This window comes from Pleurodeles waltl, chromosome 6 (assembly GCF_031143425.1).
Source record: "Pleurodeles waltl isolate 20211129_DDA chromosome 6, aPleWal1.hap1.20221129, whole genome shotgun sequence".
NCBI lineage: Eukaryota > Metazoa > Chordata > Amphibia > Caudata > Salamandridae > Pleurodeles > Pleurodeles waltl.
This window is the reverse complement of record NC_090445.1, coordinates 82385300-82455275: the sequence shown is the minus strand read 5'-3', so window position 1 is coordinate 82455275 and position 69976 is coordinate 82385300. Positions and strand designations below refer to the sequence as shown.

The following is a 69976-nucleotide window of genomic DNA, read 5'->3' as shown; positions in this document are numbered from 1 at the left end:
GTCCCTTGGGTCTCCTCTGAGCACGACGAGCGAGGTCCCTTGAATCCAGCAACTCTGTCCAAGTGACTCCCACAGTCCAGTGACTCTTCAGTCCAAGTTTGGTGGAGGTAAGTCCTTGCATCCCCACGCCAGACTGCATTGTTGGAAACCGCGTCTTTTGCAACTACTCCGGCTTCCGTGCACTTCCGGCGGAAATCCTTTGTGCACAGCCAAGCCTGGGTCCACGGCACTCTAACCTGCATTGCACGACTTTCTAAGTTGGTCTCCGGCGACGTGGGACTCCTTTGTGCAACTTCGGCGAGCACCGTTTCACGCATCCTCATAGTGCCTGTTACTGGCACTTCTCCGGGTGCTACCTGCTACTGAGAGGGCTCCCTGTCTTGCTCGACGTCTCTTCTCTCACCTGGTCCAATTTGCGACCTCCTGGTCCCTCCTGGGCCACAGCAGCGTCCAAAAATGCTAACCGCACGATTTGCAGCTAGCAAGGCTTCTTGGCGTTCTTTCGGCGGGAAAACACTTCTGCACGACTCTCCACGGCGAGAGGGATCCGTCCACCAAAGGGAAAGTCTCTAGCCCTTTTCGTTCTTGCAGAAACCTCAGCTTCTTCTGTCCAGTAGAAGCTTCTTTGCACCCACAGCTGGCATTTCCTGGGCATCTGCCCATCTCCGACTTGCTTGTGACTTTTGGACTTGGTCCCCTTGTTCCATAGGTACCCTAGATTGGAAATCCACAGTTGTTGCATTGTTGGTTTGTGTCTTTCCTGCATTATTCCTCTATCACAACTTCTTTGTCTTTTGGGGAACTTCAGTGCACTTTGCACTCACTTTTCAGGGTCTTGGGGAGGGCTATTTTTCTAACTCCCACTATTTTCTAATAGTCCCAGCGACCCTCTACAAGGTCACATAGGTTTGGGGTCCATTCGTGGTTCGCATTCCACTTTTGGAGTATATGGTTTGTGTTGCCCCTATCCCTATGTGTCCCCATTGCATCCTATTGTAACTATACATTGTTTGCACTGTTTTCTAAGACTATACTGCATATTTTTGGTATTGTGTACATATAACTTGTGTATAATTGCTATCCTCATACTGAGGGACTCACTGAGATACTTTGGCATATTGTCATAAAAATAAAGTACCTTTATTTTTAGTATATCTGTGTATTGTGTTTTCTTATGATATTGTGCAAGTGACACTAGTGGTACTGTAGTAGCTTCACACGTCTCCTAGTTCAGCCTAAGCTGCTCTGCTAAGCTACCATTATCTATCACCCTATGCTGCTAGACACCCTATACACTAATAAGGGATAACTGGGCCTGGTGCAAGGTGCAAGTACCCCTTGGTACTCACTACAAGCTAGTCCAGCCTCCTACATTGGTTGTGCAGCGGTGGGATAAGTGCTTTGAGACTACTTACCACTCTTGTCATTGTACTTTTCATAAGAGGAAAATATACAAAACAAGTTCAGTGTGTGTACACATTGCTAAAAAGTTTTGCATTTCCTCTTTTCACTCTTTTCTAAGTGCTGAAAAGTACTTCTAAACTTTCTAAAAGTTCTTAAAAAGTTTTTAAAGTTTTTTTTTCTCTTTCTAAAAGTTCTGAAAAACTTTTTCTTCACTTTTTCTGTCACTTAAACTCTTTCTGGCACAGGCCAAAATGTTGACCTGTCCAAACTTGCATATGACCACCTTAGCTGGAAAGGAGCAAGGAGTCTCTGCATAGAGAGAGGTTTGAGTGTAGGGAAGAATCCTTCTTTGGAATTGTTGCTTAATATGCTTAGAGAACAAGATAAGGCCTTAGGGGCCACATCTGTTGAGAAAGCAGCAAATGGTTCCCAATCTGATCCAGGGACACCCCCAGGAAAAGATTTAGGAAAGAAACTTCTCAGCCTGCCCATTACTAGACAGTCTAGCATAGTTGGTACAGATGTTGAATCACACCATACAGATGGTGTGCTCTCACATTATACTGTTAGCCAAGCTGTTAGGGTGCCTTCTGTAAGGGACAGGTCTCCTTCTGTCCATTCTCACCATACTTCTGTGTCTAGGAATGTCCCTCCCACCCACCCTGAAGACAGATTGTTAGAAAGGGAGCGCAATAGATTGAGAGTGGAACAAACGAGACTGAAGCTCAAGAAGCAACAGCTGGATTTGGATAGACAGACCTTAGAAGTAGAGAAGGAGAGACAGAAATTGGGGTTAGAAACCCATGGGGGCAGCAGCAGTATTCCCCATAGTCATCCTGCAAGAGAGCATGATTCAAGGAATCTGCACAAGGGAGTTCCCCCTTATAAGGAGGGAGATGACATTAACAAGTGGTTTGCTGCACTTGAGAGGGCCTGTGGTGTACAGGATGTCCCTCAAAGGCAGTGGGCTGCTATCCTATGGCTATCATTTAGTGGAAAAGGTACGGATAGGCTCCTTACTGTGAAAGAAAGTGATGCCAATAATTTTACATTTCTTAAGAATGCACTCCTGGATGGTTATGTCTTAACCACTGAACAATACAGGATAAAGTTCAGAGAGACCAAAAAGGAGTCTTCACAAGACTGGGTTGATTTCATTGACCATTCAGTGAAGGCCTTGGAGGGGTGGTTACATGGCAGTAAAGTTACTGATTATGACAGCCTGTATAACTTAATCCTGAGAGAGCATATTCTTAATAATTGTGTGTCTGATTTGTTGCACCAGTACCTGGTAGACTCTGATCTGACCTCTCCCCAAGAATTGGGAAAGAAGGCAGACAAATTGGTCCGAACAAGGGTGAACAGAAAAGTTCATACAGGGGGTGACAAAGATGGCAATAAGAAGAAAGATGGTGAAAAATCTCAAGATAAGCATGGGGATAAGGGTAAAACCAAAGATCCCACTTCAAATCTCAAACACTCTTCAGGGGGTGGGGATAAAACAAATTCTTCTTCTTCTTCTCAACCCACACACATTAAAAAGCCTTGGTGCTTTGTGTGTAAAAACAAAGGCCATAGGCCAGGGGATAAGTCCTGTCCAGGTAAACCCCCTGAGCCTACCACCACTAATACATCAAGCTCTAGTGCCCCTAGCAGTAGTGGTACTAGTGGTGGGACTGCTGGCAACAGTCAAGCAAAGGGTGTAGTTGGGTTCACTTATGGGTCCATCATAGAAACTGGGGTAATCAGTCCCAAGACAGTTTCTGTCACACCTAGTGGCATTGGCCTTGCCACACTGGCTGCTTGTCCCCTTACAATGGATAAGTACAGGCAGACAGTTTCAATAAATGGTGTTGAGGCCTTGGCCTACAGGGACACAGGTGCCAGTATCACTTTAGTGACTGAAAACCTAGTGCATCCTGAACAACACATCATTGGACAACAGTATAAGATTATTGATGTCCATAACTCCACTAAGTTTCTTCCCTTAGCTATAATTCAGTTTAGTTGGGGTGGAGTTACTGGCCCTATGCAGGTGGTGGTATCACCTAGCTTACCTGTAGACTGTCTCTTAGGTAATGACCTAGAGGCCTCAGGTTGGGCTGATGTAGAGTTTTATGCCCATGCAGCCATGCTGGGCATCCCAGAGGAATTGTTCCCTCTCATTTCTACTGAAATGAAAAAGCAAAGGGGAGAAGTCCTGAAAACTCAGGATCCCCCTCCATCAACAGGTAAAAAGGGTATCACAGTATCCCCTAACCACCCTACCATTCAGAATACCATTCCTGTGGTGGGAGAAACCTCTCCTGGGGTGGCACCTGTTCCAAGGGAATCATCAGCTGGCAAAGCTGGACTCCCTGAGATAGAAGTACCTCTCTGTGGGATAACTAACATTGGTGACAAAAAGAGCACAATTTTAGTTAACATGGAGCATCCCTCCAACCCTCCCAGAGAAACTTTAGTGCAGAAACCCTGCACTGCCTCACAACACTTAGGACAGCATCCCTGCCCTAGTGTGGAGCTCATAGGACAGCATCCCTGCCCTGCTCCAACTCAAGAGAAACAGCATCCCTGTTCTCTCTTCCAGCCATATGGACAACGTTTTTGCCCAGCTATGGCTTTTCTCAGACAGCGTCCCTGTCTGGCATTTCCATCACTACAAATAGGTTCAGTGGACAATTCCCACTGCTCTAAACTAAAACTTACTGATAGAAACTCTGAAAATACATCTTCACATTGTTGCTTAGCTAAAAAACGTCAAACAGGGTGGTTTACATCCCCACAGGGAAGTAACCATATAGTGGATGATAAAGGGAGTAACCAGTCTATTGCAGAGCTACTCTCTACTTATCACCACTTAGACAATAAAGTCTCAACTGGCCAAGGTTAGCCTTATTGTCCTTCGTTTGGGGGGGAGTTGTGTGAGAAAGTAGCCTCTTTCTAGCCTTGTTACCCCCACTTTTGGCCTGTTTGTGAGTGTATGTCAGGGTGTTTTCACTGTCTCACTGGGATCCTGCTAGCCAGGGCCCAGTGCTCATAGTGAAAACCCTATGTTTTCAGTATGTTTGTTATGTGTCACTGGGACCCTGCTAGCCAGGACCCCAGTGCTCATAAGTTTGTGACCTATATGTATGTGTTCCCTGTGTGATGCCTAACTGTCTCACTGAGGCTCTGCTAACCAGAACCTCAGTGGTTATGCCCTCTCTTTACAAATTGTCACTAACAGGCTAGTGACCATTTCACCAATTCACATTGGCATACTGGAACACCCTTATAATTCCCTAGTATATGGTACTGAGGTACCCAGGGTATTGGGGTTCCAGGAGATCCCTATGGGCTGCAGCATTTCTTTTGCCACCCATAGGGAGCTCTGACAATTCTTACACAGGCCTGCCACTGCAGCCTGAGTGAAATAATGCACACATTATTTCACAGCCATTTTCACTGCACCTATGTAACTTATAAGTCACCTATATGTCTAACCTTTACCTAGTAAAGGCTGGGTGCTAAGTTACTTAGTGTGAGGGCACCCTGGCACTAGCCAGAGTGCCCCCACATCGTTCAGGGCAAATTCCCCGGACTTTGTGAGTGCGGGGACACCATTACATGCGTGCACTACACATAGGTCACTACCTATGTGTAGCTTCACAATGGTAACTCCGAATATGGCCATGTAACATGTCTAAGATCATGGAATTGCCCCCTCTATGCCATCCTGGCATTGTTGGCACAATCCCATGATCCCACGGGTCTGTAGCACAGACCTGGGTACTGCCAAACTGCCTTTTCAGGGGTTTCACTGCAGCTGCTGCTGCTGCCAACCCCTCAGACAGGTTTCTGCCCCCCTGGGGTCCAGCCAGGCTTGGCCCAGGAAGGCAGAACAAAGGACTTCCTCAGAGAGGGGGTGTTACACCCTCTCCCTTTGGAAAAAGGTGTGAAGGCAGGGGAGGAGTAGCCTCCCCCAGCCTCTGGAAATGCTTTCATGGGCACATTTGTGCCCATTTCTGCATAAGCCAGTCTACACCGGTTCAGGGACCCCTTAGCCCTGCTCTGGCGCCAAACTGGACAAAGGAAAGGGGAGTGACCACTCCCCTGACCTGCACCTCCCCTGGGAGGTGTCTAGAGCTCCTCCAGTGTGTTCCAGACCTCTGCCATCTTGGAAACAGAGGTGCTGCTGGCACACTGGACTGCTCTGAGTGGCCAGTGCCACCAGGTGACGTCATAGACTCCTTCTGATAGGCTCCTTCAGGTGTTGCTAGCCTATCCTCTCTCCTAGGTAGCCAAACCCTCTTTTCTGGCTATTTAGGGTCTCTGTCTCTTGGGATTCCTTAGATAACGAATGCAAGAGCTCATCAGAGTTCCTCTGCATCTCTCTCTTCACCTTCTGCCAAGGAATCGACTGCTGACCGCGCTGGAAGCCTGCAAAACTGCAACATAGTAGCAAAGACGACTACTGCAACTCTGTAACGCTGATCCTGCCGCCTTCTCGACTGTTTTCCTGGTGGTTCATGCTGTGGGTGTAGTCTGCCTCCTCTCTGCACTAGAAGCTCCGAAGAAATCTCCCGTGGGTCGACGGAATCTTCCCCCTGCTACCGCAGGCACCAAAAAGCTGCATTACCGGTCCCTTGGGTCTCCTCTCAGCATGACGAGCGAGGTCCCTTGAATCCAGCAACTCTGTCCAAGTGACTCCCACAGTCCAGTGACTCTTCAGTCCAAGTTTGGTGGAGGTAAGTCCTTGCCTCCCCACGCCAGACTGCATTGTTGGAAACCGCGTCTTTTGCAACTACTCCGGCTTCCGTGCACTTCCGGCAGAAATCCTTTGTGCAAAGCCAAGTCTGGGTCCACGGCACTCTAACCTGCATTGCACGACTTTCTAAGTTGGTCTCTGGCGACGTGGGACTCCTTTGTGCAACTTCGGCGAGCACCGTTTCACGCATCCTCATAGTGCCTGTTCCTGGCACTTCTCCGGGAGCTACCTGCTACTGAGAGGGCTCCTTGTCTTGCTCGACGTCCTCTCTCTCTCCTGGTCCAATTTGCGACCTCCTGGTCCCTCCTGGGCCACAGCAGCGTCCAAAAACGCTAACCGCACGATTTGCAGCTAGCAAGGCTTGTTGGCGTTCTTTCGGCGGGAAAACACATCTGTACAACTCTCCGTGGCGAGAGAGATCCGTCCACCAAAGGGGAAGTCTCTAGCCCTTTTCGTTCGTGCAGAAACCTCAGCTTCTTCTGTCCAGTAGAAGCTTCTTTGCACCCACAGCTGGCATTTCCTGGGCATCTGCCCATCTCCGACTTGCTTGTGACTTTTGGACTTGGTCCCCTTGTTCCACAGGTACCCTAGATTGGAAATCCACAGTTGTTGCATTGTTGGTTTGTGTCTTTCCTGCATTATTCCTCTATCACAACTTCTTTGTCTTTTGGGGAACTTCAGTGCACTTTGCACTCACTTTTCAGGGTCTTGGGGAGGGCTATTTTTCTAACTCCCACTATCTTCTAATAGTCCCAGCGACCCTCTACAAGGTCACATAGGTTTGGGGTCCATTCGTGGTTCGCATTCCACTTTTGGAGTATATGGTTTGTGTTGCCCCTATCCCTATGTGTCCCCATTGCATCCTATTGTAACTATACATTGTTTGCACTGTTTGCTAAGACTATACTGCATATTTTAGGTATTGTGTACATATAACTTGTGTATAATTGCTATCCTCATACTGAGGGTACTCACTGAGATACTTTGGCATATTGTCATAAAAATAAAGTACCTTTATTTTTAGTATATCTGTGTATTGTGTTTTCTTATGATATTGTGCAAGTGACACTAGTGGTACTGTAGTAGCTTCACACGTCTCCTAGTTCAGCCTAAGCTGCTCTGCTAAGCTACCATTATCTATCAGCCTATGCTGCTAGACACCCTATACACTAATAAGGGATAACTGGGCCTGGTGCAAGGTGCAAGTACCCCTTGGTACTCACTACAAGCCAGTCCAGCCTCCTACAATTGATTATTGTTGAAATTGACAAATTGGTTATTGATCAGTGTTGGTATTGTTTCTTTATGGTGGGAACATCTCAAGCGTTAGTCAAAAGGTTCATCGACCTACTCGCGTCCCCTTGTAAGTTTACTTATTACGGTCTGACGTGCTAACATCTGTTGTGTGACATTTAACCCCTGATGTCTTTGCAAGAATCCTCTATACTACATGGCCGGTGACAATACTACATATGTGTAGGAGGCTGGACTGGCTTGTAGTGAGTACCAAGGGGTACTTGCACCTTGCACCAGGCCCAGTTATCCCTTATTAGTGTATAGGGTGTCTAGCAGCATAGGCTGATAGATAATGGTAGCTTAGCAGAGCAGCTTAGGCTGAACTAGGAGACGTGTGAAGCTACTACAGTACCACTAGTTTCACTTGCACAATATCATAAGAAAACACAATACACAGTTATACTAAAAATAAAGGCACTTTATTTTTATGACAATATGCCAAAGTATCTTAGAGTGTACCCTCAGTAAGAGGATAGCAAATATACACGAGTTATATGTACACAATACCAAAAATATGCAGTATAGTGTTAGAAAACAGTGCAAACAATGTATAGTTACAATAGGATGCAATGGGGACACATAGGGATAGGGGCAACACAAACCATATACTCCAAAAGTGGAATGTGAACCACGAATGGACCCCAAACCTATGTGACCTTGTAGAGGGTCGCTGGGACTATTAGAAAATAGTGAGAGTTAGAAAAATAGCCCTCCCCAAGACCCTGAAAAGTGAGTGCAAAGTGCACTGAAGTTCCCCAAAAGACAAAGAAGTCGTGATAGAGGAATAATGCAGGAAAGACACCAACCAACAATGCAACAACTGTGGATTTCCAATCTAGGGTACCTGTGGAACAAGGGGACCTAGTCCAAAAGTCACAAGCAAGTCGGAGATGGGCAAATGCCCAGGAAATGCCAGCTGTGGGTGCAAAGAAGCTTCTACTGGACAGAAGAAGCTGAGGTTTCTGCAGGAACAAAAAGGGCTAGAGACTTCCCCTTTGGTGGACGGATTTCTTTTCCCGTGGAGAGTCATGCAGAAGTGTTTTCCCGCTGAAAGAACACCAACAAGCCTTGCTAGTTGCAAATCGTGCTGTTAGCGTTTTTGGACGCTGGTGCGGCCCAGGAGGGACCAGAAGGTCGCAAATTGGACCAGGAGAGAGAGGGAATACCGAGCAAGACAAAGAGCCCTCTCAGTAGCAGGTAGCCCCCGTAGAAGTGCCAGAAACAGGCACTACGAGGATGCATGAAACGGTGCTCGCCGAAGTTGCACAAAGGAGTCCCACGTCGCCGGAGACCAACTTAGAAAGTCGTGCAATGCAGGTTAGAGTGCTGTGGACCAAGGCTTTGATGTGCACAAAGGATTTCCGCCGAAAGTGCACGGAAGCCGGAGTAGTTGCAAAAGACGCGGTTTCCAACAATGCAGTCTGGCGTGGGGAGGCAAGGACTTACCTCCACCAGACTTGGACTGAAGAGTCACTGGACTGTGGGAGTCACTTGGACAGAGTTGCTGGATTCAAGGGACCTCGCTCGTCGTGCTGAGAGGAGACCCAAGGGACCGGTAATGCAGCTTTTTGGTGCCTGCGGTAGCAGGGGGAAGATTCCGTCGACCCACGGGAGATTTCTTCGGAGCTTCTAGTGCAGAGAGGAGGCAGACTACCCCCACAGCATGCACCACCAGGAAAACAGTCGAGAAGGCGGCAGGATCAGCGTTACAGAGTTGCAGTAGTCGTCTTTGCTACTATGTTGCAGTTTTGCAGGCTTCCAGCGCGGTCAGCAGTCGATTCTTTAGCAGAAGGTGAAGAGAGAGATGCAGAGGAACTCTGATGAGCTCGTTCATTCGTTATCTAAAGTTTCCCCAGAGACAGAGACCCTAAATAGCCAGAAAAGAGGGTTTGGCTACCTAGGAGAGAGGATAGGCTAGCAACACCGGAAGGAGCCTATCAGAAGGAGTCTCTGACGTCACCTGGTGGCACTGGCCACTCAGAGCAGTCCAGTGTGCTGGCAGCACCTCTGTTTCCAAGATGGCAGAGGTCTGGAGCACACTGGAGGAGCTCTGGACACCTCCCAGGGGAGGTGCAGGTCAGGGGAGTGGTCACTCCCCTTTCCTTTGTCCAGTTTCGTGCCAGAGCAGGGCTAAGGGGTCCCTGAACCGGTGTAGACTGGCTTATGCAGAAATGGGCACAAATGTGCCCAAGAAAGCATTTCCAGAGGCTGGGGGAGGCTACTCCTCCCCTGCCTTCACACCATTTTCCAAAGGGAGAGGGTGTAACACCCTCTCTCAGAGGAAGTCCTTTGTTCTGCCATCCTGGGACAAGCCTGGCTTGACCCCAGGGGGGCAGAAACCTGTCTGAGGGGTTGGCAGCAGCAGCAGTGAAACCCCAGGAAAGGCAGTTTGGCAGTACCAGGGTCTGTGCTACAGACCACTGGGATCATGGGATTGTGCCAACTATGCCAGGATGGCATAGAGGGTGCAATTCCATGATCATAGACATGTTACATGGCCATATTCGGAGTTACCATTGTGAAGCTACATATAGGTAGTGACCTATATGTAGTGCACACGTGTAATGGTGTCCCCGCACTCACAAAGTCAGGGGAATTGGCACTGAACAATGTGGGGGCACCTTGGCTAGTGCCAGGGTGCCCTCACACTAAGTAACTTTGCACCTAACCTTTACCAAGTAAAGGTTAGACATATAGGTGACTTATAAGTTACTTAAGTGCAGTGTAAAATGGCTGTGAAATAACGTGGACGTTATTTCACTCAGGCTGTAGTGGCAGGCCTGTGTAAGAATTGTCAGAGCTCCCTATGGGTGGCAAAAGAAATGCTGCAGCCCATAGGGATCTCCTGGAACCCCAATACCCTGGGTACCTCAGTACCATATACTAGGGGATTATAAGGGTGTTCCAGTATGCCAATGTAAATTGGTGAAATTGGTCACTAGCCTGTAAGTGACAATTTGTACAGAGAGAGCATAACCACTGAGGTTCTGGTTAGCAGAGCCTCAGTGAGACAGTTAGGCACCACACAGGGAACACATACATATAGGCCACAACCTTATGAGCACTGGGGTCCTGACTAGCAGGGTCCCAGTGACACATAACAAACATACTGAAAACATAGGGTTTTCACTATGTGCACTGGGCCCTGGCTAGCAGGATCCCAGTGAGACAGTGAAAACACCCTGACATACACTCACAAACAGGCCAAAAGTGGGGGTAACAAGTCTTGAAAGAGGCTACTTTCTCACAATATGTAATAGTTGTTTTGTCTTGTGTGCTGTATGTGTCTACTCTGAGGCGTTTAAATCTAGGTGTCTCTTCTAGAGCTCCATGAAGTATGTCTGACCCAGGATGCGTTGCCATCGGGCTCTCATGGCAGACACAATTAGTGATGTCTTTACTGCAACATTTGATTTGTAATCGAAAATATCTCACTAGTGATGAACCTTCTGGGAACAGTCCCTTTAGATGTGGCTTAGGGGACAGTTTATACCGTAAGTCTGTGACATTCTTCTCAATTGTGAATGTGAGATAGAGAATCTGGCATTGCTGATAGCTGTTTCGGGAAGTATGCTCAAGATGTCTGTTGTGAAACATTTACATGCTGCTATCTCTGCTAAAAAGAGGCGATGCCTGTGGCATAAATGTCTGGTACAGCAGATGCCAACGGCTGTGCTCTTACTGTGACTTCAGTGCCAGATGCCTGTTCCAAGAGATCTGGGTTCCAGATGTCTGAACTAGAATATCTCACCGGAGATGTCAGTGAAATGATATTAAATCATTGGTTTATGTTCATGAACGTCGATTCACCGAAATGCCGGGGGTAGCAGAAGTGACATCACACGACCTTTGACCTCCACTTTCACTCACACACACATACTTATAAAAACATACAAATTGACACTTGCATACATTCTCTCTCACATAAACACCCTCTCACCCGCAAGCATGCACACAATAGACATTTACAAACATTTTTTACTTACCTCAGCTGCCATGGACAGGCATATCCCAGCTAACTGTACTCCATTTTTATTACACTAATAGTGAATAATATATTATTTTTCACTATTAGTGTAATAAAAAAATTGACAGACTACAAAGAGTGGAGCCCAAACTGAAGTCCATAAGGACGAGCTGCCACTGTGTTCCTGGCAGTGAATTTGCCATGAATGACGTTTATGTTTATTTCCCAGAAAGGTCTGGTGCCGGGTTTGAAGGGGAAGGGTGGATTAGTACGGGCAGTTGTGTAATATTAAGCGGCAGCCTTGGGCTCTGTGGCCTTTAGGGTCTGACACCTGCTCTAGATGGAGAGATGTGTAAATTAGACAATGATTTTTCTAGTTCCTGGTGTGACATGCCTTTTCTGACGCGTCCTTGAATGAGCAAGGCGTGGTATGTGCTATAAAAGCATTGGGGTTGGGTGTGTGATGTAGAAGGTTGAAGTGGTGGTGTTTATTGTTAAACATTTGGTCCTTCGATGCCCGTCTTGCAGCAGCGTCTCCCTGATGTCTGTTGAGGAGGCCCGTGCTGCTGAGGGTGTTGTGATAAATGTCCAGTAGAGAAGAGTGTGAACTCTTCCTGTTTCGCGAGGTGGCAGTCAGCCTCCAGAGCTGTGTTCCAGAGGCCTGCCGTGGGCTGCCGGAATGGCTGAGCGGTGTAAGGCGCCACATTCAAGAGCAGTATCTTCCCCAGTCCTGTGATCAAATCCCACTGCTGACATAAAGTAGTTTTCATACCTACTTTAATCATAACACCAGCGGGGATGAGACCTTAAACTCCTCTTTTTGAAAGAATGGGGGGGGACAGGACGGACCGGAGCAGACTCCGAGCTCGCTGTAAGCACGGGCGGCTAAAGCTAGGAAAGGGCGAAGGAAAGGCTCGGCCTAGGACCGCTCCCAGCGGCGCCTCCCAGGGCGGGAAGTGCTGCGTTGTGTGGAGTCCTGTGGGAATCATGAGGCAAACTGCAGGATGTGTGTGTGTGTAGTTTTAAGCCTCAGCGAAATATCTGAAAAAGGTGAGAGTTAATGTTAAACCCGAAAATGGAGAAGCCTTTAAAAAAACATCACGCGCAACATGGGGCTCGAACCCACAACCCTGAGATTAAGAGTCTCATGCTCTACCGACTGAACTAGCCGGGCTGCTGAGTCTATGTCATTTCACACACCCTCTGTGCGTTCTTTGTGAGGAAGTAGTGTGTGGTTATCCCAAGAGGCCCCTTTGTTTCATTTTCTCTGCTGCTGACTCGACACAGGCACCTTTCTCTTTCTCCATCTCTCGCTCTACCCCAGTCTTATGTCCCCATCAGTCTCTCTGGAGCTCAGTCTGGTACATACATGCATCTGTCCTCTCAACCTGTCTCTGGGCACATACTTAAATGTCCAGTAGACAACAGTGTGAACGCTCCCTGTTTCGCGAGGTGGCAGCCAGCCTCCAGAGCAATGTTCCGGAAGCGGACGAAATGGCCGAGCGGTGTAAGGTGCCACATTCAAGAGCAGTATCTTCCCCAGTCCTGTGATCAAATCCCGCTGCTGACATAAGGTAGTTTTCATACCTACTTTAATCATAACACCAGCGGGAATGAGACCTTAAACTCCTCTATTTGAAAGGATGGGGGGACAGGACGGACCAGAGCGGACTCCGAGTTCGCTGTAAGCACGGGCGGCTCAGGCTAGGAAAGGGCGCAGGAAAGGCTCGGCCTAGGACCACTCCCAGCGGCGCCTCCCAGGGCGGGAAGTTATGCGTTGTGTGGAGTCCTGTGGGAATCGTGAGGCAAACTGCAGGATGTTTGTGTGTGTAGTTTTAAGCATCAGCGAAATATCTGAAAGAGGTGAGAGTTAATGTTAAACCCGAAAAAGGAGAAGCCTTTAAAAAGCATCACGCCCAACATGGAGCTCGTACCCACAACCCTGAGATTAAGAGTCTCATGAGCTACCCACTGAGCTAGCCGGGCTGCTGTGCCTATATCATTTCACACACCCTCTGTGTGTTCTTTGTGAGGAAGTAGTGTGTGGTTATCCCAGGAGGCCCCTTTGTTTCATTTTGTCTGCTGCTGACTCGACACAGGCACCTTTTTCTTTCTCCATCTTTCGCTCTACCCCAGTCTTATGTCCCCATCAGTCTCTCTGGAGCTCAGTCTGATACATACATGCATCTGTCCTCTCAACCTGTCTCTGGGCACATACTTAAATGTCCAGTAGAGAACAGTGTGAACTCTCCCTGTTTCGCGAGGTGGCAGTCAGCCTCCAGAGCCGTGTTCCGGAGGCTGCCGGAATGGCCAAGCGGTGTAAGGCGCCACATTTCAGAGCAGTATCTTCCCCAGTCCTGTGATCAAATCCCGCTGTCGACATGAAGTAGTTTTCATACCTACTTTAATCATAACACCAGCGGGGATGAGACCTTAAACTCCTCTTTTTGAAAGGATGGGGGGGGACAGGACGGACCGGAGCGGACTCCGAGCTCGCTGTAAGCACGGGTGGCTCATGCTAGGAAAGGGCGCAGGAAAGGCTCGGCCTCGGACTGCTCCCAGCGGCGCCTCCCAGGGCGGGAAGTGCTGCGTTGTGTGGAGTCCTGTGGGAATCGTGAGGCAAACTGCAGGATGTGTGTGTGTGTGCAGTTTTACGCCTCAGCGAAATATCTGAAAAAGGTGAGAGTTAATGTTAAACCCGAAAATGGAGAAGCCTTTAAAAAAGCATCACGCCCAACATGAGGTGCGAACCCACAACCGTGAGATTAAGAGTCTCATGCTCTACCAACTGAGCTAGCCGGGATGCTGTGCCTATGTCATTTCACACACCCTCTGTGTGTTCTTTGTGAGGAAGTAGTGTGTGGTTATCCCAGGAGGCCCCTTTGTTTCATTTTCTCTGCTGCTGACTCGACACAGGCACCTTTCTCTTTCTCCATCTCTCGCTCTACCCCAGTCTTATGTCCCCATCAGTCTCTCTGGAGCTCACTCTGGTACATACATGCATCTGTCCTCTCAACCTGTCTCTGGGCACATACTTAAATGTCCAGAAGAAAAAAAATGTGAACTCTCCCTGTTTCGCGAGGTGGCAGTCAGCCTCCAGAGCCGTGTTCTGGAGGCTGCCGGAATGGCTGAGCGGTGTAAGGCGCCACATTCAAGAGCAGTATTTTCCCCAGTCCTGTGATCAAATCCCGCTGCTGACATAAAGTAGTTTTCATACCTACTTTAATCATAACACCAGCGGGGATGAGACCTTAAACTCCTCTTTTTGAAAGGATGGGAAGGGGGGGGGGGGACAGGACGGACCGGAGCAGACTCCGAGCTCGCTGTAAGCACGGGCGGCTCAGGCTAGGAAAGGGCGCAGGAAAGGCTCGGCCTAGGACCGCTCCCAGCGGCGCCTCCCAGGGCGGGAAGTGCTGCGTTGTGTGGAGTCCTGTGGGAATCGTGAGGCAAACTGCAGGATGTGTGTGTGTGTAGTTTTAAGCCTCAGCGAAATATCTGAAAAAGGTGAGAGTTAATGTTAAACCCGAAAATGGAGAAGCCTTTAAAAAGCATCACGCCCAACGTGGGGCTCAAACCCACGACACTGAGATTAAGAGTCTCATGGTCTACCGACTGAGCTAGCCGGGCTGCTGTGCCTATGTCATTTCACACACCCTCTGTGTGTTCTTTGTGAGGAAGTAGTGTGTGGTTATCCCAGGAGGCCCCTTTGTTTCATTTTCTCTGCTGCTGACTCGACACAGGCACCTTTCTCTTCCTCAATCTCTCGCTCTACCCCAGTCTTATGTCCTCATCAGTCTCTCTGGAGCTCACTCTGGTACATACATGCATCTGTCCTCTCAACCTGTCTCTGGGCACATACTTAAATGTCCAGAAGAAAAAAAATGTGAACTCTCCCTGTTTCACGAGGTGGCAGTCAGTCTCCAGAGCCGTGTTCTGGAGGCTGCTGGAATGGCTGAGCAGTGTAAGGCGCCACATTCAAGAGCAGTATTTTCCCCAGTCCCGTGATCAAATCCTGCTGCCGAAGTAAAGTAGTTTTCATACCTACTTTAATCATAACACCAGTGGGGATGAGACCTTAAACTCCTCCTTTTTGAAAGGATGGGGGGGGAGGGCAGGACGGACCGGAGCGGACTCCGAGCTCGCTGTAAGCACGGGTGGCTCAGGCTAGGAAAGGGCGCAGGAAAGGCTCGGCCTAGGACCGCTCCCAGCGGCGCCTCCTAGGGCGGGAAGTGCTGCGTTGTGTGGAGTCCTGTGGGAATTGTGAGGAAACTGCAGGATGTGTGTGTGTGTGTGTAGGTTTAAGCCTCAGCGAAATATCTGAAAAAGGTGTGAGTTAATGTTAAACCCGAAAATGGAGAAGCCTTTAAAAAGCATCACGCACAACGTGGGGCTCGAACCCACGACCCTGAGAGTAAGAGTCTCATGCTCTACCAACTGAGCTATCCAGGCTGCTGTGTTTCTGTCATTTCACACACCCTCTGTGTGTTCTTTGTGAGGAAGTAGTGTGTGGTTATCCCAGGAGGCCCCTTTGTTCCATTTTCTCTGCTGCTGACTCGACACAGGCACCTTTCTCTTTCTCCATCTCTCGCTCTACCCCAGTCTTATGTCCCCATCAGTCTCTCTGGAGCTCACTCTGGTACATACATGCATCTGTTCTCTCAACCTGTCTCTGGGCACATACTTAAATGTCCAGTAGAGAACAGTGTGAACTCTCCCTGTTTCGCGAGGTGGCAGTCAGCCTCCAGAGCCGTGTTCCAGAGGCTGCCGGAATGGCCGAGCGGTGTAAGGTGCCGCATTCAAGAGCAGTATCTTCCCCAGTCCCGTGATCAAATCCTGCTGCTGAAATAAAGTAGTTTTCATACCTACTTTAATCATAACACCAGCGGGGATGAGACCTTAAACTCCTCTTTTTGAAAGGATGGGGGGGACAGGACGGACCGGAGCGGACTCCGAGCTCGCTGTAAGCACGGGCGGCTCAGGCTAGGAAAGGGCGCAGGAAAGGCTCGGCCTAGGACCACTCCCAGCGGCGCCTCCCAGGGCGGGAAGTGCTGCGTTGTGTGGAGTCCTGTGGGAATCGTGAGGCAAACTGCAGGATGCTTGTGTGTGTAGTTTTAAGCCTCAGCGAAATATCTGAAAAAGGTAAGAGTTAAAGTTAAACCCGAAAAAGGAGAAGCCTGTAAAAAGCATGACGCCCATCATGGGGCTCGAACCCAAAACCCTGAGATTAAGAGTCTCATGCACTACCCACTGAGCTAGCCAGGCTGCTGGGACTATATCATTTCACACAACCTCTGTGTGTTCTTTGTGAGGAAGTAGTGTGTGGTTATCCCAGGAGGCCCCTTTGTTTCATTTTCTCTGCTGCTGACTCGACACAGGCACCTTTCTCTTTCTCCATCTCTCGCTCTACCCCAGTCTTATGTCCCCATCAGTCTCTCTGGAGCTCAATCTGGTACATACATGCATCTGTCCTCTCAACCTGTCTCTGGGTACATACTTAAATGTCCAGTAGAGAACAGTGTGAACTCTCCCTGTTTCGCGAGGTGGCAGTCAGCCTCCAGAGCCATGTTCCGGAGGCTACCGGAATGGCCGAGCGGTGTAAGGTGCCACATTCAAGAGCAGTATCTTCCCCAGTCCTGTGATCAAATCCTGTTGCTGACATAAAGTAGTTTTCATACCTACTTTAATCATAACACCAGCGTGGATGAGACCTTAAACTCCTCTTTTTGAAAGGATGGGAGGGACAGGACGGACCGGAGCGGACGCCGAGCTCGCTGTAAGCACGGGCGGCTCAGTCTAGGAAGGGGCGCAGGAAAGGCTCGGCCTAGGACCACTCCCAGCGGCGCCTCCCAGGGCGGGAAGTGCTGCGTTGTGTGGAGTCCTGTGGGAATCGTGAGGCAAACTGCAGGATGTTTGTGTGTGTAGTTTTAAGCCTCAGCGAAATATCTGAAAAAGGTGAGTGTTAATGTTAAACCCGAAAAAGGAGAAGCCTTTAAAAAGCATCACGCCCAACATGGGGCTCGTACCCACAACCCTGAGATTAAGAGTCTCATGCGCTACCCACTGAGCTAGCCAGGATGCTGTGCCTACGTGATTTCACACACCCTCTGTGTGTTCTTTGTGAGGAAGTAGTGTGTGGTTATCCCAGGAGGCCCCTTTGTTTAATTTTCTCTGCTGCTGACTCGACACAGGCACCTTTCTCTTTCTCCATCTCTCGCTCTACCCCAGTCTTATGTCCTCATCAGTCTCTCTGGAGCTCACTCTGGTACGTACATGCATCTGTCCTCTCAACCTGTCTCTGGGCACATACTTAAATGTCCAGTAGAGAACAGTGTGAACTCTCCCTGTTTCGCGAGGTGGCAGTCAGCCTCCAGAGGCGTGTTCCAGAGGCTGCCGGAATGGCTGAGTGGTGTAAGGTGCCACATTCAAGAGCCGTATCTTCCCCAGTCCCGTGATCAAATCCTGCCGCTGACATAAAGTAGTTTTCATACCTACTTTAATCATAACACCAGCAGAGATGAGACCTTAAACTCCTCTTTTTGAATGGATGGGGGGGGACAGGACGGACGGGAGCGGACTCCGAGCTCGCTGTAAGCACGGGCGGCTCAGGCTAGGAAAGGGCGCAGGAAAGGCTCGGCCTCGGACCACTCCCAGCGGCGCCTCCCAGGGCGGGAAGTGCTGCGTTGTGTGGAGTCCTGTGGGAATCGTGAGGCAAACTGCAGGATGTTTGTGTGTGTAGTTTTAAGCCTCAGCGAAATATCTGAAAAAGGTGAGTGTTAATGTTAAACCCGAAAAAGGAGAAGCCTTTAAAAAGCATCACGCCCAACATGGGGCTCGTACCCACAACCCTGAGATTAAGAGTCTCATGCTCTACCCACTGAGCTAGCCAGGATGCTATGCCTATATCATATCACACACTCTCTGTGTGTTCTTTGTGAGGAAGTAGTGTGTGGTTATCCCAAGAGGCCCCTTCGTTTCATTTTCTCTGCTGCTGACTCAACACAGGCACCTTTCTCTTTCTCCATCTCTCGCTCTACCCCAGTCTTATGTCCCCATGAGTCTCTCTGGAGCTCACTCTGGTACATACATGCATCTGTCCTCTCAACCTGTCTCTGGGCACATACTTAAATGTCCAGTAGAGAACAGTGTGAACGCTCCATGTTTCGCGAGGTGGCAGTCAGCCTCCAGAGCTGTGATCCGGAGGCTGCCGGAATGGCCAAGCGGTGTAAGGCACCACATTCAAGAGCAGTATCTTCCCCAGTCCTGTGATCAAATCCTGCTGCGACATAAAGTAGTTTTCATACCTACTTTAATCATAACACCAGCGGGTATGAGACCTTAAACTCCTCTTTTTGAAAGGATGGGGGGGGACAGGACGGAGCGGAGCGGACTCCGAGCTCGCTGTAAGCACGGGCGGCTCAGGCTAGGAAAGGGCGCAGGAAAGGCTCGGCCTAGGACCGCTCCCAGCGGCGCCTCCCTGGGCAGGAAGTGCTGCGTTGTGTGGAGTCCTTTGGGAATCGTGAGGCAAACTGCAGGATGTGTGTGTGTGTAGTTTTAAGCCTCAGCGAAATATCTGAAAAAGGTGAGAGTTAATGTTAAACCCGAAAATGGAGAAGCCTTTAAAAAGCATCACGCCCAACGTGGGGCTCAAACCCACGACCCTGAGATTAAGAGTCTCATACTCTACCGACTGAGCTAGCCGGGCTGCTGTGCCTATGTCATTTCACACACCCTCTGTGTGTTCTTTGTGAGGAAGTAGTGTGTGGTTATCCCAGGAGGCCCCTTTGTTTCATTTTCTCTGCTGCTGACTCGACACAGGCACCTTTCTCTTTCTCCATCTCTCGCTCTACCCCAGTCTTATGTCCTCATCAGTCTCTCTGGAGCTCACTCTGGTACGTACATGCATCTGTCCTCTCAACCTGTCTCTGGGCACATACTTAAATGTCCAGTAGAGAACAGTGTGAATTCTCCCTGTTTCGCAAGGTGGCAGTCAGCCTCCAGAGCCTTGTTCCAGTGGCTGCCGGAATGGCTGAGCGGTGTAAGGTGTCACATTCAAGAGCAGTATTTTCCCCAGTTCTGTGATCAAATCCCACTGCCGACATAAAGTAGTTTTCATACCTACTTTAATCATAACACCAGCGGGGATGAGACCTTAAATTCCTCTTTTAGAAAGGATGGGGGGGGGTGGAGGTCAGGACATACCGGAGCGGACTCCGAGCTCGCTGTAAGCACGGGTGGCTCAGGCTAGGAAAGGGCGCAGGAAAGGCTAGGCTTAGGACCGCTCCCAGCGGCGCCTCCCAGGGCGGGAAGTGCTGCGTTGTGTGGAGTCCTGTGGCAATCGTGAGGAAATTGCAGGATGTGTGTGTGTGTGTAGTTTTAAGCCTCAGCGAAATATCTGAAAAAGGTGAGAGTTAATGTTAAACCCGAAAATGGAGAAGCCTTTAAAAAGCATCACGCCCAACATGGAGCTCGAACCCACGACCCTGAGATTAAGAGTCTCATGCTCTACCGACTGAGCTAGCCGGGCTGCTGTGCCTATGTCATTTCACACACCCTCTGTGTGTTCTTTGTGAGGAAGTAGTGTGTGGTTATCCCAGGAGGCCCCTTTGTTTCATTTTCTCTGCTGCTGACTCGACACAGGCACCTTTCTCTTTCTCCATCTCTCGCTCTACCCCAGTCTTATGTCCTCATCAGTCTCCCTGGAGCTCACTCTGGTACACTCATGCATCTGTCCTCTCAACCTGTCTCTGAGCACATACTTAAATGTCCAGTAGAGAACAGTGTGAACTCTCCCTGTTTCGCGAGGTGGCAGTCAGCCTCAAGAGCGATGTTCCAGAGGCTGCCGGAATGGCCGAGCGGTGTAAGGTGCCACATTCAAGAGCAGTATTTTCCCCAGTCCCGTGATCAAATCCCGCTGCTGACATAAAGTAGTTTTCATACCTACTTTAATCAAGACACCAGCAGGGATGAGACCTTAAACTACTCTTTTTGAAAGGATGGGGGGGACAGGACGGACCGGAGCGGACTCCGAGCTCGCTGTAAGCACCGGCGGCTCAGGCTAGGAAAGGGCGCAGGAAAGGCTCGGCCTAGGACCGCTCCCAGCGGCGCCTCCCAGGGCGGGAAGTGCTGCGTTGTGTGGAGTCCTGTGGGAATCGTGAGGCAAACTGCAAGATGTGTGTGTGTGTAGTTTTAAGCCTCAGCGAAATATCTGAAAAAGGTGAGAGTTAATGTTAAACCCAAAAATGGAGAAGCCTTTAAAAAGCATCACGCCCAACGTGGGGCTCGAACCCACGACCATGAGATTAAGAGTTTCATGCCGTACCGACTGAGCTAGCCAGGCTGCTTTTCCTATGTCATTTCACACACCCTCTGTGTGTTCTTTGTGAGGAAGTAGTGTGTGGTTATCCCAGGAGGCCCCTTTGTTTCATTTTCTCTGCTGCTGACTCGACACAGGCACCTTTCTCTTTCTCCATCTCTCGCTCTACCCCAGTCTTATGTCCTCATCAGTCTCTCTGGAGCTCACTCTGGTACACTCATGCATCTGTCCTCTCAACCTGTCTCTGAGCACATACTTAAATGTCCAGTAGAGAACAGTGTGAACTCTCCCTGTTTCGCGAGGTGGCAGTCAGCCTCCAGAGCCGGGTTCCGGAGGCTGCCGGAATGGCCGAGCGGTGTAAGGTGCACATTCAAGAGCAGTATCTTCCCCAGTCCTGTGATCAAATCCCACTGCCTGCCAAGTAGTTTTCATACCTACTTTAATCATAACACCAGCGGGGATGAGACTTTAAACTCCTCTTTTTGAAAGGATGGGAAGGGGGGGCGGGACAGGACGGACAGGAGCGGTGTCCGAGCTCTCTGTAAGCACGGGCGGCTCAGGCTAGGAAAGGGAGCAGGAAAGGCTCGGCCATGACCACTCCCAGCGGTGCCTCCCAGGGCGGGAAGTGCTGCGTTGTGTGGAGTCCTGTGGGAATCGTGAGGCAAACTGCAGGATGTGTGTGTGTGTAGTTTTAAGCCTCAGCGAAATATCTGAAAAAGGTTAGCGTTAATGTTAAACCCGAAAATGGAGAAGCCTTTAAAAAGCATCACACCCAACGTGGGGCTCGAACCCACAACCCTGAGATTAAGAGTCTCATGCTCTACCTACTGAGCTAGCCGGCCTGCTGTGCCTTTGTTATTTCACACACCCTCTGTGTGTTCTTTGTGAGGAAGTAGTGTGTGGTTATCCCAGGAGGCCCCTTTGTTTCATTTTCTCTGCTGCTGACTCGACACAGGCACCTTTCTCTTTCTCCATCTCTCGCTCTACCCCAGTCTTATGTCCCCATCAGTCTCTCTGGAGCTCACTCTGGTACATACATGCATCTGTCCTCTCAACCTGTCTCTGGGCACATACTTAAATGTCCAGTAGAGAACAGTGTGAACGCTCCCTGTTTCACGAGGTGGCAGTCAGCCTCCAGAGCCATGTTCTGGAGGCTGCCGGAATGGCCGAGCGGTGTAAGGTGCCACATTCAAGAGCAGTATCTTTCCCAGTCCCGTGATCAAATCCCGCTGCCGACATAAAGTAGTTTTCATACCTACTTTAATCATAACACCAGCGAGGATGAGACCTTAAACTCCTCTTTTTGAAAGGATGGGGGGGACAGGACGGACCGGAGCGGTCTCCAAGCTCGCTGTAAGCACAGGTGGCTCAGGCTAGGAAAGGGCGCAGGAAAGGCTCGGCCTAGGACCATTCCCAGCGGCGCCTCCCAGGGCGGGAAGTGCTGCGTTGTGTGGAGTCCTATGGGAATCGTGAGGCAAACTGCAGGATGCTTGTGTGTGTAGTTTTAAGCCTCAGCGAAATATCTGAAAAAGGTGAGAGTTAATGTTAAACCCGAAAAAGGAGAAGCCTTTAAAAAGCATCCCGCCCAACATGGGGCTCGAACCCACAACCCTGAAATTAAGAGTCTCATGCACTACCCACTGCGCTAGCCGGACTGCTGTGCCTATGTCATTTCACACACCTTCTGTGTGTTCTTTGTGAGGAAGTAGTGTGTGGTTATCCCAGGAGGCCCCTTTGTTTCATTTTTTCTGCTGCTGACTCGACACAGGCACCTTTCTCTTTCTCCATCTCTCGCCCTACCCCAGTCTTATGTCCCCATCAGTCTCTCTGGAGCTCAATCTGGTACATACATGCATCTGTCCTCTCAACCTGTCTCTGGGCACATACTTAAATGTCCAGAAGAGAACAGTGTGAACTCTCCCTGTTTCGCGAGGTGGCAGTCAGCCTCCAGAGCTGTGTTCTGGAGGCTGCCGAATGGCCGAGCGGTGTAAGGTGCCACATTCAAGAGCAGTATCTTCCCCAGTCTTGTGATCAAATCCGGCTGTCGACATAAAGTAGTTTTCATACCTACTTTAATCATAACACCAGCGGGTATGAGACCTTAAACTCCTCTTTTTGAAAGGATGGGGGGGGACAGGACGGAGCGGAGCGGACTCCGAGCTCGCTGTAAGCACGGGCGGCTCAGGCTAGGAAAGGGCGCAGGAAAGGCTCGGCCTAGGACCACTCCCAGCGGCTCCTCCCTGGGCAGGAAGTGCTGCGTTGTGTGGAGTCCTTTGGGAATCGTGAGGCAAACTGCAGGATGTGTGTGTGTGTAGTTTTAAGCCTCAGCGAAATATCTGAAAAAGGTGAGAGTTAATGTTAAACCCGAAAATGGAGAAGCCTTTAAAAAAGCATCACACCCAACGTGGGGCTCAAACCCAAGACCCTGAGATTAAGAGTCTCATACTCTACCGACTGAGCTAGCCGGGCTGCTGTGCCTATGTTATTTCACACACCCTCTGTGTGTTCTTTGTGAGGAAGTAGTGTGTGGTTATCCCAGGAGGCCCCTTTGTTTCATTTTCTCTGCTGCTGACTCGACACAGGCACCTTTCTCTTTCTCCATCTCTCGCTCTACCCCAGTCTTATGTCCTCATCAGTCTCTCTGGAGCTCACTCTGGTACGTACATGCATCTGTCCTCTCAACCTGTCTCTGGGCACATACTTAAATGTCCAGTAGAGAACAGTGTGAACTCTCCCTGTTTCGCAAGGTGGCAGTCAGCCTCCAGAGCCTTGTTCCAGTGGCTGCCGGAATGGCCGAGCGGTGTAAGGCGCCACATTCAAGAGCAGTATCTTCCCCAGTCCTGTGATCTAATCCCGCTGCTGACATAAAGTAGTTTTCATACCTACTTTAATCATAACACCAGCAGGGAAGAGACTTTAAATTCCTCTTTTTGAAAGGATGTGGGGGGACAGGATGGATCGGAGAGGACTCCGAGCTCGCTGTAAGCACGGGCGGCTCAGGCTAGGAAAGGGCGCAGGAAAGGCTCGGACTAGGACCACTCCCAGCAGCGCCTCCCAGGGCGGGAAGTGCTGCATTGTGTGGAGTCATGTGGGATTCGTGAGGGAAACTGCAGGATGTGTGTGTGTGTGTGTAGTTTTAAGCCTCAGCGAAATATCTAAAAAAGGGGAGAGTTAATGTTAAACCCGAAAATGGAGAAGCCTTTAAAAAGCGTCATGCCCAACGTTGGGCTCGAACCCACAACCCTGCAATTAAGAGTCTCATACTCTACCGAATGAGCTAGCCGGGATGCTGTGCCTATGTCATTTCACACACCCTCTGTGTGTTCTTTGTGAGGAAGTAGTGTGTGGTTATCCCAGGAGGCCCCTTTGTTTCATTTTCTCTGCTGCTGACTCGACACAGGCACCTTTCTCTTTCTCCATCTCTCGCTCTACCCCAGTCTTATGTCCCCATCAGTCTTTCTGGAGCTCACTCTGGTACATACATGCATCTGTCCTTTCAACCTGTCTCTGGGCACATACTTAAATGTCCAGTAGAGAACAGTGTGAACTCTCACTGTTTCGCGAGATGGCAGTCAGCCTCCAGAGCTGTGATCTTCAGGCTGCCGGAATGGCCGAGCGGTGTAAGGTGCCACATTCAAGAGCAGTATCTTCCCCAGTCCTGTGATCTAATCCCGCTGCTGACATAAAGTAGTTTTCATACCTACTTTAATCATAACACCAGCAGGGAAGAGACTTTAAATTCCTCTTTTTGAAAGGATGGGGGGGGACAGGATGGATCGGAGCGGACTCCGAGCTCGCTGTAAGCACGGGCGGCTCAGGCTAGGAAAGGGCGCAGGAAAGGCTCGGCCTAGAACCGCTCCCAGCGGCGCCTCCCAGGGCGGGAAGTGCTGCGTTGTGTGGAGTCCTGTGGGAATCGTGAGGCAAACTGCAGGATGTGTGTTTGTGTATTTTTAAGCCTCAGCAAAATATCTGAAAAAGGTGAGAGTTAATGTTAAACCCGAAAAAGGAGAAGCCTTTAAAAAGCATCACGCCCAACGTGGGGCTCGAACCCACGACCCTGAGATTAAGAGTCTCATGCTCTACCGACTGAGCTAGCCGGGCTGCTGTGCCTATGATATTTCACACACCCTCTGTGTGTTCTTTGTGAGGAAGTAGTGTGTGGTTATCCCAGGAGGCCCCTTTGTTTCATTTTCTCTGCTGCTGACTCGACACAGGCACCTTTCTCTTTCTCTATCTCTCGCTCTACCCCAGTCTTATGTCCCCATCAGTCTCTCTGGAGCTCACTCTGGTACATACATGCATCTGTCCTCTCAACCTGTCTCTGGGCACATACTTAAATGTCCAGTAGAGAACAGTGTGAACGCTCCCTGTTTCGCGGGGTGGCAGTCAGCCTCCAGAGCTGTGCTCCAGAGGCTGCCGGAATGGCCGAGCGGTGTAAGGCGCCACATTCAAGAGCAGTATCTTCCCCAGTCCTGTGATCAGATCCCGCTGCCGACATAAAGTAGTTTTCATACCTACTTTAATCATAACACCAGCAGGGATGAGACATTAAACTCCTCTTTTTGAAAGGATGGGGGGGGACAGGACGGACCGGAGCGGACTCCGAGTTCGCTGTAAGCACGGGCGGCTCAGGATAGGAAAGGGCGCAGGAAAGGCTCGGCCTAGGACCGCTCCCAGCGGCGCCTCCCAGGGCGGGAAGTGCTGCGTTGTGTGGAGACCTGTGGGAATCGTGAGGCAAACTGCAGTATGTGTGTGTGTGTAGTTTTAAGCTTCAGCGAAATATCTGAAAAAGGTGAGAGTTTATGTTAAACCCGAAAATGGAGTAGCCTTTAAAAAGCATCACACCTAACTTGGGGCTCGAACCCACGACCCTGAGATTAAGAGTCTCATGCTCTACCGACTGAGCTAGCCGGGCTGCTGTGCCTATGACATTTCACACACCCTCTGTGTGTTCTTTGTGAGGAAGTAGTGTGTGGTTATCCCAGGAGGCCCCTTTGTTTCATTTTCTCTGCTGCTGACTCGACACAGGCACCTTTCTCTTTCTCCATCTCTCGCTCTACCCCAGTCTTATGTCCTCATCAGACTCTCTGGAGCTCACTCTGGTACATACATGCATCTGTCCTCTCAACCTGTCTCTGGGCACATACTTAAATGTCCAGTAGAGAACAGTGTGAACGCTCCCTGTTTCACGAGGTGGCAGTCAGCCTCCAGAGCCATGTTCCGAAGGCTGCCGGAATGGCTGAGCGGTGTAAAGCACCACATTCAAAAGCAGTATCTTCCCCAGTTCTGTGATCAAATCCTGCTGTCGACATAAAGTAGTTTTCATACCTACTTTAATCATAAAACCAGCGGGGATGAGACCGTAAAACTCCTCTTTTTGAAAGGATGGGGGTGGACAGGACGGACCGGAGCGGACTCCGAGCTCGCTGTAAGCACAGGTGGCTCAGGCTAGGAAAGGGCGCAGGAAAGGCTCGGCCTAGGACCGCTCCCAGCGGCGCCTCCCAGGGCGGGAAGTGCTGCGTTGTGTGGAGTCCTGTGGGAATCGTGAGGAAACTAAAGGATGTGTGTGCGTGTGTAGTTTTAAGCCTTAGCGAAATATCTGAAAAAGGTGAGAGTTAACGTTAAACCCGAAAATGGAGAAGCCTTTAAAAAGCATCACGCCCAACGTAGGGCTCGAACCCACGACCCTGAGATTAAGAATCTCATGCTCTACCGACTGAGCTAGCCGGGATGCTGTGCCTATGTCATTTCACACACCCTCTGTGTGTTCTTTGTGAGGAAGTAGTGTGTGGTTATCCCAGGAGGCCCCTTTGTTTCATTTTCTCTGCTGCTGACTCGACACAGGCACCTTTCTCTTTCTCCATCTCTCGCTCTACCCCAGTCTTATGTCCCCATCAGTCTCTCTGGAGCTCACTCTGGTACATACATGCATCTGTCCTCTCAACCTGTCTCTGGGCACATACTTAAATGTCCAGTAGAGAACAGTGTGAACGCTCCCTGTTTCGCGGGGTGGCAGTCAGCCTCCAGAGCTGTGCTCCGGAGGCTGCCGGAATGGCCGAGCGGTGTAAGGCGCCACATTCAAGAGCAGTATCTTCCCCAGTCCTGTGATCAGATCCCGCTGCCGACATAAAGTAGTTTTCATACCTACTTTAATCATAACACCAGCAGGGATGAGACATTAAACTCCTCTTTTTGAAAGGATGGGGGGGGACAGGATGGACCGGAGCGGACTCCGAGTTCGCTGTAAGCACGGGCGGCTCAGGCTAGGAAAGGGCGCAGGAAAGGCTCGGCCTAGGACCGCTCCCAGCGGCGCCTCCCAGGGCAGGAAGTGCTGCGTTGTGTGGAGTCCTGTGGGAATCGTGAGGCAAACTGCAGGATGTGTGTTTGCGTATTTTTAAGCCTCAGCAAAATATCTGAAAAAGGTGAGAGTTAATGTTAAACCCGAAAAGGGAGAAGCCTTTAAAAAGCATCACGCCCAACGTGGGGCTCGAACCCACGACCCTGAGATTAAGAGTCTCATGCTCTACCGACTGAGCTAGCCTGGATGCTGTGCCTATGACATTTCACACACCCTCTGTGTGTTCTTTGTGAGGAAGTAGTGTGTGGTTATCCCAGGAGGCCCCTTTGTTTCATTTTCTCTGCTGCTGACTCGACACAGGCACCTTTCTCTTTCTCCATCTCTCGCTCTACCCCAGTCTTATGTCCCCATCAGTCTCTCTGGAGCTCACTCTGGTACATACATGCATCTGTCCTCTCAACCTGTCTCTGGGAACATACTTAAATGTCCAGTAGAGAACAGTGTGAACGCTCCCTGTTTCGCGGGGTGGCAGTCAGCCTCCAGAGCTGTGCTCCGGAGGCTGCCGGAATGGCCGAGCCATGTAAGGCGCCACATTCAAGAGCAGTATCTTCCCCAGTCCTGTGATCAAATCCTGCTGTCGACATAAAGTAGTTTTCATACCTACTTTAATCATAAAACCAGCGGGGATGAGACCGTAAAACTCCTCTTTTTGAAAGGATGGGGGTGGACAGGACGGACCGGAGCGTACTCCGAGCTCACTGTAAGCACAGGTGGCTCAGGCTAGGAAAGGGCGCAGGAAAGGTTCGGCCTAGGACCGCTCCCAGCGGCGCCTCCCAGGGCGGGAAGTGCTGCGTTGTGTGGAGTCCTGTGGGAATCGTGAGGCAAACTGCAGGATGTGTGTGTGTGTAGTTTTAAGCCTCAGCGAAATATCTGAAAAAAGTGAGAGTTAATGTTAAACCCGAAAATGGAGAAGCCTTTAAAAAGCATCACGCCCAACGTAGGGCTCAAACCCACGACCCTGAGATTAAGAGTCTCATTCTCTACCGACTGAGCTAGCCAGGCTGCTGTGCCCATGTCATTTCACACACCCTCTGTGTGTTCTTTGTGAGGAAGTAGTGTGTGGTTATCCAAGGAGGCCCCTTTGTTTCATTTTCTCTGCTGCTGACTCGACACAGGCACCTTTCTCTTTCTCCATCTCTCGCTCTACCCCAGTCTTATGTCCCCATCAGTCTCTCTGGAGCTCACTCTGGTACATACATGCATCTGTCCTCTCAACCTGTCTCTTGGCACATACTTAAATGTCCAGTAGAGAACAGTGTGAACTCTCCCTGTTTCGCAAGGTGGCAGTCAGCCTCCAGAGCCATGTTCCTGAGGCTGCCGGAATGGCCGAGTGGTGTAAGGTGCCACATTCAAGAGCAGTATCTTCCCCAGTCCCGTGATCAAATCCCGCTGCTGACATAAAGTAGTTTTCATACCTACTTTAATCATAACACCAGCGGAGATGAGACCTTAAACTCCTCTTTTTGAAAGGATGGGGGGGACAGGACGGGCCGGAGCGGACTCCGAGCTCGCTGTAAGCACGGGCGGCTCAGGCTAGGAAAGGGCGCAGGAAAGGCTCGGCCTAGGATCACTCCCAGCGGCGCCTCCCAGGGCGGGAAGTGCTGCGTTGTGTGGAGTCCTGTGGGAATCGTGAGGCAAACTGCAGGATGTGTGTGTGTGTAGTTTTAAGCCTCAGCGAAATATCTGAAAAAGGTGAGAGTTAATGTTAAACCCGAAAATGGAGAAGTCTTTAAAAAGAATCACACCCAACGTGGGGCTCGAACCCACGACCCTGGGATTAAGAGTCTCATGCTCTTCCGACTGAGCTAGCCGGGCTGTTGTTCCTATATCATTTCACACACCCTCTGTGTGTTCTTTGTGAGGAAGTAGTGTGTGGTTATCCCAGGAGGCCCCTTTGTTTCATTTTCTCTGCTGCTGACTCGACACAGGTACCTTTCTCTTTCTCCATCTCTCGCTCTACCCCAGTCTTATGTCCCCATCAGTCTCTCTGGAGCTCACTCTGGTACATACATGCATCTGTCCTCTCAACCTGTCTCTAGGCACATACTTAAATGTCCAGAAGAGAACAGTGTGAACTCTCCCTGTTTCGCGAGGTGGCAGTCAGCCTCCAGAGCCGTGTTCAGAAGGCTGCCGGAATGGCCGAGCGCTGTAAGGTGCCACATTCCAAAGCAGTATCTTCCCCAGTCCTGTGATCAGATCCCGCTGCCGACATAAAGTAGTTTTCATACCTACTTTAATCATAACACCAGCAAGGATGAGACATTAAACTCCTCTTTTTGAAAGGATGGGGGGGGACAGGACGGACCGCAGCGGACTCCGAGTTCGCTGTAAGCACGGGCGGCTCAGGCTAGGAAAGGGCGCAGGAAAGGCTCGGCCTAGGACCGCTCCCAGCGGCGCCTCCCAGGGCGGGAAGTGCTGCGTTGTGTGGAGTCCTGTGGGAATCGTGAGGCAAACTGCAGGATGTGTGTGTGTGTAGTTTTAAGCTTCAGCGAAATATCTGAAAAAGGTGAGAGTTTATGTTAAACCCGAAAATGGAGTAGCCTTTAAAAAGCATCACACCCAACGTGGGGCTCGAACCCACGACCCTGAGATTAAGAGTCTCATGCTCTACCGACTGAGCTAGCCGGGCTGCTGTGCCTATGACATTTCACACACCCTCTGTGTGTTCTTTGTGAGGAAGTAGTGTGTGGTTATCCAAGGAGGCCCCTTTGTTTCATTTTCTCTGCTGCTGACTCGACACAGGCACCTTTCTCTTTCTCCATCTCTCGCTCTACCCCAGTCTTATGTCCCCATCAGTCTCTCTGGAGCTCACTCTGGTACATACATGCATCTGTCCTCTCAACCTGTCTCTGGGCACATACTTAAATGTCCAGTAGAGAACAGTGTGAACGCTCCCTGTTTCGCGGGGTGGCAGTCAGCCTCCAGAGCTGTGCTCCGGAGGCTGCCGGAATGGCCGAGCGGTGTAAGGCGCCACATTCAAGAGCAGTATCTTCCCCAGTCCTGTGATCATATCCCGCTGCCGACATAAAGTAGTTTTCATACCTACTTTAATCATAACACCAGCAGGGATGAGACATTAAACTCCTCTTTTTGAAAGGATGGGGGGGGACAGGACGGACCGGAGCTGACTCCGAGTTCGCTGTAAGCACGGGCGGCTCAGGCTAGGAAAGGGCGCAGGAAAGGCTCGGCCTAGGACCGCTCCCAGCGGCGCCTCCCAGGGCGGGAAGTGCTGCGTTGTGTGGAGTCCTGTGGGAATCGTAAGGCAAACTGCAGGATGTGTGTGTGTGTAGTTTTAAGCTTCAGCGAAATATCTGAAAAAGGTGAGAGTTTATGTTAAACCCAAAAATGGAGTAGCCTTTAAAAAGCATCACACCCAACGTAGGGCTCGAACCCTCGACCCTGAGATTAAGAGTCTCATGCTCTACCGACTGAGCTAGCCGGGCTGCTGTGCCTATGACATTTCACACACCCTCTGTGTGTTCTTTGTGTGTTCTTTGTGAGGAAGTAGTGTGTGGTTATCCCAGGAGGCCCCTTTGTTTCATTTTCTCTGCTGCTGACTCGACACAGGCACCTTTCTCTTTCTCCATCTCTCGCTCTACCCCAGTCTTATGTCCTCATCAGACTCTCTGGAGCTCACTCTGGTACATACATGCATCTGTCCTCTCAACCTGTCTCTGGGCACATACTTAAATGTCCAGTAGAGAACAGTGTGAACTCTCCCTGTTTCGCGAGGTGGCAGTCAGCCTCCAGAGCCGTGTTCCGGAGGCTGCCGGAATGGCTGAGCGGTGTAAGGCATCACATTCAAGAGCAGTATCTTCCCCAGTCCTGTGATCAAATCCTGCTGTAGACATAAAGTAGTTTTCATACCTACTTTAATCATAAAACCAGCGGGGATATGACCGTAAAACTCCTCTTTTTGAAAGGATGGGGGTGGACAGGACGGACCGGAGCAGACTCCGAGCTCGCTGTAAGCACAGGTGGCTCAGGCTAGGAAAGGGCGCAGGAAAGGCTCGGCCTAGGACCGCTCCCAGCGGCGCCTCCCAGGGCGGGAAGGGCTGCGTTGTGTGGAGTCCTGTGGGAATCGTGAGGAAACTGCAGGATGTGTGTGTGTGTGTGTAGTTTTAAGCCTTAGCGAAATATCTGAAAAAGGTGAGAGTTAATGTTAAACCCGAAAATGGAGAAGCCTTTAAAAAGCATCACGCCCAATGTGGAGCTCGAACCCACGACCCTGAGATTAAGAGTCTCATGCTCTACCGACTGAGCTAGCCAGGCTGCTGTGCCTATGTCATTTCACACACCCTCTGTGTGTTCTTTGTGAGGAAGTAGTGTGTGGTTATCCAAGGAGGCCCCTTTGTTTCATTTTCTCTGCTGCTGACTCGGCACAGGCACCTTTCTCTTTCTCCATCTCTCGCTCTACCCCATTCTTATGTCCCCATCAGTCTCTCTGGAGCTCACTCTGGTACATACATGCATCTGTCCTCTCAACCTGTCTCTTGGCACATACTTAAATGTCCAGTAGAGAACAGTGTGAACTCTCCCTGTTTGGCGAGGTGGCAGTCAGCCTCCAGAGCCATGTTCCGGAGACTGCCGGAATGGCCGAGTGGTGTAAGGTGCCACATTCAAGAGCAGTATCTTCCCCAGTCCCGTGATCAAATCCCGCTGCTGACATAAAGTAGTTTTCATACCTACTTTAATCATAACACCAGCGGAGATGAGACCTTAAACTCCTCTTTTTGAAAGGATGGGGGGGACAGGACGGACCGGAGCGGACTCCGAGCTCGCTGTAAGCACGGGCGGCTCAGGCTAGGAAAGGGCGCAGGAAAGGCTCGGCCTAGGACCACTCCCAGCGGCGCCTCCCAGGGCGGGAAGTGCTGCGTTGTGTGGAGTCCTGTGGGAATCGTGAGGCAAACTGCAGGATGCTTGTGTGTGTAGTTTTAAGCCTCAGCGAAATATCTGAAAAAGGTGAGAGTTAATGTTAAACCCAAAAAAGGAGAAGCCTTTAAAAAGCATCACGCCCAACATGGGGCTCAAACCCACAACCCTGAGATTAAGAGTCTCATGCACTACCCACTGAGCTAGCCAGGCTGCTGTGACTGTATCATTTCACACACCCTCTGAGTGTTCTTTGTGAGGAAGTAGTGTGTGGTTATCCCAGGAGGCCCCTTTGTTTCATTTTCTCTGCTGCTGACTCGACACAGGCACCTTTCTCTTTCTCCATCTGTCGCTCTACCCCAGTCTTATGTCCCCATCAGTCTCTCTGGAGCTCACTCTGGTATATACATGCATCTGTCCTCTCAACCTGTCTCTGGGCACATACTTAAATGTCCAGTAGAGAAGATTGTGAACTCTCCCTGTTTCGCGAGGTGGCAGTCAGCCTCCAGAGCTGTGTTCCGGAGGCTGCCGGAATGGCCGAGCGGTGTAAGGTGCCACATTCAAGAGCAGTATCTTCCCCAGTCCTGTGATCAAATACCGCTGCAGACATAAAGTAGTTTTCATACCTACCTTAATCATAACACCAGCGGGGATGAGACCTTAAACTCCTCATTTTGACAGGATGGGGGGGAACAGAACGGACCGGAGCGGACTCTGAGCTCGCTGTAAGCACGGGCGGCTCAGGCTAGGAAAGGCTCGGCCTAGGACCGCTCCCAGTGGCGCCTCCCAGGGCGGGAAGTGCTGCGTTGTGTGGAGTCCTGTGGGAATCGTGAGGCAAACTGCAGGATGTGTGTGTGTGTAGTTTTCAGCCTCAGCGAAATATCTGAAAAAGGTGAGAGTTAATGTTAAACCCGAAAATGGAGAAGCCTTTAAAAAGCATCACGCCCAACGTGGGGCTCTAACCCACGACCCTGAGATTAAGAGTCTCATGCTCTACCGACTGAGCTAGCCAGGCTGCTGTGCCTATGTCATTTCACACACCCTCTGTGTGTTCTTTGTGAGGAAGTAGTGTGTGGTTATCCCAGGAGGCCCCTTTGTTTCATTATCTCTGCTGCTGACTCGACACAGGCACCTTTCTCTTTCTCCATCTCTCGCTCTACCCCAGTCTTATGTCCCCATCAGTCTTTCTGGAGCTCACTCTGGTACATACATGCATCTGTTCTTTCAACCTGTCTCTGGGCACATACTTAAATGTCCAGTAGAGAACAGTGTGAACTCTCACTGTTTCGCAAGATGGCAGTCAGCCTCCAGAGCCGTGATCTTCAGGCTGCCGGAATGGCCGAGTGGTGTAAGGTGCCACATTCAAGAGCAGTATCTTCCCCAGTCCTGTGATCTAATCCTGCTGCTGACATAAAGTAGTTTTCATACCTACTTTAATCATAACACCAGCAGGGAAGAGACTTTAAATTCCTCTTTTTGAAAGGATGGGGGGGGACAGGATGGATCGGAGCGGACTCCGAGCTCGCTGTAAGCACGGGCGGCTCAGGCTAGGAAAGGGCGCAGGAAAGGCTCGGCCTAGAACCGCTCCCAGCAGCGCCTCCCAGGGCGGTAAGTGCTGCGTTGTGTGGAGTCCTGTGGGAATCGTGAGGCAAACTGCAGGATGTGTGTTTGTGTATTTTTAAGCCTCAGCAAAATATCTGAAAAAGGTGAGAGTTAATGTTAAACCCGAAAAGGGAGAAGCCTTTAAAAAGCATCACGCCCAACGTGGGGCTCGAACCCACGACCCTGAGATTAAGAGTCTCATGCTCTTCCGACGGAGCTAGCCAGGCTGCTGTGCATATGACATTTCACACACCCTCTGTGTGTTCTTTGTGAGGAAGTAGTGTGTGGTTATCCAAGGAGGCCCCTTTGTTTCCTTTTCTCTGCTGCTGACTCGACACAGGCACCTTTCTCTTTCTCCATCTCTCGCTCTACCCCAGTCTTATGTCCCCATCAGTCTCTCTGGAGCTCACTCTGGTACATACATGCATCTGTACTCTCAACCTGTCTCTGGGAACATACTTAAATGTCCAGTAGAGAACAGTGTGAACTCTCCCTGTTTCGCGAGGTGGCAGTCAGCCTCCAGAGCCATGTTCCGGAGGCTGCCGGAATGGCCGAGCGGTGTAAGGTGCACATTCAAGAGCAGTATCTTCCCCAGTCCCGTGATCAAATCCCACTGCCTGCCAAGTAGTTTTCATACCTACTTTAATCATAACACCACCGGGGATGAGACTTTAAACTCCTCTTTTTGAAAGGATGGGAAGGGGGGGGGGACAGGACGGACAGGAGCGGTGTCCGAGCTCGCTGTAAGCACGGGCGGCTCAGGCTAGGAAAGGGAGCAGGAAAGGCTCGGCCATGACCACTCCCAGCGGTGCCTCCCAGGGCGGGAAGTGCTGCGTTGTGTGGAGTCCTGTGGGAATCGTGAGGCAAACTGCAGGATGTGTGTGTGTGTAGTTTTAAGCCACAGCGAAATATCTGAAAAAGGTTAGAGTTAATGTTAAACCCCAAAATGGAGAAGCCTTTAAAAAGCACCACACCCAACGTGGGGCTCGAAACCACAACCCTGAGATTAAGAGTCTCATGCTCTACCAACTGAGCTAGCCAGGATGCTGTGACTTTGTTATTTCACACACCCTCTGTGTGTTCTTTGTGAGGAAGTAGTGTGTCGTTATCCCAGGAGGCCCCTTTGTTTCATTTTCTCTGCTGCTGACTCGACACAGGCACCTTTCTCTTTCTCCATCTCTCGCTCTACCCCAGTCTTATGTCCCCATCAGTCTCTCTGGAGCTCACTCTGGTACATACATGCATCTGTCCTCTCAACCTGTCTCTGGGCACATACTTAAATGTCCAGTAGAGAACAGTGTGAACGCTCCCTGTTTCACGAGGTGGCAGTCAGCCTCCAGAGCTATGTTCTGGAGGCTGCCGGAATGGCCGAGCGGTGTAAGGTGCCACATTCAAGAGCAGTATCTTTCCCAGTCCCGTGATCAAATCCCGCTGCCGACATAAAGTAGTTTTCATACCTACTTTAATCATAACACCAGCGAGGATGAGACCTTAAACTCCTCTTTTTGAAAGGATGGGGGGGACAGGACGGACCGGAGCGGTCTCCAAGCTCGCTGTAAGCACAGGCGGCTCAGGCTAGGAAAGGGCGCAGGAAAGGCTCGGCCTAGGACCATTCCCAGCGGCGCCTCCCAGGGCGGGAAGTGCTGCGTTGTGTGGAGTCCTATGGGAATCGTGAGGCAAACTGCAGGATGCTTGTGTGTGTAGTTTTAAGCCTCAGCGAAATATCTGAAAAAGGTGAGAGTTAATGTTAAACCCGAAAAAGGAGAAGCCTTTAAAAAGCATCACGCCCAACATGGGGCTCGAACCCACAACCCTGAGATTAAGAGTCTCATGCACTACCCACTGCGCTAGCCGGACTGCTGTGCCTATGTCATTTCACACACCCTCTGTGTGTTCTTTGTGAGGAAGTAGTGTGTGGTTATCCCAGGAGGCCCCTTTGTTTCATTTTTTCTGCTGCTGACTCGACACAGGCACCTTTCTCTTTCTCCATCTCTCGCTCTACCCCAGTCTTATGTCCCCATCAGTCTCTCTGGAGCTCAATCTGGTACATACATGCATCTGTCCTCTCAACCTGTCTCTGGGCACATACTTAAATGTCCAGTAGAGAACAGTGTGAACTCTCCCTGTTTCGCGAGGTGGCAGTCAGCCTCCAAAGCCGTGTTCGGGAGGCTGCCGAATGGCCGAGCGGTGTAAGGTGCCACATTCAAGAGCAGTATCTTCCCCAGTCTTGTGATCAAATCCCGCTGTCGACATAAAGTAGTTTTCATACCTACTTTAATCATAACACCAGCGGGTATGAGACCTTAAACTCCTCTTTTTGAAAGGATGGGGGGGGGACAGGACGGAGCGGAGCGGACTCCGAGCTCGCTGTAAGCACGGGCGGCTCAGGCTAGGAAAGGGCGCAGGAAAGGCTCGGCCTAGGACCGCTCCCAGCGGCGCCTCCCTGGGCAGGAAGTGCTGCGTTGTGTGGAGTCCTTTGTGAATCGTGAGGTAAACTGCAGGATGTGTGTGTGTGTAGTTTTAAGCCTCAGCGAAATATCTGAAAAAGGTGAGAGTTAATGTTAAACCCGAAAATGGAGAAGCCTTTAAAAAGGCATCACGCCCAACTTGGGGCTCAAACCCACGACCCTGAGATTAAGAGTCTCATACTCTACCGACTGAGCTAGCCGGGCTGCTGTGCCTATGTCATTTCACACACCCTCTGTGTGTTCTTTGTGAGGAAGTAGTGTGTGGTTATCCCAGGAGTCCCCTTTGTTTCATTTTCTCTGCTGCTGACTCGACACAGGCACCTTTCTCTTTCTCCATCTCTCGCTCTACCCCAGTCTTATGTCCCCATCAGTCTCTCTGGAGCTCACTCTGGTACATACATGCATCTGTCCTCTCAACCTGTCTCTTGGCACATACTTAAATGTCCAGTAGAGAACAGTGTGAACTCTCCCTGTTTCGCAAGGTGGCAATCAGCCTCCAGAGCCATGTTCCTGAGGCTGCCGGAATGGCCGAGTGGTGTAAGGTGCCACATTCAAGAGCAGTATCTTCCCCAGTCCTGTGATCAAATCCCGCTGCTGACATAAAGTAGTTTTCATACCTACTTTAATCATAACACCAGCGGAGATGAGACCTTAAACTCCTCTTTTTGAAAGGATGGGGGGGACAGGACGGACCGGAGCGGACTCCGAGCTCGCTGTAAGCACGGGCGGCTCAGGCTAGGAAAGGGCGCAGGAAATGTTCGGCCTAGGATCACTCCCAGCGGCGCCTCCCAGGGTGGGAAGTGCTGCGTTGTGTGGAGTCCTGTGGGAATCGTGAGGCAAACTGCAGGATGTGTGTGTGTGTAGTTTTAAGCCTCAGCGAAATATCTGAAAAAGGTGAGAGTTAATGTTAAACCCGAAAATGGAGAAGCCTTTAAAAAGCATCACACCCAACGTGGGGCTCGAACCCACGACCCTGAGATTAAGAGTCTCATGCTCTACCGACTGAGCTAGCCGGCCTGTTGTTCCTATATCATTTCACACACCCTCTGTGTGTTCTTTGTGAGGAAGTAGTGTGTGGTTATCCCAGGAGGCCCCTTTGTTTCATTTTCTCTGCTGCTGACTCGACACAGGCACCTTTCTCTTTCTCCATCTCTCGCTCTACCCCAGTCTTATGTCCCCATCAGTCTCTCTGGAGCTCACTCTCGTACATACATGCATCTGTCCTCTCAACCTGTCTCTGGGCACATACTTAAATGTCCAGTAGAGAACAGTGTGAACTCTCCCTGTTTCGCGAGGGGGCAGTCAGCCTCCAGAGCCGTGTTCCGGAGGCTGCCGGAATCGCCGAGCGGTGTAAGGCGCCACATTCAAGAGCAGTATCTTCCCCAGTCCCGTAATTAAATCCCTCTGCCGACATAAAGTAGTTTTCATACCTACTTTAATCATAACACCAGCGGGGATGAGACCTTAAACTCCTCGTTTTGAAAGGATGGGGGGGGACAGGACGGACCGGAGCGGACTCCGAGCTCGCTGTAAGCACGGGCGGCTCAGGCTAGGAAAGGGCGCAGGAAAGGCTTGGCCTAGGACCGCTCCCAGCGGCGCCTCCCAGGGCGGGAAGTGCTGCGTTGTGTGGAGTCCTGTGGGAATCGTGAGGCAAACTGCAGGATGTGTGTGTGCGTGTGTGTAGTTTTAAGTCTCAGCGAAATATCTGAAAAAGGTGAGAGTTAATGTTAAACCCGAAAATGGAGAAGCCTTTAAAAAGCAACGCACCCAACGTGGGCTCAAACCCACCACCCTGAGATTAAGAGTCTCATGCTCTACCGACTGAGCTAGCCGGGCTACTGTGTCCATGTCATTTCACACACTCTCTGTGTGTTCTTTGTGAGGAAGTAGTGTGTGGTTATCCCAGGAGGCCCCTTTGTTTCATTTTCTCTGCTGCTGACTCGACACAGGCACCTTTCTCTTTCTCCATCTCTCGCTCTACCCCAGTCTTATGTCCTCATCAGACTCTCTGGAGCTCACTCTGGTACATACATGCATCTGTCCTCTCAACCTGTCTCTGGGCACATACTTAAATGTCCAGTAGAGAACAGTGTGAACTCTCCCTGTTTCGCGAGATGGCTGTCAGCCTCTAGAGCCGTGTTCCAGAGGCTGCCGGAATGGCTGAGCGGTGTAAGGTGCCACATTCAAGAGCAGTATCTTCCCTAGTCCTGTGATCAAATCCTGCTGTCGACATAAAGTAGTTTTCATACCTACTTTAATCATAAAACCAGCGGGGATATGACCGTAAAACTCCTCTTTTTGAAAGGATGGGGGTGGACAGGACGGACCGGAGCGGACTCCGAGCTCGCTGTAAGCACGGGCGGCTCAGGCTAGGAAAGGGAGCAGGAAAGGCTCGGCCTAGGACCGCTCCCAGCGGCGCCTCCCAGGGCGGGAAGTGCTGCGTTGTGTGGAGTCCTGTGGGAATCGTGAGGCAAACTGCAGGATGTGTGTGTGTGTGTAGTTTTAAGCCTTAGCGAAATATCTGAAAAAGGTGAGAGTTAATGTTAAACCCGAAAATGGAGAAGCCTTTAAAAAGCATCACGCCCAACGTAGGGCTTGAACCCACGACCCTGAGATTAAGAGTTTCATGCTGTACCGACTGAGCTAGCCAGGCTGCTGTTCCTATGTCATTTCACACACCCTCTGTGTGTTCTTTGTGAGGAAGTAGTGTGTGGTTATCCCAGGAGGCCCCTTTGTTTCATTTTCTCTGCTGCTGACTCGACACAGGCACCTTTCTCTTTCTCCATCTCTCGCTCTACCCCAGTCTTATGTCCCCATCAGTCTCTTTGGAGCTCACTCTGGTACATACATGCATCTGTACTCTCAACCTGTCTCTGGGCACATACTTAAATGTCCAGTAGAGAACAGTGTGAACTCTCCCTGTTTCGCGAGGTGGCAGTCAGCCTCCAGAGCCATGTTCCGGAGGCTGCCGGAATGGCCGAGCGGTGTAAGGTGCACATTCAAGAGCAGTATCTTCCCCAGTCCCGTGATCAAATCCCACTGCCTGCCAAGTAGTTTTCATACCTACTTTAATCATAACACCAGCGGGGATGAGACTTTAAACTCCTCTTTTTGAAAGGATGGGAAGGGGGGGGGGGACAGGACGGACAGGAGCGGTGTCCGAGCTCGCTGTAAGCACGGGCGGCTCAGGCTAGGAAAGGGAGCAGGAAAGGCTCGGCCATGACCACTCCCAGCGGTGCCTCCCAGGGCGGGAAGTGCTGCGTTGTGTGGAGTCCTGTGGGAATCGTGAGGCAAACTGCAGGATGTGTGTGTGTGTAGTTTTAAGCCACAGCGAAATATCTGAAAAAGGTTAGAGTTAATGTTAAACCCCAAAATGGAGAAGCCTTTAAAAAGCATCACACCCAACGTGGGGCTCGAACCCACAACCCTGAGATTAAGAGTCTCATGCTCTACCAACTGAGCTAGCCGGGCTGCTGTGCCTTTGTTATTTCACACACCCTCTGTGTGTTCTTTGTGAGGAAGTAGTGTGTGGTTATCCCAGGAGGCCCCTTTGTTTCATTTTCTCTGCTGCTGACTCGACACAGGCACCTTTCTCTTTCTCCATCTCTCGCTCTACCCCAGTCTTATGTCCCCATCAGTCTCTCTGGAGCTCACTCTGGTACATACATGCATCTGTCCTCTCAACCTGTCTCTGGGCACATACTTAAATGTCCAGTAGAGAACAGTGTGAACGCTCCCTGTTTCACGAGGTGGCAGTCAGCCTCCAGAGGCATGTTCTGGAGGCTGCTGGAATGGCCGAGCGGTGTAAGGTGCCACATTCAAGAGCAGTATCTTTCCCAGTCCCGTGATCAAATCCCGCTGCCGACATAAAGTAGTTTTCATACCTACTTTAATCATAACACCAGCGAGGATGAGACCTTAAACTCCTCTTTTTGAAAGGATGGGGGGGACAGGACGGACCGGAGCGGTCTCCAAGCTCGCTGTAAGCACAGGCGGCTCAGGCTAGGAAAGGGCGCAGGAAAGGCTCGGCCTAGGACCATTCCCAGCGGCGCCTCCCAGGGCGGGAAGTGCTGCGTTGTGTGGAGTCCTATGGGAATCGTGAGGCAAACTGCAGGATGCTTGTGTGTGTAGTTTTAAGCCACAGCAAAATATCTGAAAAAGGTGAGAGTTAATGTTAAACCCGAAAAAGGAGAAGCCTTTAAAAAGCATCACGCCCAACATGGGGCTCGAACCCACAACCCTGAGATTAAGAGTCTCATGCACTACCCACTGCGCTAGCCGGACTGCTGTGCCTATGTCATTTCACACACCCTCTGTGTGTTCTTTGTGAGGAAGTAGTGTGTGGTTATCCCAGGAGGCCCCTTTGTTTCATTTTTTCTGCTGCTGACTCGACACAGGCACCTTTCTCTTTCTCCATCTCTCGCTCTACCCCAGTCTTATGTCCCCATCTGTCTCTCTGGAGCTCAATCTGGTACATACATGCATCTGTCCTCTCAACCTGTCTCTGGGCACATACTTAAATGTCCAGTAGAGAACAGTGTGAACTCTCCCTGTTTCGCGAGGTGGCAGTCAGCCTCCAGAGCCGTGTTCGGGAGGCTGCCGAATGGCCGAGCGGTGTTAGGCGCCACATTCAAGAGCAGTATCTTCCCCAGTCTTGTGATCAAATCCCGCTGTTGACATAAAGTAGTTTTCATACCTACTTTAATCATAAAACCAGCGGGGATATGACCGTAAAACTCCTCTTTTTGAAAGGATGGGGGTGGACAGGACGGACCGGAGCAGACTCCGAGCTCGCTGTAAGCACAGGTGGCTCAGGCTAGGAAAGGGCGCAGGAAAGGCTCGGCCTAGGACCGCTCCCAGCGGCGCCTCCCAGGGCGGGAAGTGCTGCGTTGTGTGGAGTCCTGTGGGAATCGTGAGGAAACTGCAGGATGTGTGTGTGTGTGTAGTTTTAAGCCTTAGCGAAATATCTGAAAAAGGTGAGAGTAAATGTTAAACCCGAAAATGGAGAAGCCTTTAAAAAGCATCACGCCCAACGTAGGGCTCGAACCCTCGACCCTGAGATTAAGAGTCTCATGCTCTACCGACTGAGCTAGCCGGGATGCTGTGCCTATGTCATTTCACACACCCTCTGTGTGTTCTTTGTGAGGAAGTAGTGTGTGGTTATCCCAGGAGGCCCCTTTGTTTCATTTTCTCTGCTGCTGACTCGACACAGGCACCTTTCTCTTTCTCCATCTCTCGCTCTACCCCAGTCTTATGTCCTCATCAGACTCTCTGGAGCTCACTCTGGTACATACATGCATCTGTCCTCTCAACCTGTCTCTGGGCACATACTTAAATGTCCAGTAGAGAACAGTGTGAACTCTCCCTGTTTCGCGAGGTGGCAGTCAGCCTCCAGAGCAGTGTTCCGGAGGCTGCCGGAATGGCTGAGCGGTGTAAGGCACCACATTCAAGAGCAGTATCTTCCCCAGTCCTGTGATCTAATCCTGCTGCTGACATAAAGTAGTTTTCATACCTACTTTAATCATAACACCAGCAGGGAAGAGACTTTAAATTCCTCTTTTTGAAAGGATGGGGGGGGACAGGATGGATCGGAGCGGACTCCGAGCTCGCTGTAAGCACGGGCGGCTCAGGCTAGGAAAGGGCGCAGGAAATGCTCGGCCTAGAACCGCTCCCAGCGGCGCCTCCCAGGGCAGGAAGTGCTGCGTTGTGTGGAGTCCTGTGGGAATCGTGAGGCAAACTGCAGGATGTGTGTTTGTGTATTTTTAAGCCTTAGCAAAATATCTGAAAAAGGTGAGAGTTAATGTTAAACCCGAAAAGGGAGAAGCCTTTAAAAAGCATCACGCCCAACGTGGGGCTCGAACCCACAACCCTGAGATTAAGAGTCTCATGCTCTACCGACTGAGCTAGCCGGGCTGCTGTGCCTATGACATTTCACACACCCTCTGTGTGTTCTTTGTGAGGAAGTAGTGTGTGGTTATCCCAGGAGGCCCCTTTGTTTCATTTTCTCTGCTGCTGACTCGACACAGGCACCTTTCTCTTTCTCCATCTCTCGCTCTACCCCAGTCTTATGTCCCCATCTGTCTCTCTGGAGCTCACTCTGGTACATACATGCATCTGTCCTCTCAACCTGTCTCTGGGCACATACTTAAATGTCCAGTAGAGAACAGTGTGAACGCTCCCTGTTTCGCGGGGTGGCAGTCAGCCTCCAGAGCTGTGCTCCGGAGGCTGCCGGAATGGCCGAGCGGTGTAAGGCGCCACATTCAAGAGCAGTATGTTCCCCAGTCCTGTGATCAAATCCTGCTGTCGACATAAAGTAGTTTTCATACCTACTTTAATCATAAAACCAGCGGGGATGAGACCGTAAAACTCCTCTTTTTGAAAGGATGGGGGTGGACAGGACGGACCGGAGCGTACTCCGAGCTCGCTGTAAGCACAGGTGGCTCAGGCTAGGAAAGGGCGCAGGAAAGGCTCGGCCTAGGACCGCTCCCAGCGGCGCCTCCCAGGGCGGGAAGTGCTGCGTTGTGTGGAGTCCTGTGGGAATCGTGAGGCAAACTGCAGGATGTGTGTGTGTGTAGTTTTAAGCCTCAGCGAAATATCTGAAAAAGGTGAGAGTTAATGTTAAACCCGAAAATGGAGAAGCCTTTAAAAAGCATCACGCCCAACGTAGGGCTCGAACCCACGACCCTGAGATTAAGAGTCTCATGCTCTACCGACTGAGCTAGCCAGGCTGCTGTGCCCATGTCATTTCACACACCCTCTGTGTGTTCTTTGTGAGGAAGTAGTGTGTGGTTATCCAAGGAGGCCCCTTTGTTTCATTTTCTCTGCTGCTGACTCGACACAGGCACCTTTCTCTTTCTCCATCTCTCGCTCTACCCCAGTCTTATGTCCCCATCAGTCTCTCTGGAGCTCACTCTGGTACATACATGCATCTGTCCTCTCAACCTGTCTCTTGGCACATACTTAAATGTCCAGTAGAGAACAGTGTGAACTCTCCCAGTTTCGCAAGGTGGCAGTCAGCCTCCAGAGCCATGTTCCTGAGGCTGCCGGAATGGCCGAGTGGTGTAAGGTGCCACATTCAAGAGCAGTATCTTCCCCAGTCCCGTGATCAAATCCCGCTGCTGACATAAAGTAGTTTTCATACCTACTTTAATCATAACACCAGCGGAGATGAGACCTTAAACTCCTCTTTTTGAAAGGATGGGGGGGACAGGACGGACCGGAGCGGACTCCGAGCTCGCTGTAAGCACGGGCGGCTCAGGCTAGGAAAGGGCGCAGGAAAGGCTCGGCCTAGGATCACTCCCAGCGGCGGCTCCCAGGGCGGGAAGTGCTGCGTTGTGTGGAGTCATGTGGGAATCGTGAGGCAAACTGCAGGATGTGTGTGTGTGTAGTTTTAAGCCTCAGCGAAATATCTGAAAAAGGTGAGAGTTAATGTTAAACCCGAAAATGGAGAAGCCTTTAAAAAGCATCACCCAACGTGGGGCTCGAACCCACAACCCTGAGATTAAGAGTCTCATGCTCTACCGACTGAGCTAGCCGGGCTGTTGTTCCTATATCATTTCACACACCCTCTGTGTGTTCTTTGTGAGGAAGTAGTGTGTGGTTATCCCAGGAGGCCCCTTTGTTTCATTTTCTCTGCTGCTGACTCGACACAGGCACCTTTCTCTTTCTCCATCTCTCGCTCTACCCCAGTCTTATGTCCCCATCAGTCTCTCTGGAGCTCACTCTGGTACATACATGCATCTGTCCTCTCAACCTGTCTCTAGGCACATACTTAAATGTCCAGTAGAGAACAGAGTGAACTCTCCCTGTTTCGCGAGGTGGCAGTTAGCCTCCAGAGCCATGTTCCGAAGGCTGCCGGAATGGCCGAGCGGTGTAAGGTGCCACATTCAAGAGCAGTATTTTCCCCATTCCTGTGATCTAATCCCGCTGCTGACATAAAGTAGTTTTTATACCTACTTTAATCATAACACCAGAAGAGAAGAGACTTTAAATTCCTCTTTTTGAAAGGATGGGGGGGGGGGACAGGATGGATCGGAGCGGACTCCGAGCTCGCTGTAAGCACGGGCGGCTCAGGCTAGGAAAGGGCGCAGGAAAGGCTCGGCCTAGAACCGCTCCCAGCGGCGCCTCCCAGGGCGGGAAGTGCTGCGTTGTGTGGAGTCCTGTGGGAATCGTGAGGCAAACTGCAGGATGTGTGTTTGTGTATTTTTAAGCCTCAGCAAAATATCTGAAAAAGGTGAGAGTTAATGTTAAACCCGAAAAGGGAGAAGCCTTTAAAAAGCATCACGCCCAACGTGGGGCTCGAACCCACGACCCTGAGATTAAGAGTCTCATGCTCTACCGACTGAGCTAGCCGGGCTGCTGTGCCTATGACGTTTCACACACCCTCTGTGTGTTCTTTGTGAGGAAGTAGTGTGTGGTTATCCCAGGAGGCCCCTTTGTTTCATTTTCTCTGCTGCTGACTCGACACAGGCACCTTTCTCTTTCTCCATCTCTCGCTCTACCCCAGTCTTATGTCCCCATCAGTCTCTCTGGAGCTCACTCTGGTACATACATGCATCTGTCCTCTCAACCTGTCTCTGGGCACATACTTAAATGTCCAGTAGAGAACAGTGTGAACGCTCCCTGTTTCGCGGGGTGGCAGTCAGCCTCCAGAGCTGTGCTCCGGAGGCTGCCGGAATGGCCGAGCGGTGTAAGGCGCCACATTCAAGAGCAGTATCTTCCCCAGTCCTGTGATCAGATCCCGCTGCCGACATAAAGTAGTTTTCATACCTACTTTAATCATAAAACCAGCGGGGATATGACCGTAAAACTCCTCTTTTTGAAAGGATGGGGGTGGACAGGACGGACCGGAGCAGACTCCGAGCTCGCTGTAAGCACAGGTGGCTCAGGCTAGGAAAGGGCGCAGGAAAGGCTCGGCCTAGGACCGCTCCCAGCGGCGCCTCCCAGGGCGGGAAGTGCTGCGTTGTGTGGAGTCCTGTGGGAATCGTGAGGAAACTGCAGGATGTGTGTGTGTGTGTAGTTTTAATCCTTAGCGAAATATCTGAAAAAGGTGAGAGTTAATGTTAAACCCGAAAATGGAGAAGCCTTTAAAAAGCATCACGCCCAACGTGGAGCTCGAACCCACGACCCTGAGATTAAGAGACTCATGCTCTACCGACTGAGGTAGCCGGGCTGCTGTGCCTGTGTCATTTCACACACCCTCTGTGTGTTCTTTGTAAGGAAGTAGTGTGTGGTTATCCAAGGAGGCACCTTTGTTTCATTTTCTCTGCTGCTGACTCGACACAGGCACCTTTCTCTTTCTCCATCTCTCGCTCTACCCCAGTCTTATGTCCCCATCAGTCTCTCTGGAGCTCACTCTGGTACATACATGCATCTGTCCTCTCAACCTGTCTCTTGGCACATACTTAAATGTCCAGTAGAGAACAGTGTGAACTCTCCCTGTTTCCCGAGGTGGCAGTCAGCCTCCAGAGCCATGTTCCGGAGGCTGCCGGAATGGCCGAGTGGTGTAAGGTGCCACATTCAAGAGCAGTATCTTCCCCAGTCCTGTGATCAAATCCCGCTGCTGACATAAAGTAGTTTTCATACCTACTTTAATCATAACACCAGCGGAGATGAGACCTTAAACTCCTCTTTTTGAAAGGATGGGGGGGACAGGACGGACCGGAGCGGACTCCGAGCTCGCTGTAAGCACGGGCGGCTCAGGGTAGGAAAGGGCGCAGGAAAGGCTCGGCCTAGGACCACTCCCAGCGGCGCCTCCCAGGGCGGGAAGTGCTGCGTTGTGTGGAGTCCTGTGGGAATCGTGAGGCAAACTGCAGGATGCTTGTGTGTGTAGTTTTAAGCCTCAGCGAAATATCTGAAAAAGGTGAGAGTTAATGTTAAACCCAAAAAAGGAGAAGCCTTTAAAAAGCATCACACCCAACATGGGGCTCAAACCCACATCCCTGAGATTAAGAGTCTCATGCACTACCCACTGAGCTAGCCAGGCTGCTGTGACTGTATCATTTCACACACCCTCTGTGTGTTCTTTGTGAGGAAGTAGTGTGTGGTTATCCCAGGAGGCCCCTTTGTTTCATTTTCTCTGCTGCTGACTCGACACAGGCACCTTTCTCTTTCTCCATCTGTCGCTCTACCCCAGTCTTATGTCCCCATCAGTCTCTCTGGAGCTCACTCTGGTATATACATGCATCTGTCCTCTCAACCTGTCTCTGGGCACATACTTAAATGTCCAGTAGAGAACAGTGTGAACTCTCCCTGTTTCGCAAGGTGGCAGTCAGCCTCCAGAGCCTTGTTCCAGTGGCTGCCGGAATGGCCGAGCGGTGTAAGGTGTCACATTCAAGAGCAGTGTTTTCCCCAGTCCTGTGATCAAATCCCACTGCTGACATAAAGTAGTTTTCATACCTACTTTAATCATAACACCAGCGGGGATGAGACCTTAAATTCCTCTTTTTTAAAGGATGGGGGGGGGGGGGAGGGCAGGACGGACCGGAGCGGACTCCGAGCTCGCTGTAAGCACGGGTGGCTCAGGCTAGGAAAGGGCGCAGGAAAGGCTAGGCCTAGGACCGCTCCCAGCAGCGCCTCCCAGGGCGGGAAGTGCTGCGTTGTGTGGAGTCCTGTGGGAATCGTGAGGAAATTGCAGGATGTGTGTGTGTGTGTAGTTTTAAGCCTCAGCGAAATATCTGAAAAAGGTGAGAGTTAATGTTAAACCCGAAAATGGAGAAGCCTTTAAAAAGCATCATGCCCAATGTGGAGCTCGAACCCACGACCCTGAGATTAAGAGTCTCATGCTCTACCGACTGAGCTAGCCGGGCTGCTGTGCCTATGTCATTTCACACACCCTCTGTGTGTTCTTTGTGAGGAAGTAGTGTGTGGTTATCCCAGGAGGCCCCTTTGTTTCATTTTCTCTGCTGCTGACTCGACACAGGCACCTTTCTCTTTCTCCATCTCTCGCTCTACCCCAGTCTTATGTCCCCATCAGTCTCTCTGGAGCTCACTCTGGTACATACATGCATCTGTCCTCTCAACCTGTCTCTTGGCACATACTTAAATGTCCAGTAGAGAACAGTGTGAACTCTCCCTGTTTCGCAAGGTGGCAGTCAGCCTCCAGAGCCATGTTCCTGAGGCTGCCGGAATGGCCGAGTGGTGTAAGGTGCCACATTCAAGAGCAGTATCTTCCCCAGTCCCGTGATCAAATCCCGCTGCTGACATAAAGTAGTTTTCATACCTACTTTAATCATAACACCAGCGGAGATGAGACCTTAAACTCCTCTTTTTGAAAGGATGGGGGGGACAGGACGGACCGGAGCGGACTCCGAGCTCGCTGTAAGCACGGGTGGCTCAGGCTAGGAAAGGGCGCAGGAAAGGCTCGGCCTAGGATCACTCCCAGCGGCGCCTCCCAGGGCGGGAAGTGCTGCGTTGTGTGGAGTCCTGTGGGAATCGTGAGGCAAACTGCAGGATGTGTGTGTGTGTAGTTTTAAGCCTCAGCGAAATATCTGAAAAAGGTGAGAGTTAATGTTAAACCCGAAAATGGAGAAGCCTTTAAAAAGCATCACGCCCAACATGGGGCTCGAACCCACGACCCTGAGATTAAGAGTTTCATGCCGTACCGACAGAGCTAGCCAGGCTGCTGTTCCTATGTCATTTCACACACCCTCTGTGTGTTCTTTGTGAGGAAGTAGTGTGTGGTTATCCCAGGAGGCCCCTTTGTTTCATTTTCTCTGCTGCTGACTCGACACAGGCACCTTTCTCTTTCTCCATCTCTCGCTCTACCCCAGTCTTATGTCGTCATCAGTCTCCCTGGAGCTCACTCTGGTACACTCATGCATCTGTCCTCTCAACCTGTCTCTGAGCACATACTTAAATGTCCAGTAGAGAACAGTGTGAACTCTCCCTGTTTCGCGAGGTGGCAGTCAGCCTCAAGAGCGATGTTCCAGAGGCTGCCGGAATGGCCGAGCGGTGTAAGGTGCCACATTCAAGAGCAGTATTTTCCCCAGTCCCGTGATCAAATCCCGCTGCTGACATAAAGTAGTTTTCATACCTACTTTAATCAAGACACCAGCAGGGATGAGACCTTAAACTCCTCTTTTTGAAAGGATGGGGGGGGACAGGACGGACCGGAGCGGACTCCGAGCTCGCTGTAAGCACGGGCGGCTCAGGGTAGGAAAGGGCGCAGGAAAGGCTCGGCCTAGGACCACTCCCAGCGGCGCCTCCCAGGGCGGGAAGTGCTGCGTTGTGTGGAGTCCTGTGGGAATCGTGAGGCAAACTGCAGGATGCTTGTGTGTGTAGTTTTAAGCCTCAGCGAAATATCTGAAAAAGGTGAGAGTTAATGTTAAACCCAAAAAAGGAGAAGCCTTTAAAAAGCATCACGCCCAACATGGGGCTCAAACCCACATCCCTGAGATTAAGAGTCTCATGCTCTACCGACTGAGCTAGCCAGGCTGCTGTGCCTATGTCATTTCACACACCCTCTGTGTGTTCTTTGTGAGGAAGTAGTGTGTGGTTATCCAAGGAGGCCCCTTTGTTTCATTTTCTCTGCTGCTGACTCGACACAGGCACCTTTCTCTTTCTCCATCTCTCGCTCTACCCCAGTCTTATGTCCCCATCAGTCTCTCTGGAGCTCACTCTGGTACATACATGCATCCGTCCTCTCAACCTGTCTCTTGGCACATACTTAAATGTCCAGTAGAGAACAGTGTGAACTCTCCCTGTTTCCCGAGGTGGCAGTCAGCCTCCAGAGCAATGTTCCGGAGGCTGCCGGAATGGCCGAGTGGTGTAAGGTGCCACATTCAAGAGCAGTATCTTCCCCAGTCCCGTGATCAAATCCCGCTGCTGACATAAAGTAGTTTTCATACCTACTTTAATCAAGACACCAGCAGGGATGAGACCTTAAACTCCTCTTTTTGAAAGGATGGGGGGGGACAGGACGGACCGGAGCGGACTCCGAGCTCGCTGTAAGCACGGGCGGCTCAGGGTAGGAAAGGGCGCAGGAAAGGCTCGGCCTAGGACCACTCCCAGCGGCGCCTCCCAGGGCGGGAAGTGCTGCGTTGTGTGGAGTCCTGTGGGAATCGTGAGGCAAACTGCAGGATGCTTGTGTGTGTAGTTTTAAGCCTCAGCGAAATATCTGAAAAAGGTGAGAGTTAATGTTAAACCCAAAAAAGGAGAAGCCTTTAAAAAGCATCACGCCCAACATGGGGCTCGAACCCACAACCCTGAGATTAAGAGTTTCATGCCGTACCGACTGAGCTAGCCAGGCTGCTGTTCCTACGTCATTTCACACACCCTCTGTGTGTTCTTTGTGAGGAAGTAGTGTGTGGTTATCCCAGGAGGCCCCTTTGTTTCATTTTCTCTGCTGCTGACTCGACACAGGCACCTTTCTCTTTCTCCATCTCTCGCTCTACCCCAGTCTTATGTCGTCATCAGTCTCCCTGGAGCTCACTCTGGTACACTCATGCATCTGTCCTCTCAACCTGTCTCTGAGCACATACTTAAATGTCCAGTAGAGAACAGTGTGAACTCTCCCTGTTTCGCGAGGTGGCAGTCAGCCTCAAGAGCGATGTTCCAGAGGCTGCCGGAATGGCCGAGCGGTGTAAGGTGCCACATTCAAGAGCAGTATTTTCCCCAGTCCCGTGATCAAATCCCGCTGCTGACATAAAGTAGTTTTCATACCTACTTTAATCAAGACACCAGCAGGGATGAGACCTTAAACTCCTCTTTTTGAAAGGATGGGGGGGGACAGGACGGACCGGAGTGGACTCCGAGCTCGCTGTAAGCACCGGCGGCTCAGGCTAGGAAAGGGCGCAGGAAAGGCTCGGCCTAGGACCGCTCCCAGCGGCGCCTCCCAGGGCGGGAAGTGCTGCGTTGTGTGGAGTCCTGTGGGAATCGTGAGGCAAACTGCAGGATGTGTGTGTGTGTAGTTTTAAGCCTCAGCGAAATATCTGAAAAAGGTGAGAGTTAATGTTAAACCCGAAAATGGAGAAGCCTTTAAAAAGCATCACGCCCAACATGGGGCTCGAACCCACGACCCTGAGATTAAGAGTTTCATGCCGTACCGACTGAGCTAGCCAGGCTGCTGTTCCTATGTCATTTCACACACCCTCTGTGTGTTCTTTGTGAGGAAGTAGTGTTTGGTTATCCCAGGAGGCCCCTTTGTTTCATTTTCTCTGCTGCTGACTCGTCACAGGCACCTTTCTCTTTCTCCATCTCTCGCTCTACCCCAGTCTTATGTCCCCATCAGTCTCTCTGGAGCTCACTCTGGTACATACATGCATCTGTACTCTCAACCTGTCTCTGGGCACATACTTAAATGTCCAGTAGAGAACAGTGTGAACTCTCCCTGTTTCGCGAGGTGGCAGTCAGCCTCCAGAGCCATGTTCCGGAGGCTGCCGGAATGGCCGAGCGGTGTAAGGTGCCACATTCAAGAGCAGTATCTTCCCCAGTCCTGTGATCAAATCCCGCTGCTGACATAAAGTAGTTTTCATACCTACTTTAATCATAACACTAGCGGGGATGAGACCGTAAAACTCATCTTTTTGAAAGGATGGGGGTGGACAGGACGGACCGGAGCGGACTCCGAGCTCGCTGTAAGCACGGGCGGCTCAGGCTAGGAAAGGGCGCAGGAAAGGCTCGGCCTAGGACCAATCCCAGCGGCGCCTCCCTGGGCAGGAAGTGCTGCGTTGTGTGGAGTCCTTTGGGAATCGTGAGGCAAACTGCAGGATGTGTGTGTGTGTAGTTTTAAGCCTCAGCGAAATATCTGAAAAAGGTGAGAGTTAATGTTAAACCCGAAAATGGAGAAGCCTTTAAAAAAGCATCACACCCAACGTGGGGCTCAAACCCAAGACCCTGAGATTAAGAGTCTCATACTCTACCGACTGAGCTAGCCGGGCTGCTGTGCCTATGTTATTTCACACACCCTCTGTGTGTTCTTTGTGAGGAAGTAGTGTGTGGTTATCCCAGGAGGCCCCTTTGTTTCATTTTCTCTGCTGCTGACTCGACACAGGCACCTTTCTCTTTCTCCATCTCTCGCTCTACCCCAGCCTTATGTCCTCATCAGTCTCTCTGGAGCTCACTCTGGTACGTACATGCCTCTGTCCTCTCAACCTGTCTCTGGGCACATACTTAAATGTCCAGTAGAGAACAGTGTGAACTCTCCCTGTTTCGCAAGGTGGCAGTCAGCCTCCAGAGCCTTGTTCCAGTGGCTGCCGGAATGGCCGAGCGGTGTAAGGTGCCACATTCAAGAGCAGTATCTTCCCCAGTCCTGTGATCAGATCCCGCTGCCGACATAAAGTAGTTTTCATACCTACTTTAATCATAACACCAGCAGGGATGAGACATTAAACTCCTCTTTTTGAAAGGATGGGGGGGGACAGGATGGACCGGAGCGGACTCCGAGTTCGCTGTAAGCACGGGCGGCTCAGGCTAGGAAAGGCTCGGCCTAGGACCGCTCCCAGCGGCGCCTCCCAGGGCGGGAAGTGCTGCGTTGTGTGGAGACCTGTGGGAATCGTGAGGCAAACTGCAGGATGTGTGTGTGTGTAGTTTTAAGCTTCAGCGAAATATCTGAAAAAGGTGAGAGTTTATGTTAAACCCGAAAATGGAGTAGCCTTTAAAAAGCATCACACCCAACGTGGGGCTCGAACCCACGACCCTGAGATTAAGAGTCTCATGCTCTACCGACTGAGCTAGCCGGGCTGCTGTGCCTATGACGTTTCACACACCCTCTGTGTGTTCTTTGTGAGGAAGTAGTGTGTGGTTATCCCAGGAGGCCCCTTTGTTTCATTTTCTCTGCTGCTGACTCGACACAGGCACCTTTCTCTTTCTCCATCTCTCGCTCTACCCCTGTCTTATGTCCTCATCAGACTCACTGGAGCTCACTCTGGTACATACATGCATCTGTCCTCTCAACCTGTCTCTGGGCACATACTTAAATGTCCAGTAGAGAACAGTGTGAACTCTCCCTGTTTCGCGAGGTGGCAGTCAGCCTCCAGAGCCGTGTTCCGAAGGCTGCCGGAATGGCTGAGCGGTGTAAAGCACCACATTCAAGAGCAGTATCTTCCCCAGTCCTGTGATCAAATCCTGCTGTCGACATAAAGTAGTTTTCATACCTACTTTAATCATAAAACCAGCGGGGATGAGACCGTAAAACTCCTCTTTTTGAAAGGATGGGGGTGGACAGGACGGACCGGAGCGGACTCCGAGCTCGCTGTAAGCACAGGTGGCTCAGGCTAGGAAAGGGCGCAGGAAAGGCTCGGCCTAGGACCGCTCCCAGCGGCGCCTCCCAGGGCGGGAAGTGCTGCGTTGTGTGGAGTCCTGTGGGAATCGTGAGGAAACTAAAGGATGTGTGTGTGTGTGTGTAGTTTTAAGCCTTAGCGAAATATCTGAAAAAGGTGAGAGTTAATGTTAAACCCGAAAATGGAGAAGCCTTTAAAAAGCATCACGCCCAACGTAGGGCTCGAACCCACGACCCTGAGATTAAGAGTCTCATGCTCTACCGACTGAGCTAGCCAGGATGCTGTGCCTATGTCATTTCACACACCCTCTGTGTGTTCTTTGTGAGGAAGTAGTGTGTGGTTATCCCAGGAGGCCCCTTTGTTTCATTTTCTCTGCTGCTGACTCGACACAGGCACCTTTCTCTTTCTCCATCTCTCGCTCTACCCCAGTCTTATGTCCTCATCAGACTCTCTGGAGCTCACTCTGGTACATACATGCATCTGTCCTCTCAACCTGTCTCTGGGCACATACTTAAATGTCCAGTAGAGAACAGTGTGAACTCTCCCTATTTCGCGAGGTGGCAGTCAGCCTCCAGAGCTGTGTCCCGGAGGCTGCCGGAATGGCTGAGCGGTGTAAGGCACCACATTCAAGAGCAGTATCTTCCCCATTCCTGTGATCTAATCCCGCTGCTGACATAAAGTCGTTTTCATACCTACTTTAATCATAACACCAGCAGGGAAGAGACTTTAAATTCCTCTTTTTAAAAGGATGGGGGGGGACAGGATGGATCGGAGCGGACTCCGAGCTCGCTGTAAGCACGGGCGGCTCAGGCTAGGAAAGGGCGCAGGAAAGGCTCGGCCTAGAACCGCTCCCTGCGGCGCCTCCCAGGGCAGGAAGTGCTGCATTGTGTGGAGTCCTGTGGGAATCGTGAGGCAAACTGCAGGATGTGTGTTTGCGTATTTTTAAGCCTCAGCAAAATATCTGAAAAAGGTGAGAGTTAATGTTAAACCCGAAAAGGGAGAAGCCTTTAAAAAGCATCACGCCCAACGTGGGGCTCGAACCCACGACCCTGAGATTAAGAGTCTCATGCTCTACCGACTGAGCTAGCCGGGATGCTGTGCCTATGACATTTCACACACCCTCTGTGTGTTCTTTGTGAGGAAGTAGTGTGTGGTTATCCCAGGAGGCCCCTTTGTTTCATTTTCTCTGCTGCTGACTCGACACAGGCACCTTTCTCTTTCTCCATCTCTCGCTCTACCCCAGTCTTATGTCCCCATCAGTCTCTCTGGAGCTCACTCTGGTACATACATGCATCTGTCCTCTCAACCTGTCTCTGGGAACATACTTAAATGTCCAGTAGAGAACAGTGTGAACGCTCCCTGTTTCGCGGGGTGGCAGTCAGCCTCCAGAGCTGTGCTCCGGAGGCTGCCGGAATGGCCGAGCCATGTAAGGCGCCACATTCAAGAGCAGTATCTTCCCCAGTCCTGTGATCAAATCCTGCTGTCGACATAAAGTAGTTTTCATACCTACTTTAATCATAAAACCAGCGGGGATGAGACCGTAAAACTCCTCTTTTTGAAAGGATGGGGGTGGACAGGACGGACCGGAGCGTACTCCGAGCTCGCTGTAAGCACAGGTGGCTCAGGCTAGGAAAGGGCGCAGGAAAGGTTCGGCCTAGGACCGCTCCCAGCGGCGCCTCCCAGGGCGGGAAGTGCTGCGTTGTGTGGAGTCCTGTGGGAATCGTGAGGCAAACTGCAGGATGTGTGTGTGTGTAGTTTTAAGCCTCAGCGAAATATCTGAAAAAAGTGAGAGTTAATGTTAAACCCGAAAATGGAGAAGCCTTTAAAAAGCATCACGCCCAACGTAGGGCTCGAACCCACGACCCTGAGATTAAGAGTCTCATGCTCTACCGACTGAGCTAGCCAGGCTGCTGTGCCCATGTCATTTCACACACCCTCTGTGTGTTCTTTGTGAGGAAGTAGTGTGTGGTTATCCAAGGAGGCCCCTTTGTTTCATTTTCTCTGCTGCTGACTCGACACAGGCACCTTTCTCTTTCTCCATCTCTCCCTCTACCCCAGTCTTATGTCCCCATCAGTCTCTCTGGAGCTCACTCTGGTACATACATGCATCTGTCCTCTCAACCTGTCTCTTGGCACATACTTAAATGTCCAGTAGAGAACAGTGTGAACTCTCCCTGTTTCGCAAGGTGGCAGTCAGCCTCCAGAGCTATGTTCCTGAGGCTGCCGGAATGGCCGAGTGGTGTAAGGTGCCACATTCAAGAGCAGTATCTTCCCCAGTCCCATGATCAAATCCCGCTGCTGACATAAAGTAGTTTTCATACCTACTTTAATCATAACACCAGCGGAGATGAGACCTTAAACTCCTCTTTTTGAAAGGATGGGGGGGACAGGACGGGCCGGAGCGGACTCCGAGCTCGCTGTAAGCACGGGCGGCTCAGGCTAGGAAAGGGCGCAGGAAAGGCTCGGCCTAGGATCACTCCCAGCGGCGCCTCCCAGGGCGGGAAGTGCTGCGTTGTGTGGAGTCCTGTGGGAATCGTGAGGCAAACTGCAGGATGTGTGTGTGTGTAGTTTTAAGCCTCAGCGAAATATCTGAAAAAGGTGAGAGTTAATGTTAAACCCGAAAATGGAGAAGTCTTTAAAAAGAATCACACCCAACGTGGGGCTCGAACCCACGACCCTGAGATTAAGAGTCTCATGCTCTTCCGACTGAGCTAGCCGGGCTGTTGTTCCTATATCATTTCACACACCCTCTGTGTGTTCTTTGTGAGGAAGTAGAGTGTGGTTATCCCAGGAGGCCCCTTTGTTTCATTTTCTCTGCTGCTGACTCGACACAGGCACCTTTCTCTTTCTCCATCTCTCGCTCTACCCCAGTCTTATGTCCCCATCAGTCTCTCTGGAGCTCACTCTGGTACATACATGCATCTGTCCTCTCAACCTGTCTCTAGGCACATACTTAAATGTCCAGTAGAGAACAGTGTGAACTCTCCCTGTTTCGCGAGGTGGCAGTCAGCCTCCAGAGCCGTGTTCCGAAGGCTGCCGGAATGGCCGAGCGCTGTAAGGTGCCACATTCCAGAGCAGTATCTTCCCCAGTCCTGTGATCAGATCCCGCTGCCGACATAAAGTAGTTTTCATACCTACTTTAATCATAACACCAGCAAGGATGAGACATTAAACTCCTCTTTTTGAAAGGATGGGGGGGGACAGGACGGACCGCAGCGGACTCCGAGTTCGCTGTAAGCACGGGCGGCTCAGGCTAGGAAAGGGCGCAGGAAAGGCTCGGCCTAGGACCGCTCCCAGCGGCGCCTCCCAGGGCGGGAAGTGCTGCGTTGTGTGGAGTCCTGTGGGAATCGTGAGGCAAACTGCAGGATGTGTGTGTGTGTAGTTTTAAGCTTCAGCGAAATATCTGAAAAAGGTGAGAGTTTATGTTAAACCCGAAAATGGAGTAGCCTTTAAAAAGCATCACACCCAACGTGGGGCTCGAACCCACGACCCTGAGATTAAGAGTCTCATGCTCTACCGACTGAGCTAGCCTGGCTGCTGTGCGTATGACATTTCACACACCCTCTGTGTGTTCTTTGTGAGGAAGTAGTGTGTGGTTATCCAAGGAGGCCCCTTTGTTTCATTTTCTCTGCTGCTGACTCGACACAGGCACCTTTCTCTTTCTCCATCTCTCGCTCTACCCCAGTCTTATGTCCCCATCAGTCTCTCTGGAGCTCACTCTGGTACATACATGCATCTGTCCTCTCAACCTGTCTCTGGGCACATACTTAAATGTCCAGTAGAGAACAGTGTGAACGCTCCCTGTTTCGCGGGGTGGCAGTCAGCCTCCAGAGCTGTGCTCCGGAGGCTGCCGGAATGGCCGAGCGGTGTAAGGCGCCACATTCAAGAGCAGTATCTTCCCCAGTCCTGTGATCATATCCCGCTGCCGACATAAAGTAGTTTTCATACCTACTTTAATCATAACACCAGCAGGGATGAGACATTAAACTCCTCTTTTTGAAAGGATGGGGGGGGACAGGACGGACCGGAGCTGACTCCGAGTTCGCTGTAAGCACGGGCGGCTCAGGCTAGGAAAGGGCGCAGGAAAGGCTCGGCCTAGGACCGCTCCCAGCGGCGCCTCCCAGGGCGGGAAGTGCTGCGTTGTGTGGAGTCCTGTGGGAATCATGAGGCAAACTGCAGGATGTGTGTGTGTGTAGTTTTAAGCTTCAGCGAAATATCTGAAAAAGGTGAGAGTTTATGTTAAACCCGAAAATGGAGTAGCCTTTAAAAAGCATCACACCCAACGTAGGGCTCGAACTCACGACCCTGAGATTAAGAGTCTCATGCTCTACCGACTGAGCTAGCCGGGCTGCTGTGCCTATGACATTTCACACACCCTCTGTGTGTTCTTTGTGAGGAAGTAGTGTGTGGTTATCCCAGGAGGCCCCTTTGTTTCATTTTCTCTGCTGCTGACTCGGCACAGGCACCTTTCTCTTTCTCCATCTCTCGCTCTACCCCATTCTTATGTCCCCATCAGTCTCTCTGGAGCTCACTCTGGTACATACATGCATCTGTCCTCTCAACCTGTCTCTTGGCACATACTTAAATGTCCAGTAGAGAACAGTGTGAACTCTCCCTGTTTGGCGAGGTGGCAGTCAGCCTCCAGAGCCATGTTCCGGAGGCTGCCGGAATGGCCGAGTGGTGTAAGGTGCCACATTCAAGAGCAGTATCTTCCCCAGTCCCGTGATCAAATCCCGCTGCTGACATAAAGTAGTTTTCATACCTACTTTAATCATAACACCAGCGGAGATGAGACCTTAAACTCCTCTTTTTGAAAGGATGGGCGGGACAGGACGGACCGGAGCGGACTCCGAGCTCGCTGTAAGCACGGGCGGCTCAGGCTAGGAAAGGGCGCAGGAAAGGCTCGGCCTAGGACCACTCCCAGCGGCGCCTCCCAGGGCGGGAAGTGCTGCGTTGTGTGGAGTCCTGTGGGAATCGTGAGGCAAACTGCAGGATGCTTGTGTGTGTAGTTTTAAGCCTCAGCGAAATATCTGAAAAAGGTGAGAGTTAATGTTAAACCCAAAAAAGGAGAAGCCTTTAAAAAGCATCACGCCCAACATGGGGCTCAAACCCACAACCCTGAGATTAAGAGTCTCATGCACTACCCACTGAGCTAGCCAGGCTGCTGTGACTGTATCATTTCACACACCCTCTGAGTGTTCTTTGTGAGGAAGTAGTGTGTGGTTATCCCAGGAGGCCCCTTTGTTTAATTTTCTCTGCTGCTGACTCGACACAGGCACCTTTCTCTTTCTCCATCTGTCGCTCTACCCCAGTCTTATGTCCCCATCAGTCTCTCTGGAGCTCACTCTGGTATATACATGCATCTGTCCTCTCAACCTGTCTCTGGGCACATACTTAAATGTCCAGTAGAGAAGATTGTGAACTCTCCCTGTTTCGCGAGGTGGCAGTCAGCCTCCAGAGCTGTGTTCCGGAGGCTGCCGGAATGGCCGAGCGGTGTAAGGTGCCACATTCAAGAGCAGTATCTTCCCCAGTCCTGTGATCAAATACCGCTGCAGACATAAAGTAGTTTTCATACCTACCTTAATCATAACACCAGCGGGGATGAGACCTTAAACTCCTCATTTTGACAGGATGGGGGGGAACAGAACGGACCGGAGCGGACTCCGAGCTCGCTGTAAGCACGGGTGGCTCAGGCTAGGAAAGGGTGCAGGAAAGGCTCAGCCTAGGACCGCTCCCAGCGGCGCCTCCCAGGGCGGGAAGTGCTGCGTTGTGTGGAGTCCTGTAGGAATCGTGAGGAAACTGCAGGATGTGTGTGTGTGTGTAGTTTTAAGCCTCAGCGAAATATCTGAAAAAGGTGAGAGTTAATGTTAAACCCAAAAATGGAGAAGCCTTTAAAAAGCATCACGTCCGACATGGGGCTCGAACCCATAACCCTGAGATTAAGAGTCTCATGCTCTACCGACTGAGCTAGCCAGGCTGCTGTGCCTCTGTCATTTCACACACCCTCTGTGTGTTCTTTGTGAGGAAGTAGTGTGTGGTTATCCCAGGAGGCCCCTTTGTTTCATTTTCTCTGCTGCTGACTCGACACAGGCACCTTTCTCTTTCTCCATCTCTCGCTCTACCCCAGTCTTATGTCCCCATCAGTCTCTCTGGAGCTCACTCTGGTATATACATGCATCTGTCCTTTCAACCTGTCTCTGGGCACATACTTAAATGTCCAGTAGAGAACAGTGTGAACTCTCACTGTTTCGCGAGATGGCAGTCAGCCTCCAGAGCCGTGATGTTCAGGCTGCCGGAATGGCCGAGCGGTGTAAGGTGCCACATTCAAGAGCAGTATTTTCCCCATTCCTGTGATCTAATCCCGCTGCTGACATAAAGTAGTTTTTATACCTACTTTAATCATAACACCAGCAGAGAAGAGACTTTAAATTCCTCTTTTTGAAAGGATGGGGGGGGGGGACAGGATGGATCGGAGCGGACTCCGAGCTCGCTGTAAGCACGGGCGGCTCAGGCTAGGAAAGGGCGCAGGAAAGGCTCGGCCTAGAACCGCTCCCAGCGGCGCCTCCCAGGGCGGGAAGTGCTGCGTTGTGTGGAGTCCTGTGGGAATCGTGAGGCAAACTGCAGGATGTGTGTTTGTGTATTTTTAAGCCTCAGCAAAATATCTGAAAAAGGTGAGAGTTAATGTTAAACCCGAAAAGGGAGAAGCCTTTAAAAAGCATCACGCCCAACGTGGGGCTCGAACCCACGACCCTGAGATTAAGAGTCTCATGCTCTACCGACTGAGCTAGCCGGGCTGCTGTGCCTATGACATTTCACACACCCTCTGTGTGTTCTTTGTGAGGAAGTAGTGTGTGGTTATCCCAGGAGGCCCCTTTGTTTCATTTTCTCTGCTGCTGACTCGACACAGGCACCTTTCTCTTTCTCCATCTCTCGCTCTACCCCAGTCTTATGTCCCCATCAGTCTCTCTGGAGCTCACTCTGGTACATACATGCATCTGTCCTCTCAACCTGTCTCTGGGCACATACTTAAATGTCCAGTAGAGAACAGTGTGAACGCTCCCTGTTTCGCGGGGTGGCAGTCAGCCTCCAGAGCTGTGCTCCGGAGGCTGCCGGAATGGCCGAGCGGTGTAAGGCGCCACATTCAAGAGCAGTATCTTCCCCAGTCCTGTGATCAGATCCCGCTGCCGACATAAAGTAGTTTTCATACCTACTTTAATCATAACACCAGCAGGGATGAGACATTAAACTCCTCTTTTTGAAAGGATGGGGGGGGACAGGACGGACCGGAGCGGACTCCGAGTTCGCTGTAAGCACGGGCGGCTCAGGCTAGGAAAGGGCGCAGGAAAGGCTCGGCCTAGGACCGCTCCCAGCGGCGCCTCCCAGGGCGGGAAGTGCTGCGTTGTGTGGAGTCCTGTGGGAATCGTGAGGCAAACTGCAGGATGTGTGTGTGTGTAGTTTTAAGCTTCAGCGAAATATCTGAAAAAGGTGAGAGTTTATGTTAAACCCGAAAATGGAGTAGCCTTTAAAAAGCATCACACCCAACGTGGGGCTTGAACCCACGACCCTGAGATTAAGAGTCTCATGCTCTACCGACTGAGCTAGCCGGGCTGCTGTGTCTATGACATTTCACACACCCTCTGTGTGTTCTTTGTGAGGAAGTAGTGTGTGGTTATCCCAGGAGGCCCCTTTGTTTCATTTTCTCTGCTGCTGACTCGACACAGGCACCTTTCTCTTTCTCCATCTCTCGCTCTACCCCAGTCTTATGTCCTCATCAGACTCTCTGGAGCTCACTCTGGTACATACATGCATCTGTCCTCTCAACCTGTCTCTGGGCACATACTTAAATGTCCAGTAGAGAACAGTGTGAACTCTCCCTGTTTCGTGAGGTGGCAGTCAGCCTCCAGAGCCGTGTTCCGGAGGCTGCCGGAATGGCTGAGCGGTGTAAGGCACCACATTCAAGAGCAGTATCTTCCCCAGTCCTGTGATCAAATCCTGCTGTCGACATAAAGTAGTTTTCATACCTACTTTAATCATAAAACCAGCGGGGATATTACCGTAAAACTCCTCTTTTTGAAAGGATGGGGGTGGACAGGACGGACCGGAGCAGACTCCGAGCTCGCTGTAAGCACAGGTGGCTCAGGCTAGGAAAGGGCGCAGGAAAGGCTCGGCCTAGGACCGCTCCCAGCGGCGCCTCCCAGGGCGGGAAGTGCTGCGTTGTGTGGAGTCCTGTGGGAATCGTGAGGAAACTGCAGGATGTGTGTGTGTGTGTAGTTTTAAGCCTTAGCGAAATATCTGAAAAAGGTGAGAGTTAATGTTAAACCCGAAAATGGAGAAGCCTTTAAAAAGCATCACGCCCAACGTGGAGCTCGAACCCACGACCCTGAGATTAAGAGACTCATGCTCTACCGACTGAGGTAGCCGGGCTGCTGTGCCTGTGTCATTTCACACACCCTCTGTGTGTTCTTTGTAAGGAAGTAGTGTGTGGTTATCCAAGGAGGCCCCTTTGTTTCATTTTCTCTGCTGCTGACTCGACACAGGCACCTTTCTCTTTCTCCATCTCTCGCTCTACCCCAGTCTTATGTCCCCATCAGTCTCTCTGGAGCTCACTCTGGTACATACATGCATCTGTCCTCTCAACCTGTCTCTTGGCACATACTTAAATGTCCAGTAGAGAACAGTGTGAACTCTCCCTGTTTCCCGAGGTGGCAGTCAGCCTCCAGAGCCATGTTCCGGAGGCTGCCGGAATGGCCGAGTGGTGTAAGGTGCCACATTCAAGAGCAGTATCTTCCCCAGTCCCGTGATCAAATCCCGCTGCTGACATGAAGTAGTTTTCATACCTACTTTAATCATAACACCAGCGGAGATGAGACCTTAAACTCCTCTTTTTGAAAGGATGTTGGGGGACAGGACGGACCGGAGCGGACTCCGAGCTCGCTGTAAGCACGGGCGGCTCAGGGTAGGAAAGGGCGCAGGAAAGGCTCGGCCTAGGACCACTCCCAGCGGCGCCTCCCAGGGCGGGAAGTGCTGCGTTGTGTGGAGTCCTGTGGGAATCGTGAGGCAAACTGCAGGATGCTTGTGTGTGTAGTTTTAAGCCTCAGCGAAATATCTGAAAAAGGTGAGAGTTAATGTTAAACCCAAAAAAGGAGAAGCCTTTAAAAAGCATCACGCCCAACATGGGGCTCAAACCCACATCCCTGTGATTAAGAGTCTCATGCACTACCCACTGAGCTAGCCAGGCTGCTGTGACTGTATCATTTCACACACCCTCTGTGTGTTCTTTGTGAGGAAGTAGTGTGTGGTTATCCCAGGAGGCCCCTTTGTTTCATTTTCTCTGCTGCTGACTCGACACAGGCACCTTTCTCTTTCTCCATCTGTCGCTCTACCCCAGTCTTATGTCCCCATCAGTCTCTCTGGAGCTCACTCTGGTATATACATGCATCTGTCCTCTCAACCTTTCTCTGGGCACATACTTAAATGTCCAGTAGAGAACAGTGTGAACTCTCCCTGTTTCGCAAGGTGGCAGTCAGCCTCCAGAGCCTTGTTCCAGTGGCTGCCGGAATGGCCGAGCGGTGTAAGGTGTCACATTCAAGAGCAGTGTTTTCCCCAGTCCTGTGATCAAATCCCACTGCCGACATAAAGTAGTTTTCATACCTACTTTAATCATAACACCAGCGGGGATGAGACCTTAAAATCCTCTTTTTGAAAGGATGGGGGGGGGGGGAGGGCAGGACGGACCGGAGCGGACTCCGAGCTCGCTGTAAGCACGGGTGGCTCAGGCTAGGAAAGGGCGCAGGAAAGGCTAGGCCTAGGACCGCTCCCAGCGGCGCCTCCCAGGGCGGGAAGTGCTGCGTTGTGTGGAGTCCTGTGGGAATCGTGAGGAAATTGCAGGATGTGTGTGTGTGTGTAGTTTTAAGCCTCAGCGAAATATCTGAAAAAGGTGAGAGTTAATGTTAAACCCGAAAATGGAGAAGCCTTTAAAAAGCATCACGCCCAATGTGGAGCTCGAACCCACGACCCTGAGATTAAGAGTCTCATGCTCTACCGACTGAGCTAGCCGGGCTGCTGTGCCTATGTCATTTCACACACCCTCTGTGTGTTCTTTGTGAGGAAGTAGTGTGTGGTTATCCCAGGAGGCCCCTTTGTTTCATTTTCTCTGCTGCTGACTCGACACAGGCACCTTTCTCTTTCTCCATCTCTCGCTCTACCCCAGTCTTATGTCCCCATCAGTCTCTCTGGAGCTCACTCTGATACATACATGCATCTGTCCTCTCAACCTGTCTCTTGGCACATACTTAAATGTCCAGTAGAGAACAGTGTGAACTCCCCCTGTTTCGCAAGGTGGCAGTCAGCCTCCAGAGCCATGTTCCTGAGGCTGCCGGAATGGCCGAGTGGTGTAAGGTGCCACATTCAAGAGCAGTATCTTCCCCAGTCCCGTGATCAAATCCCGCTGCTGACATAAAGTAGTTTTCATACCTACTTTAATCATAACACCAACGGAGATGAGACCTTAAACTCCTCTTTTTGAAAGGATGGGGGGGACAGGACGGACCGGAGCGGACTCCGAGCTCGCTGTAAGCACGGGCGGCTCAGGCTAGGAAAGGGCGCAGGAAAGGCTCGGCCTAGGATCACTCCCAGCGGCGCCTCCCAGGGCGGGAAGTGCTGCATTGTGTGGAGTCCTGTGGGAATCGTGAGGCAAACTGCAGGATGTGTGTGTGTGTAGTTTTAAGCCTCAGCGAAATATCTGAAAAAGGTGAGAGTTAATGTTAAACCCGAAAATGGAGAAGCCTTTAAAAAGCATCACGCCCAACATGGGGCTCGAACCCACGACCCTGAGATTAAGAGTTTCATGCCGTACCGACAGAGCTAGCCAGGCTGCTGTTCCTATGTCATTTCACACACCCTCTGTGTGTTCTTTGTGAGGAAGTAGTGTGTGGTTATCCCAGGAGGCCCCTTTGTTTCATTTTCTCTGCTGCTGACTCGACACAGGCACCTTTCTCTTTCTCCATCTCTCGCTCTACCCCAGTCTTATGTCCCCATCAGTCTCTCTGGAGCTCACTCTGGTACATACATGCATCTGTCCTCTCAACCTGTCTCTGGGCACATACTTAAATGTCCAGTAGAGAACAGTGTGAACGCTCCCTGTTTCACGAGGTGGCAGTCAGCCTCCAGAGCCATGTTCTGGAGGCTGCCGGAATGGCCGAGCGGTGTAAGGTGCCACATTCAAGAGCAGTATCTTTCCCAGTCCTGTGATCAAATCCCGCTGCCGACATAAAGTAGTTTTCATACCTACTTTAATCATAACACCAGCGAGGATGAGACCTTAAACTCCTCTTTTTGAAAGGATGGGGGGGACAGGACGGACCGGAGCGGTCTCCAAGCTCGCTGTAAGCACAGGCGGCTCAGGCTAGGAAAGGGCGCAGGAAAGGCTCGGCCTAGGACCATTCCCAGCGGCGCCTCCCAGGGCGGGAAGTGCTGCGTTGTGTGGAGTCCTATGGGAATCGTGAGGCAAACTGCAGGATGCTTGTGTGTGTAGTTTTAAGCCTCAGCGAAATATCTGAAAAAGGTGAGAGTTAATGTTAAACCCGAAAAAGGATAAGCCTTTAAAAAGCATCACGCCCAACATGGGGCTCGAACCCACAACCCTGAGATTAAGAGTCTTATGCACTACCCACTGCGCTAGCCGGACTGCTGTGCCTATGTCATTTCACACACCCTCTGTGTGTTCTTTGTGAGGAAGTAGTGTGTGGTTATCCCAGGAGGCCCCTTTGTTTCATTTTTTCTGCTGCTGACTCGACACAGGCACCTTTCTCTTTCTCCATCTCTCGCTCTACCCCAGTCTTATGTCCCCATCAGTCTCTCTGGAGCTCAATCTGGTACATACATGCATCTGTCCTCTCAACCTGTCTCTGGGCACATACTTAAATGTCCAGTAGAGAACAGTGTGAACTCTCCCTGTTTCGCGAGGTGGCAGTCAGCCTCCAGAGCCGTGTTCGGGAGGCTGCCGAATGGCCGAGCGGTGTAAGGCGCCACATTCAAGAGCAGTATCTTCCCCAGTCTTGTGATCAAATCCCGCTGTCGACATAAAGTAGTTTTCATACCTACTTTAATCATAACACCAGCGGGTATGAGACCTTAAACTCCTCTTTTTGAAAGGATGGGGGGGGGGGACAGGACGGAGCGGAGCGGACTCCGAGCTCGCTGTAAGCACGGGCGGCTCAGGCTAGGAAAGGGCGCAGGAAAGGCTCGGCCTAGGACCGCTCCCAGCGGCGCCTCCCTGGGCAGGAAGTGCTGCGTTGTGTGGAGTCCTTTGGGAATCGTGAGGCAAACTGCAGGATGTGTGTGTGTGTAGTTTTAAGCCTCAGCGAAATATCTGAAAAAGGTGAGAGTTAATGTTAAACCCGAAAATGGAGAAGCCTTTAAAAAGGCATCACGCCCAACGTGGGGCTCAAACCCAAGACCCTGAGATTAAGAGTCTCATACTCTACCGACTGAGCTAGCCGGGCTGCTGTGCCTATGTCATTTCACACACCCTCTGTGTGTTCTTTGTGAGGAAGTAGTGTGTGGTTATCCCAGGAGTCCCCTTTGTTTCATTTTCTCTGCTGCTGACTCGACACAGGCACCTTTCTCTTTCTCCATCTCTCGCTCTATCCCAGTCTTATGTCCCCATCAGTCTCTCTGGAGCTCACTCTGGTACATACATGCATCTGTCCTCTCAACCTGTCTCTTGGCACATACTTAAATGTCCAGTAGAGAACAGTGTGAACTCTCCCTGTTTCGCAAGGTGGCAGTCAGCCTCCAGAGCCATGTTCCTGAGGCTGCCGGAATGGCCGAGTGGTGTAAGGTGCCACATTCAAGAGCAGTATGTTCCCCAGTCCCGTGATCAAATCCCGCTGCTGACATAAAGTAGTTTTCATACCTACTTTAATCATAACACCAGCGGAGATGAGACCTTAAACTCCTCTTTTTGAAAGGATGGGGGGGACAGGACGGACCGGAGCGGACTCCGAGCTCGCTGTAAGCACGGGCGGCTCAGGCTAGGAAAGGGCGCAGGAAAGGCTCGGCCTAGGATCACTCCCAGCGGCGCCTCCCAGGGTGGGAAGTGCTGCGTTGTGTGGAGTCCTGTGGGAATCGTGAGGCAAACTGCAGGATGTGTGTGTGTGTAGTTTTAAGCCTCAGCGAAATATCTGAAAAAGGTGAGAGTTAATGTTAAACCCGAAAATGGAGAAGCCTTTAAAAAGCATCACACCCAACATGGGGCTCGAACACACGACCCTGAGATTAAGAGTCTCATGCTCTACCGACTGAGCTAGCCGGGCTGTTGTTCCTATATCATTTCACACACCCTCTGTGTGTTCTTTGTGAGGAAGTAGTGTGTGGTTATCCCAGGAGGCCCCTTTGTTTCATTTTCTCTGCTGCTGACTCGACACAGGCACCTTTCTCTTTCTCCATCTCTCGCTCTACCCCAGTCTTATGTCCCCATCAGTCTCTCTGGAGCTCACTCTCGTACATACATGCATCTGTCCTCTCAACCTGTCTCTGGGCACATACTTAAATGTCCAGTAGAGAACAGTGTGAACTCTCCCTGTTTCGCGAGGGGGCAGTCAGCCTCCAGAGCCGTGTTCCGGAGGCTGCCGGAATCGCCGAGCGGTGTAAGGCGCCACATTCAAGAGCAGTATCTTCCCCAGTCCCGTAATTAAATCCCTCTGCCGACATAAAGTAGTTTTCATACCTACTTTAATCATAACACCAGCGGGGATGAGACCTTAAACTCCTCGTTTTGAAAGGATGGGGGGGGACAGGACGGACCGGAGCGGACTCCGAGCTCGCTGTAAGCACGGGCGGCTCAGGCTAGGAAAGGGCGCAGGAAAGGCTTGGCCTAGGACCGCTCCCAGCGGCGCCTCCCAGGGCGGGAAGTGCTGCGTTGTGTGGAGTCCTGTGGGAATCGTGAGGCAAACTGCAGGATGTGTGTGTGCGTGTGTGTAGTTTTAAGTCTCAGCGAAATATCTGAAAAAGGTGAGAGTTAATGTTAAACCCGAAAATGGAGAAGCCTTTAAAAAGCAACGCACCCAACGTGGGCTCAAACCCACCACCCTGAGATTAAGAGTCTCATGCTCTACCGACTGAGCTAGCCGGGCTACTGTGTCCCTGTCATTTCACACACTCTCTGTGTGTTCTTTGTGAGGAAGTAGTGTGTGGTTATCCCAGGAGGCCCCTTTGTTTCATTTTCTCTGCTGCTGACTCGACACAGGCACCTTTCTCTTTCTCCATCTCTCGCTCTACCCCAGTCTTATGTCCTCATCAGACTCTCTGGAGCTCACTCTGGTACATACATGCATCTGTCCTCTCAACCTGTCTCTGGGCACATACTTAAATGTCCAGTAGAGAACAGTGTGAACTCTCCCTGTTTCGCGAGATGGCTGTCAGCCTCCAGAGCCGTGTTCCAGAGGCTGCCGGAATGGCTGAGCGGTGTAAGGTGCCACATTCAAGAGCAGTATCTTCCCCAGTCCTGTGATCAAATCCTGCTGTCGACATAAAGTAGTTTTCATACCTACTTTAATCATAAAACCAGCGGGGATATGACCGTAAAACTCCTCTTTTTGAAAGGATGGGGGTGGACAGGACGGACCGGAGCGGACTCCGAGCTCGCTGTAAGCACGGGCGGCTCAGGCTAGGAAAGGGAGCAGGAAAGGCTCGGCCTAGGACCGCTCCCAGCGGCGCCTCCCAGGGCGGGAAGTGCTGCGTTGTGTGGAGTCCTGTGGGAATCGTGAGGCAAACTGCAGGATGTGTGTGTGTGTGTAGTTTTAAGCCTTAGCGAAATATCTGAAAAAGGTGAGAGTTAATGTTAAACCCGAAAATGGAGAAGCCTTTAAAAAGCATCACGCCCAACGTAGGGCTTGAACCCACGACCCTGAGATTAAGAGTTTCATGCTGTACCGACTGAGCTAGCCAGGCTGCTGTTCCTATGTCATTTCACACACCCTCTGTGTGTTCTTTGTGAGGAAGTAGTGTGTGGTTATCCCAGGAGGCCCCTTTGTTTCATTTTCTCTGCTGCTGACTCGACACAGGCACCTTTCTCTTTCTCCATCTCTCGCTCTACCCCAGTCTTATGTCCCCATCAGTCTCTCTGGAGCTCACTCTGGTACATACATGCATCTGTACTCTCAACCTGTCTCTGGGCACATACTTAAATGTCCAGTAGAGAACAGTGTGAACTCTCCCTGTTTCGCGAGGTGGCAGTCAGCCTCCAGAGCCATGTTCCGGAGGCTGCCGGAATGGCCGAGCGGTGTAAGGTGCACATTCAAGAGCAGTATCTTCCCCAGTCCCGTGATCAAATCCCACTGCCTGCAAAGTAGTTTTCATACCTACTTTAATCATAACACCAGCGGGGATGAGACTTTAAACTCCTCTTTTTGAAAGGATGGGAAGGGGGGGGGGACAGGACGGACAGGAGCGGTGTCCGAGCTCGCTGTAAGCACGGGCGGGTCAGGCTAGGAAAGGGAGCAGGAAAGGCTCGGCCATGACCACTCCCAGAGGTGCCTCCCAGGGCGGGAAGTGCTGCGTTGTGTGGAGTCCTGTGGGAATCGTGAGGCAAACTGCAGGATGTGTGTGTGTGTAGTTTTAAGCCACAGCGAAATATCTGAAAAAGGTTAGAGTTAATGTTGAACCCGAAAATGGAGAAGCCTTTAAAAACCATCACGCCCAACGTGGAGCTCAAACCCACGACCCTGAGATTAAGAGTCTCATGCTCTACCGACTGAGCTAGCCAGGCTGCTGTGGGTATGTTATTTCACACACCCTCTGTGTGTTCTTTGTGAGGAAGTAGTGTGTGGTTATCCCAGGAGGCCCCTTTGTTTCATTTTCTCTGCTGCTGACCTGACACAGGCACCTTTCTCTTTCTCCATCTCTCGCTCTACCCCAGTCTTATGTCCCCATCAGTCTTTCTGGAGCTCACTCTGGTACATACATGCATCTGTCCTTTCAACCTGTCTCTGGGCACGTGCTTAAATGTCCAGTAGAGAAGAGTGTGAACTCTCCCTGTTTCGCGAGGTGGCAGTCAGCCTCCAGAGCTGTTTTCTGGAGGCTGCCGGAATGGCCGAGCGGAGTAAGTCGCCACATTCAAGAGCAGTATCTTCCCCAGTCCCGTGGTCAAATCCAGATGCTGACATAAAGTAGTTTTCATACCTACTTTAATCATAACACCAGCGGGGATGAGACCTTAAACTCCTCTTTTTGAAAGGATGGTGGGGGACAGGACGGACTGGAGCGGACTCCGAGCTCGCTGTAAGCACGGGCGGCTCAGGCTAGGAAAGGGCGCAGGAAAGGCTCGGCCTAGGACCGCTCCCAGCGGCGCCTCTCAGGGCGGGAAGTGCTGCGTTGTGTGGAGTCCTGTGGGAATCGTGAGGCAAACTGCAGGATGTGTGTGTGTGTAGTTTTAAGCCTCAGCGAAATATCTGAAAAAGGTGAGAGTTAATGTTAAACCCGAAAATGGAGAAGCCTTTAAAAAGCATCACGCCCAACGTGGGGCTCGAACCCACGACCCTGAGATTAAGAGTCTCATGCTCTACCAACTGAGCTAGCCGGGCTGCTGTGCCGATGTCATTTCACACACCCTCTGTGTGTTCTTTGTGAGGAAGTAGTGTGTGGTTATCCCAGGAGGCCCCTTTGTTTCATTTTCTCTGCTGCTGACTCGACACAGGCACCTTTCTCTTTCTCCATCTCTCGCTCTACCCCAGTCTTATGTCCCCATCAGTCTTTCTGGAGCTCACTCTGGTACATACATGCATCTGTCCTCTCAACCTGTCTCTGGGCACATGCTTAAATGTCCAGTAGAGAACAGTGTGAACTCTCCCTGTTTCGCGAGGTGGCAGTCAGCCTCCAGAGCCTTGTTCCAGAGGCTGCCGGAATGGCCGAGCGGTGTAAGGCGCCACATTCAAGAGCCGTATCTTCCCCAGTCCTGTGGTCAAATCCAGCTGCTGACATAAAGTAGTTTTCATACCTACTTTAATCATAACACCAGCAGGGATGAGACCTTAAACTCCTCTTTTTGAAAGGAAGAGGGGGGACAGGACGGACCGGAGCGGACTCCGAGCTCGCTGTAAGCACGGGCGGCTCAGGCTAGGAAAGGGCGCAGGAAAGGCTCGGCCTAGGACCGTTGCCAGCGGCGCCTCCCAGGGTGGGAAGTGCTGCGTTGCGTGGAGTCCTGTGGGAATCGTGAGGCAAACTGCAGGATGTGTGTGTGTGTGTGTAGTTTTAAGCCTCAGCGAAATATCTGAAAAAGGTGAGAGTTAATGTTAAACCCGAAAATGGAGAAGCCTTTAAAAAGCATCACACCCAACGTGGAGCTCGAACCCACGACCCTGAGATTAAGAGTCTCATGCTCTACCAGCTGAGCTAGCCAGGCTGCTGTGCCTATGTCATTTCACACACCCTCTGTGTGTTCTTTGTGAGGAAGTAGTGTGTGGTTATCCCAGGAGGCCCCTTTGTTTCATTTTCTCTGCTGCTGACCTGACACAGGCACCTTTCTCTTTCTCCATCTCTCGCTCTACCCCAGTCTTATGTCCCCATCAGTCTTTCTGGAGCTCACTCTGGTACATACATGCATCTGTCCTTTCAACCTGTCTCTGGGCACGTGCTTAAATGTCCAGTAGAGAAGAGTGTGAACTCTCCCTGTTTCGCGAGGTGGCAGTCAGCCTCCAGAGCCGTGTTCTGGAGGCTGCCGGAATGGCCGA

General features: G+C 51.1%; 8 non-coding genes across 8 annotated transcripts; all 8 read right to left on the bottom strand.

The window, feature by feature from the left end:
* Nucleotides 1–24755: 24755 nt before the first annotated feature.
* TRNAK-CUU (transfer RNA lysine (anticodon CUU)) lies at nt 24756–24828 on the bottom strand. Its single transcript has one exon. It is a non-coding gene; the product is annotated as a tRNA-Lys (tRNA).
* Nucleotides 24829–29641: 4813 nt separating this feature from the next.
* Nucleotides 29642–29714, bottom strand: TRNAK-CUU (transfer RNA lysine (anticodon CUU)). Its single transcript has one exon. It is a non-coding gene; the product is annotated as a tRNA-Lys (tRNA).
* A 12153-nt stretch (nt 29715–41867) lies between these two features.
* Nucleotides 41868–41940, bottom strand: TRNAK-CUU (transfer RNA lysine (anticodon CUU)). Its single transcript has one exon. It is a non-coding gene; the product is annotated as a tRNA-Lys (tRNA).
* A 2370-nt stretch (nt 41941–44310) lies between these two features.
* TRNAK-CUU (transfer RNA lysine (anticodon CUU)) lies at nt 44311–44383 on the bottom strand. The gene has a single exon. It is a non-coding gene; the product is annotated as a tRNA-Lys (tRNA).
* Nucleotides 44384–51635: 7252 nt separating this feature from the next.
* TRNAK-CUU (transfer RNA lysine (anticodon CUU)) lies at nt 51636–51708 on the bottom strand. Its single transcript has one exon. It is a non-coding gene; the product is annotated as a tRNA-Lys (tRNA).
* Nucleotides 51709–58968: 7260 nt separating this feature from the next.
* On the bottom strand, nt 58969–59041 carry TRNAK-CUU (transfer RNA lysine (anticodon CUU)). The gene has a single exon. It is a non-coding gene; the product is annotated as a tRNA-Lys (tRNA).
* A 741-nt stretch (nt 59042–59782) lies between these two features.
* Nucleotides 59783–59855, bottom strand: TRNAK-CUU (transfer RNA lysine (anticodon CUU)). The gene has a single exon. It is a non-coding gene; the product is annotated as a tRNA-Lys (tRNA).
* An 8902-nt stretch (nt 59856–68757) lies between these two features.
* Nucleotides 68758–68830, bottom strand: TRNAK-CUU (transfer RNA lysine (anticodon CUU)). Its single transcript has one exon. It is a non-coding gene; the product is annotated as a tRNA-Lys (tRNA).
* Nucleotides 68831–69976: the final 1146 nt, after the last annotated feature.